At 41.3% G+C, this 67,746-nt stretch overlaps 2 protein-coding genes and 1 pseudogene across 4 annotated transcripts; all 3 read right to left on the reverse strand.

The window, feature by feature from the left end:
* Positions 1 to 1,802: 1,802 nt before the first annotated feature.
* On the reverse strand, positions 1,803 to 37,548 carry LOC110537224 (F-box/WD repeat-containing protein 11). 2 transcript variants are annotated; one of them, XR_002475589.2, is made up of 14 exons: positions 37,396 to 37,548; positions 26,252 to 26,311; positions 25,587 to 25,809; positions 18,419 to 18,605; positions 18,117 to 18,207; positions 17,870 to 18,007; positions 17,571 to 17,689; positions 17,188 to 17,437; positions 8,667 to 8,785; positions 8,398 to 8,508; positions 3,866 to 3,944; positions 3,613 to 3,777; positions 2,856 to 2,905; positions 1,803 to 2,730 (listed from the first exon to the last, which is right to left on the reverse strand). XR_002475589.2 is itself a non-coding variant. In XM_021623104.2 (13 exons), the coding sequence occupies exons 1-12, from the start codon at positions 37,432 to 37,434 to the stop codon at positions 3,616 to 3,618; spliced, it is 1,578 nt and encodes a 525-aa protein (XP_021478779.1). In that variant the 5' UTR covers positions 37,435 to 37,547; the 3' UTR covers positions 1,803 to 2,730; positions 3,613 to 3,615. The 2 variants fall into 2 exon arrangements, 1 of the variants encoding a protein (XP_021478779.1); XM_021623104.2 differs by lacking the exon at positions 2,856 to 2,905 and having other exon boundaries at positions 37,396 to 37,547.
* A 2,628-nt stretch (positions 37,549 to 40,176) lies between these two features.
* Positions 40,177 to 47,883, reverse strand: LOC110537225 (eukaryotic peptide chain release factor subunit 1). 2 transcript variants are annotated; one of them, XM_021623106.2, is made up of 11 exons: positions 47,720 to 47,883; positions 47,267 to 47,375; positions 44,626 to 44,801; positions 44,276 to 44,415; positions 43,859 to 43,997; positions 43,582 to 43,772; positions 43,324 to 43,453; positions 43,044 to 43,226; positions 42,865 to 42,929; positions 42,485 to 42,632; positions 40,177 to 41,695 (listed from the first exon to the last, which is right to left on the reverse strand). In XM_021623106.2, exons 2-11 carry the CDS (start codon positions 47,350 to 47,352, stop codon positions 41,613 to 41,615), a joined length of 1,341 nt encoding a protein of 446 aa, XP_021478781.1. In that variant the 5' UTR covers positions 47,353 to 47,375; positions 47,720 to 47,883; the 3' UTR covers positions 40,177 to 41,612. The 2 variants fall into 2 exon arrangements, with proteins under 2 accessions (XP_021478781.1, XP_021478782.1); XM_021623107.2 differs by having other exon boundaries at positions 47,711 to 47,883.
* A 9,216-nt stretch (positions 47,884 to 57,099) lies between these two features.
* LOC110537227 lies at positions 57,100 to 59,839 on the reverse strand (annotated as a pseudogene).
* Positions 59,840 to 67,746: the final 7,907 nt, after the last annotated feature.

The following is a 67,746-nucleotide window of genomic DNA, read 5'->3' on the forward strand; positions in this document are numbered from 1 at the left end:
TCAGAGTCATTGCTGCTGTGTTTCATACAAATAAAAAAACGTGTACAAGTTCCATTTGGTGGTCACTGGGAGCATCTGCACGGAACACAGAATATGTGCCAAACCACAGGATTAAGTCAATTGATTCTTCCTTTGGAAAATGAGCTGAGCCTATGGAGACTTTCTCGGATGGGATGCACCTGCCAATACATAGAATCAATGGTGATTAGGTTAATACAACTACTAAAGTCTTGAGTTGATAAATGGGAAACGAGCTTCAACAGAGAGTACCTATACACTAACATATTAGTGTTATAGATGTATCTACTTGTGAGCAGTGCAGCCTTCCATAACTGGATGGTGGCCTCATTGAGGGCCACACCCATAATCATGATCATTTCCTGCAGCTGGGACTCTCACAGGCGTGTGCCCTGTAGCAAATATGGTGGATAAATGAAGATGTTGTATAAATGATCACGGTTCGTGTCTGTGTAAGTGAGCGTTCCCTCGCTCATAGTTCCTTCATAATCTCTGGCATGCTCACGTGAGAGAGGGAACGTCCCATTCAGACAGGATTTTTTTTCCAGTGTGAAACTGCCCAATAACAGCCTGCTCTGGTCTACTTATTCCATCACCCTTGTGTTCTCTTCCATCTCTGCCCTGTAGTACTGAGGGAGGGGCAAGAGGTACAGCCTCTCATTGTGGCAGGTAGCCTAGTGGTTAAGAGCATTGGGCCAGTAACTGAAAGATCACTGGTTCAAATCCCCAAGGTGGAAAACTCTTGACGATCTGCCCTTGAGCAAGGCAGTTAACCCCCAACAACTGCTCCCTGGGCGCCAATGACGTTGATTAAGGCAGCCCACTGCACCTCTCTGATTCAGAGGGGTTGGGTTAAATGCAGAATACCAATTTCAGTTGAATTCATTCTGTTATGCAACTGACTAGTCAACCCCTTCATTACCATAGAACATTTCCCTGAGAGAATGGGAGGATTCGATTATGCGGAGCAACGGGCTAAGGCCGTTACGTCATTGGGCGAAAGTGGGGCGGGAGGAGCTCCCTTCTCAAATGGAACAGTAATCGGTGCCGCTCGGTCAGCATGGTGCATAGTCTAGAAACATACATTTATTTTCCATAGAATTAATGTTTGAATTTAACTCATTTTTAAATGGCAGATACAGCTCAAAAGCAATCATTTTTGCATGTGAGAAAACACGCCCAGGCGAGATGAATTGAACCACCTCAACGTGTGCAAGGCAGAGAATGGGCTGGATGTGTAGAGGAATGTGGGTTCCAGTGCATTGCTGATCACCCTTTTTGTGCTCCAGAATTCCCTGTCTGCAGACTAACCCATGATTATCCCCTCGATACACTACACCAGTGTTTCCCAAACTCGGTCCTGGGGATCCCAAGGGGTGCACGTTTCATTTTTTGCCCTAGCACTACACCGCAGATTCAAATAATGAACTCCTCAAAACGCTTTACTTAAATCAGCGGTGTAGTGCAAGGGCAAAAAACAAAACGTGCACCCCCTGGTTCCCCAGGACCGAGTTTGGGAAATACTGCACTACACACACCAATTCAGAGTTAATAATATATAACCTCAATTCACTAGTTTCTTGCCAATTTCCAGAGGCACACTCATTAAACTCAAAATGCTACACACAAGTCCTGCTTCGGTCATTCTCAGACCAGGACTTTATCAGGATTCTTTTAAATAGACTAACAATGAGGTCCGCGTCAGAGTAGTGGTTTGGTCTGTACATACAAGTACTGATGGCATAGTTACATGATATTGAACAAACACTACTCATACACGCTGGTTTACACTCCTTCACAGTCAAGTACTTTATTTGTATTAATGGTTTTTCTTTCATTAAAAAAATCATTTCAATATACAACACCATTTTAGACGAGACAATGCTGTTTACAACTAATTTCCGCTCAGTTAGGGATCATTCAGAACCTAGACAGGCAGACAGCAAGAGGACAGAACAAGACAGGGAGAGAAAGTGAAAGAGGGACGGACGCAAGGTAGAGAACTAGGGATATGAGAGGGTTAATTTGAGAGGGGTTTGGAAAGAGAAACTACAATTCTTAGTACAATGTAACAAAGAAAGCTAAATTAAAAGTCCCAAATAAAAAGTACAAGTTAGAAAAACAAATAGGTCACTAGCACACGGTTGTCCCATCATTCATCCATGCAGTAAAGCAATGTACACGTCAGCTTTCTCTCTTCCAGTCTTTTTTCTTTCTTCCACCAAACAAAATGAGAAAGGAACAATATTGATACAGTCCTTGGGTCCAAGGGGCAGGCCTGAGGTATCTGTCACTCAGTCAGGAGAAGAGTTGAGCCCCGGGACCCGCCTCTTTTCTCCACCCCAGGCCATCTCCAGCCCCCTCCTTCAGCCATTCAGTTCAGATTCCTTCATGTCCAGGCCTCTGTCTTGGGGGAGCAGAGTAAGGGGAGGTGGGGCTTAGAGTGTGACCTAATAGACTCCGCTCTGTGTGTGAGAGTATGTGTGTTTGTGTGATTTTCAGAGGGGTAAGGGGAAGTGCGTTTGAGCACTGACTGGCCGATCGGGGAGGGATGACCCCTCCACATGAACACCAGGAGGACAACAGAGATGGTGCAAAGAGGATGATGGAGGGAAGGGAGGGTGGGTCCTTTCCTTGACCTCTGACCCTGACACATTGACTTGGCAATCAGGACTGTCCTCGGACACAGACACACACACCACCGGGCCTGCCCTGCAGAGAGAGACGCACACACTCAGCACACTATTCATGTTATCTTGTAGGTGTATTAGATTTAGGTCAGTAGTCTCGCCACCAAGCAAAACATTTTGGAGTTGTACATGAGCTGCAGAGCTTACCCAAACAAGTGCTGTAGACTGAAGATCAATAGAATAAATAGGATGGCTGGCTTAAAAGGTAGAGTCAGCAACACATAAAGTAAACAGAAATATAGAGCAGACTTAAAGGCTTTGGTCTCTGCATGCTCCGTAATTGCATCACACCCTCCATACGAAGCCTCCGATCCCCTTTTCAGATCAAGCATAAATTGGCTTTTACGAAAATAATACGAATTGAGAGGCTGGTATGGACCCACAGCTATCATGCACAGATGTTTTTTTTACGTCTTGCATCGCACCCATCTGAAATATCTGCAGTTCATCCTGCTGCTACTGGCAACGGCATATTGATGAGTGTCAACAAATAAGACACTCAGAAAAGCCAACTTGTATTTTTCTGCGTGTGCACCCCATTTGCACAATTGATCCTGTTGGTGTGTCACTTCATTTACATGTCTGTAGGACAACATGCATGTTAGGGATGAGTTCAACTTTCTCAAAATCTATTAGTTGATGGTTGCTAGGGCCGATAGAGGAATCTATTACATTTCAGATAATTTTTGAATTTAACATATCCGTCAAAATAAAGTAAGACATAAGCGTGCATACTAGACATACGTCTTATCTATTGAAAAGCCACATATTTTGAATCAGATCCAAATCTGGTTTATAAAAATAAATATAAAATCAAATGTTTTGTTGTCATCTCCAGTGTGTGTTAGTTCTAGTGAGTGTATGCAGGTGTGTACTCTTCTGAATGTGTGCAAGTCGTGAATACCTGCTATCTGGAGATGTATGTGTACGTGCGAGAGGGCGACCGGCCCTCAGTCTGTCCATTGGTCGACACGTTCAGGAAATCCCAGATGAGGATGGTGTCGTCATGGGAACTGCTGATGATCTGGAACTCATCAAACTGTAGTCGGAATACACGCCCAGAATGCTCCTGAAAAACAATGTTCATCAGTATCTACAATAACTATCCTTATAATCATTGCCACAATCGCCATATTCTAGATCCAGGCTAGACTCACCACCAGTGTGCGCAGACAGAGGGTGCTGGCAGGGGCACGAGGGTCCAGAGCAGCTTGCAGGTCCCATACTTTGATTTTACTACAAAGAAAGAAAACAGACTGTATGTGTTAGGGACCAGAACAAGTAGGCATAGAAGTTGAAGATATACTAGCAGAATACATGAGAAGGCTGTTTGTTAACCAAACCCGTATGTCCAAGATTTTATGCTCTACAGGTGAATTACAGGAGAAGGTGATTCACTCAATCCAGTCCCTGAGGAGAATAGATGGGAAGCAGCCCCGTTGGGAGGGGCCATACCAAGTACTCCTGGTGACTGCCTTCGCGGTGAGAATAGCTGAAAGAGCTACCTGGGTTCATATCACACATTGCAAGAGGGTAAGACACACTGACACTGTCGAACAATCACAGAGTTAGGAGAAGAACCGAATACTAATAGGGTTCGGGGTTACCTCTCTAACAAAGATCCCCGACCCCGCCCTATCCTCCCTGTGTGTGTTCATAGAAGTGAAAGTATGGGCTAGCCTCTAGATGATGATGTGTTCAGGAAAGTGTTCAGGAAAGGGTGGGGCTTTACAGGAGTGCTGATTGGTCTGAGCTGTCTTCTTAATACACCATGACCCATCCGAGAATGCAGGTGGTGGTAACTTAACCCATAGTTTAGACGATGAGGATTTTGTATTAACCAAGCACAAGAGATCACTTGATCTGGATAAACAGGAAGTGAGAGTGGAGATTGGGAAAGATGTCTCAGTGGAATTCTATGTAGACCAAATGGGGTCTCTGTCTCCTTGGCAGTCTAGGACTATGAGGCATTATGGAAGATATCTGTGCAGGTCCCCGTGTAGTTCATGGAAACAGGTTCTAGCTCACACCCAGAGAGAGGGCTATATAAATCCACATACCCAGTATGGAAGAAGGTGGAGTATAGTGAAGGTGAGGGTTTTGGACTGTAATCCGGAGCGAGAGAAGTACTGCGTAAAGGTATGAATTACCATTAAAAACGTAAAGGAAGAGGATCTCGGGTTATGGTATGTTGGATTTGATCAGGTTTCGGTTGATACCCTAGTGCCATTCCGGGTAGAAGACGTTAGGGCAGGTGATAGCTCTATAGTCAGCCAGAATACAAGCAGAGCCCCTGACAAAACAGATACTGACAGCAGAGCCGTCCAGAGCCAAGGGCCGGTGCGGATAGTGCAGACGAAAATTCTTAAGGAAGTGATTGAGGTGGAAACTGGTTTTGGGGATTCTAACCTATGGTTAGAATGGATTCAGTATACAGCCAGATCAGTAGCGAAATAAATTATGCCTGCGCCACAGCAAAACCTCAGTTGACAACCATTCCCTTCCCATTTGATGGAATTGATACACCCAGGGGAATGGCCTGTATGGTAAAGCTGTTCATGAAGGCAGGGAAACCAGACAATGAGTTGCATTGATCTGCATTAACTGTATCCCCATGTGCCCATTACATCCAGACTTCCCCCTTTCACAGGAGGACATTATTATTGTATGGCTCGATACATCACACACGGATGGGACGTAGGGGAAGTAAGAACATGCAATAGGACAGAGAACATTACAACAGACAAGACAATGAGGGACCTGACTGGGTGGTTGAGTTCTGAGGACTTTAGTGAGAGAGTGGATGTTTTTTGATCTTTAAGACAGGGTTTTTATTACAATCTTCATAAAAAAACAAACAGGAAGTGTTAGGATACCTGATGTAGGCCTATAACAGTCATTGATGGATAAGGAATGAAAATACATAGATTGGTTTTGTGAGGTTGATTTTGAGTGACATTGACAATATTAATAAAAATGTGTAATTTTTGTAGTTAATGTTTAGGCAATAATTAACAGTATTTCACCCTGTCACTGAATAACATATGGAAATGTGTATGAATCATAGCAGACAAGGAACTGTGGCAGACAACTTATGACCACTGAATCTCCCCACCCAGAGAGGGGAGAAACTGTTGGGCTTGCAATAGATTGTGTAACATATGGCAGGATATGATAAGCAATGTATTGGTCTGGATTATTCTTGTATACAATTGATGTATAAGTGTGTATTATTTAGTCATTAAGGGTGGATTGTTAATGGGATTTATCTGTTAATTGAATGATTAGAATATTCCACCCTGAAACCATAAAATTGTATGGAATTGATTAGAATGTATAAAATTATAATCAATAAATGTGTAGTTCTAGTCAGAATCAGGGTCTTTATGGCATTTTAAACACAGACTGTCTGAGCAAAATTTGGCGCCGACATGACTAGAGATTTGGGAGAGAACAGGGAGTATGTCTCAAGGTCAAGGTCTCCCTGATCTCTGTTGGCTGGGTGTTGAGACATTATGTGTAGGATATCTACTGTTTGTGTGGAAGTATGTGCGTAGGATATCTACTGTTTGTGTGTATGTATGTGCGTAGGATATCTACTGTTTGTGTGTATGTATGTGCGTAGGATATCTACTGTTTGTGTGTATGTATGTGCGTAGGATATCTACTGTTTGTGTGTATGTATGTGCGTAGGATATCTACTGTTTGTGTGTATGTATGTGCGTAGGATATCTACTGTTTGTGTGTATGTATGTGCGTAGGATATCTACTGTTTGTGTGTATGTATGTGCGTAGGATATCTACTGTTTGTGTGTATGTATGTGCGTAGGATATCTTCTGTTTGTGTGGAAGTATGTGCGTAGGATATTTTCTGTTTGTGTGTATGTATGTGCGTAGGATATCTTCTGTTTGTGTGTATGTATGTGCGTAGGATATCTTCTGTTTGTGTGGAAGTATGTGCGTAGGATATCTTCTGTTTGTGTGTATGTATGTGCGTAGGATATCTACTGTTTGTGTGGAAGTATGTGCGTAGCTATAAAATATATGTCTTTGTATTCTTGACTTTAGAACGTTCTCTGAATAAACTGTACTAACCTTAGTCTTTGACTAATTATTGTTATACCCATGGTCTTACAAACCTCGGGATTGGTCAGAGCTATTGATTGTCAGTTATTATCATTGGGATAGAAAATTCACATGACACAGACATACTATCTTAACGACATAATTTAAACGGACCGCGGCCCAAAACCTGCGGGCTCTCCTTCACTGCAGCCAACGTGAGGAAAACCTTCGCAAGGCTGCCGGCCCAGATGGCATCCCCAGCCATGTCCTCAGAGCATGCCCAGACCAGCTGGCTGATGTGTTTACGGATATATTCAATCAATCCTTATCCCAGTCTGCTGTTCCCACATGCTTCAAGAGGGCCACCATTGTTCCTGTTCCCAAGAAAGCGAAGGTAACTGAGCTAAACGACTACCGCCCCGTAGCACTCACTTCCTTCATCAAGTGCTTTGAGAGACTAGTCAAGGACCATATCACCGACACCCAATAGGTCCACAGACGACGCAATCACACTGCCCTAACCCATCTGGACAAGAGGAAAACCTATGTAAGAATGCTGTTCATCGACTACAGCTCAGCATTTAACACCATAGTGCCCTCCAAACTCGTCATTAAGCTCGAGACCCTGGGTCTCGACCCCGCCCTGTGCAACTGGGTCCTGGACTTCCTGACGGGCCACCCCCAGGTGGTGAGGGTAGGTAACAATATCTCCACCCCGCTGATCCTCAACACTGGGGCCCCACGAGTGCGTTCTTGGCCTTCTCCTGTACTCCCTGTTCACCCATGACTGCGTGGCCATGCACGCAGAAGGAAGGCGAGGTCAGTACAGGTGCATCAAAGCAGGGACCGAGAGACTGAAAAACAGCTTCTATGTCAAGGCCATCAGACTGTTAAACAGCCACCACTAACATTGAGTGGCTGCTGCCAACATACGGACTCATCTCTAGCCACTTTAATAATGAAAACATTTATGTAATAAATATATCACTAGCCACTTAAACAATGCCACTTTATATAATGTTTACATACCCTACATTACTCATCTCATATGTATGAGGTACTCTATACCATCTTGCCTGCGCCGTTCGGCCAACGCTCACTCATATTTTTATGTACATATTCTTATTAATTCCTTTACACCTGTGTGTATAAGGTAGTTGTTGTGAAATTGTTAGATTACTTGTTAGATATTACTGCATGGTTGGAACTAGAAGCACAAGCATTTCGCTACACTCACATTAACATCTGCTAACCATGTGACAAATAAAATTTGAACAACAGTCTCCCAAGTCTTGTCAGTGGATAATCTCATTTTTGAGTTTATGAGCTGTACGGAATAGACTGGAGACGAAGTTAAGTTACTGGATAAACTGGAAGATCCATTACTCTGTCCTTTTAAAAAGTTTGACAAACAGCCTAACAGATTTATTATGATTAACTGGCCGAGACTGGGATTGAGATGGGGAGACCAAGAGTCCGATTAGCAGTGAGAGAATAACAAGGATAAACAATGGCCAAGTGTAGGATTAGAGTGAGGGAATAAACCCATTCAGGGTCAGATCTCCATTAGTAGTGAGACATCAGCTCAGGCTAACGCCTGCCACAAAGGAATAAAGCCTCTCACCCATCGTAGGCTCCACTAACGATCCTTTTGTTGTCGAATCGAATGCAGCGGACCAACTCTTCATGGCCTTCCAATACGCGCAAACATGCCCCACACTCAATATCCCACAACCTGAGGAGAAAAATGATCAGTGTTAGTTCAGTAACATTTGAGAGAACAGTCATGACAAATTATGGTTCATCTCCAGATTATAGTTCTATAAATATAGACCAGTGTAACACACACACGGCTGACCGATTTCGCCCTCATGAACAAACATACACACTCACCGGATAGTGTTGTCAGATGAGCCACTGACCACTAGTCGGTCTCTGTACTGCAGACAGGCAATGCCTCTCTTATGGCCGTTCAGTGTGCGAACAAACTCACACGTGCTGGTGCTCCACACCTGCAGGGGAGACAAGGAAAAACATGAGCAAACACACAACCCCATGGGGCCAACACAAACAGGCATTTGGCCTACATAATTCTTCATGTCGACAAACTTCACCTCTTGAAACCTCATCCTTATGGTTTTATTTCATTAGAATGCATCTGTACTAGTCACTGTCTGGACACACACTCACGTGTCAGAGAGAATTATACCGTGCTGCTGGATGAACACATTAATGTAAACACATACAGTACCAGTCAAAAGTTTGGACACACCTACTCATTCCAGGGCTTTTCTTTATATATATATATATATATACACACATATACATATATACACACACATATACATATATATATATTAGTAGAATACTAGTGAAGTCATCAAAAATATGAAATAACATGTGGAATCATGTAGTAACCAAAAATGTGTTAAATAAAAATATTTTTTTTTATTTGAGATTCTTCAATGTAGCCACCTTTTGCCTTAATGACAGCTTTACACTGTTGGCATTCTCTCAACCAGCTTCACCTAGAATGCTTTTCTAACAGTCTTGAAGGAGTTCCCACATATGCTGAGCACTTGTGGGCTGCTTTTCAATCCCTCTGCGGTCCAACTCATCCCAAACCATCTCAATTGGGTTGAGGTCAGGTGATTGTGGAGGCCAGGTTATCTGATGCAGCACTCCATCATGCTCCTTCTTGGTCATATAGCACTTAGACAGGAGGTGTGTTGGGTCATTGTCCTGTTGAAAAACAAATTATAGAGGTGTTTCTTGGCCCAAGCAAGTCTCTTGTCCTCAATGGTACTTATTATGGATCCATATTAGCTGCTGCCAAAGCAATAGCTACTCTTCCTGGGGTCCAGCAAAATTAAGACAGTTTATACAATAACATTTAAAAAAAAAAACACATTCACAACACACTGTGATCTCAGGCCCCAAACGCATGTCTACAGTCCTAAATCAATGTGTATGTATAGTAAGTATGTTACCATGTGTGTGCCAATGTTTGTGTTGCTTCAAAGTCCCCTCTGTTCCATAAGGTGTTTTTTTTAATCTGTTTTCTAATTTTACTGCTTGTGTCAGTTACTTGATGTGGAATAGAGTTCCATGTAGTCATGGCTCTATGTAGTAGTGTGTGCCTCCCATAGTCTGGACTTGGGGACTGTGAAGTGACCTCGTGGGGTATTTCAGAAGTTTACTAAGGGTTGGTAACAGGCTGATTGGTCGGCTATTTGAGCCAGTAAAGGGGGCTTTACTATTCTTGGTTAGCGGAATGACTTCAGCTTCCCCCCCCAGGCATGAAGTTACACGCTCTCTAGTAGGCTTAAATTGAAGATGTGGCAAATAGAAGTGGCAATATCATCTGCTATTATCCTCAGTAATGTTCCATCCAGATTGTCAGACCCCAGTGGCTTGTCATTGTTGACAGACAATTTTCACCTTTCCCGCACTGACTTTACGGAATTCAAAAGTACAACTCGTCTTTAATAATTTGATTCGATATACTTGGATGTGTAATGTCAGCGTTTGTTGCTGGCACATCATCCCTAAGTTTGCTTATCATGCCAATAAAAAAGTAATTAAAGTAGTTTGCGATATCAGTGGGCTTTGTGATGAATGAGCCATCTGACTCAATGAATGGAGCAGAGTGGCTTTTTTCCCCCCCAAAATGTAATTCTTCTTAAGGCTAGGGGGCGGTATCCTGAATTTCCAGATGACCAATGTGCCCAAAGTAAACTGCCTGTTACTCAGGCCCAGAAGCTAGGATATGCATATAATTGGTAGAATTGGATAGAAAACACTGAAGTTTCTAAAACTGTTAAAATAATGCATGCGAGTATAACATAACTAATATGGCTGGTGAAAACCCAAGGAAAATACATCCAGAGTTTTAGTTTTTTGGTCACAGGCGTTTTCAATGCAAGCCTATGTGATATACAAAAACAATAGCTCCCAGATTGCAGTTCCTATGGGTTCCACTAGATTTCAACAGTCTTTATCGAGGGTTTAAGGCTTGTTTCTTGAAAAACGAACAAGTAGTTGTAGTTTATCCAAGGTGTTCTCAACAGGAAATGTAGGCTTTTGGCCAGCGTGAATGAGGGCGCGCTCTTTGTTATTTTCCTTTTCTATTGAACACTGTTCATTCCGTCTGAAATATGATCATTTATTTACATATTAGGGTACCTGAGGATTGATTAGAAACATTGTTTGAATTGTTTGGACAAAGTTAACCGGTAGCTTTTTGGATTCCTTTGTATGCATGTTGAACGAGTGGATTATTGAAATCAATGGCACCAACTAAACTGACCTTTTTGGATAAAAAGAAGGACATTATCGAACATTCATTGTGTAGCTGGGAACCTAGGGAAAGTAAACAGAGGAAGATCTTCAAAAATAAAATGTGTTTATTTTATTGCTATTTGTGACGCCGGTGCTGGTTGAAAAAGTATTTATGTGGGGCGCTGTCATCAGATAATCGCATGGTTCGCCGTAAAGCCTTTTTGAAATCTGACAAAGCAGTTGGATTAACAAGAAGTTGAGCTTTTAAATTATGTTAGACACTTGTATGTTCATGAATGTTTAATATTTAGATTCTTATTTTGAATTTGGCGCTCAGCAATTTCACTGGATGTTGTCACAGGTGGACCGCAATCCCTAAGAGGTGCCCCAAAGCTTTTTACTATCATCCTTTATATAATTTGTTTCATAGTGTAGTTCTCTTTTTATTTAGTTCAGTCACATGATTTCTTCAATTTGCCGTACGTTTGCCAATCAGTTGGGCTGCCAGACTTAATTGCCATACCCTTCGCCTCTCAACCATACAATCTCTCAATTCCTCATCAATCCAGGGGGATTTAACAGTTTTTAGAGTCATTTTCTTAACGGGTGCATGCTTATTAGTAACTGAAATAAGAAGTTTCATGAATGCGTCAAGAGGAGCGTCTGGTTGATCCTCATTACACACCACGGACCAACATCTTCTTTACTTCATCAACATATGAATCAATACAAAACTTATTGTATGACCTCTTATACACAATATTAGGACCAGCCTTTGGAACTTTGGTTTTCCTATACATGACTATTATATTGTGATCACTACATCTGATGGATTTGGATACTGCTTTCAAGCAAATATCTGCAGCGTTAGTAAAGATGTGATCAATACATGTTGATGATTTAATTACTGTGCTGTTTGTAACTACCCTGGCAGGTTGACTGACAACCTGATTACAGTTTGAAGTTTTTTCCTGAGTGCACAGCTTGATGATAGTCGATATTTAAAATAAAATCACCCAGAAAATATACATCTCTGTTGATATCACATACATTAATCAAGCATTTCACACATATTATCCAGATACTGACTGTTAGCACTTGGTGGTCCATAGCAGCTTCCCACAATAATGGGCTTTAGGTGAGGCAGATGAGTTGAACCCGTAGCCATATTACGTTACAGGAATGTGGTTCTGAATATAGACCGCAACACCGCCTCGTTGGCATTTCAGTCTTTTCGGTAGATGTTATAACCATGTATTGCTACCAATGTGTCATGAAAAGGTATTATCTAAGTGAGTTTCAGAGATAGAATATGAATGTAATCTCTTTCATGGACCTTGTTTCTTAGGCTGTATGTATGTTAATATGAGCTATTTTTAGCACTTTTCTGGGTTGCTTGACTGTTTTTAATGTTTTACTGGGAAGCTTAGAGGTAGACTTACTCATGTTATTTACATTGGCGTTGATAATGCAGGGTGAGCTGCATAAAGTGGTCTACCTACTATTGCACACCACCTCAGTGCTAACAGTAACTCTGGTTTATAGGCTCATGATTACTGCTTACAATTAGAGGTCGACCGATTAATTAGGGCCGATTTCAAGTTTTCATAACAAATCGGTAATCAATATTTTACACCTTTATTTAACTAGGCAAGTCAGTTAAGAACACATTCTTATTTTCAATGACGGCCTAGGAACGGTGGGTTAACTGCCTTGTTCAGGGGCAGAACGACAGATTTGTACCTTGTCAGTTCGGGGATTCGTTTTTGCAACCTTCCGGTCACTAGTCCAACACTAACCACCTGCCTTACATTGCACTCCACAAGGAACCTGCGTGGCAGGCTGACTACCTGTTACACGAGGGCAGCAAGAAGCCAAGGTAAGTTGCTAGCTAGCATTAATCTTAACATAATCACTAGTTAAACTAGTAATATCATCAACCATGTGTAGTTATCTAGCGTGTCCTGCGTTGCATATAATCGATGCGGTGCCTGTTAATTTCTCATTGAATCACAGCCTACTTCGACAAACGGGTGATGCTTTAACAAGCGCATTTGCGAAATGTACCTAACCATAAACAAAGATGCCTTTCTTTAAAATCAATACACAAGTATATATTTTTAAACCTGCATATTTAGTTAATATTGCCTGCTAACATGAATTTCTTATAACTAGGGAAATTGTATCATTTCTCTTGCGTTCCGTGCAAGCAGTCAGGGTATATGCAGCAGTTTGGACTGCTGTGTGAAGCCCATTTATTCCTAACAAAGGTTGCAGTTAATTTGACAGCATTGTACATAACTATGACATAACATTGAAGGTTGTACAATGTAACAGAAATATTTTGACATAGGGATGCCATCCGTTAGATAAAATACGTAATGGTTCCGTATTTCACTGACAGAATAAACGTTTTGTTTTTGAAATGATAGTTTCCGGAATCTACGATTTTAATGACCATAGGCTCATATTTCTGTGTTATTATATTATAATTAAGTCTATGATTTGATAGAGCAGTCTGACTGAGCGATGGTAGGCACCAGCAGGCTCGTAAGCATTCATTCAAACAGCACTTTCCTGCATTTGCCAGCAGCTCTTCACTGTGCTTCAAGCATTGCGCTGTTTATAACTACAAGCCTATCAACTCCCGAGATAAGGCTGGTGTAACCGATGTGAAATGGCTAGCTAGTTAGCGGGGTGCGCGCTAATAGGATAAACAGATGTATTCGGTGCAATTAGGGGTACATAAATTAAGTTACTTACATTGTGTTTGCCAATGCCCCTAGGATCATGTAGATTTGATGCAGCATTATGACGACTCATTGTCACAATGGTAGGGGTTAACTGAGCTGGTCTTGGATCATTTACCAGTCATTGTTTCAACGCAGCCTTGAAATGTATGGACAGCGTCCAGGAGCCAAGATGATTTGGATGAACTCAGTCATTCCTGTAGAGTATCTTCTGTTTCCAGAAGGTGTCCAAGTCATCAATAAAACTGACTCCAGCAGAGCTACAGTAGTCTGTTAGCCAGATGTGTAATGCCAGCAGGCTGCTCAATCTTTCACACCTGCTGCCCAACAAATGGTACTGGACCTGAAATTATTGGCATTTTTTTTTTTTTTTTGTCTTTTAAGGCTAAAATCTGTTATTTAAAATCTATTTTTAAATGTTCCCGAGATAGTCCATGTGGGGTCAAACGACATCAGGAGGACTACGACAGTGTCAGCTCCCAGCATCTGCGGTAGAACAGTCGGAAGCAGCCTTGTTACGTCCTGTACTCGTGCTCCTTGGTAGCACAGGGTTTTTGGGCCGGGTCTCTCAGGCAGCCTTGCGGTCTGGTGAGGCTGGGAGCTCCGAGGATCTGAACCCGAGATAGAAGCCACCGGAGAGGGAGACATAACAGAGGATGAAGGTAACTCCGGATCCGATCTTGATTAGGAAGCCACCAAGGACGAAGGCGCCGGAAGCTCGATCCAGGGCAGCAAAGCTGTTTCTGGTCTGTCTCAGTTCCGGGCTCAACATCTACATGGAGACCCCTGTTGCCAGAGGATGCCTTCTTCGACTTCCACAGCGAGTGACGTACCTCCATGGCTGGTTGGTTGGGTCAAGAACAGTTCTGTTCGAGGGAAGGTGGAGACCCCGTCGGGGATGGAACCCTGCCGAGCACCGGCCAGTCGGCTGTGGAGAGCCGACAACAGCGAAACGTCCACCAGACCAGAGCAGCATTCGGCTACTGGGGTAGAAGAAAAATAAAAAAAGTAGGTGGGCGTAGGTTCCCAAGTAACTTATGTAGGTTTGCTACTTGCTTGCTAAGAGTAGCTAATTCGCTCCTGCAGTCCTCCGCAAGCAAGCAGTTGCTACATTGAAAGTAATTGCGTTCCACATTGTACCGGAACAAAGTAAACACAGCCCCTGTAACGCTGGAAATGTTCAATTAGCGGCCTCCATTTGAGACAGCAGAGCCAGCGAGGCTAGCTGGGTTTTCGCGTCTCTCCCCCTACACGGAATCTGGCAGGATCCTGGGACAGATAGCAACGCTTACAGCAATTTACCACAACAGAGCCCAAGGTTTCAAAATAAAATGTATAGAAAAACACGGCAGTTTTTAAAGCAAGGTCGTTAGTTCAGGTTTCAGCGTTCGACAGCGTGTAACAACAAAAAACATGTTGCGCTCTGATGTCGTACTGTCCTTTAGTAGAGGTTTCTTTGCAGCAATTCAACCATGGAAGGCCTGATTCACACGGTCTCCTCTGAACAGTTGATGTTGAGGTGTGTCTGTTACTTGAACTCTGAAGCATTTATTTGGCCTGCAATTTCTGAGATTGGTAACTAATTAACTTATCCTGCAAAGAGGTAACTCTGGGTCTTCCGTTACTGTGGCGGTCCTCATGAGAGCCAGTTTCATCATTGTGCTTGATGGTTTTTAAGACTGCACTTGAAGAAATTGTCAAAGTTCAAGACATTTTCCAGATTGACTGACCTTCATGTCTTAAAATAATAATGGACTGTTGTTTCTATTTGCTTTGAGCGGTTCTTGCCATAATATGGCCTTGGTCTTTTACCAAATAGGGCTATCTTCTGTATACCAACCCTACCCTGTCACAACACAACTGACTGGCTCAAATGCATTAAGAAGAAAATAAATTATATAAATTAACAAGGCACACCTGTTAATTGAAGTGCATTCCAGATGATTACCTCATGAAGCTGTTTAAGAAAAAGCCAAGAGTGCGCAAAGCTGTTAATGCAAAGGATGGCTACCTTGAAGAATATAAAATACATTTGGATTTAACACTTTTTTGGTTACTACATGATTCCATGTGTGTTATTTCATAGTTTTGATGTCTTCACTATTATTCTACAATGTAAAAAATTGTAAAAAGAAAAGAAAACCCCCTGAAATGAGTAGGTGTCCACTTTTGACTGGTACTGTAGGTATAATAGTAACACCCATGTTTTGGGTGTAGAGTAACACTCACTCTCCCAAACGCACACATTGCAGTCCCTCAATTATTTATTGGGGAATGTTTTCAGAGCACTTGGACGTTGTGTGTGGGAGGCAGCTCAGTACGCAATGCCTTAGCACGTCTCCCAGGGCGATGGGTGGGCTAACAAGGGTCTCTTTATTCCTGGCTGCCCACAAATCCACTGTCTGGAAGACAGGGGCAAGCAGGTACAGGGCTGGAGCTGGAGCTAAGACTAGGGTTGTGGCTGAGACTGGGGATGGGGCTGAGGTGAGGAGACATGCCCACAGTTTGGCCCTAGGAGGAGAGACGTCAGCTCTGAACTCTGGGTTTAGTCAGTGCTTCCCACAGCAAGCATCACACGGTGGGCTCCTCTATACTGTACTCTACTGGACACTTCACAGAACTGAACTCTAGAATGAGAGGATTTGGTAGGTTTGGGTAGGGGGCACTTCAAAGGCATGGCTGGCTTTTAATTCAAGTATCTTCTGTGAATGGAAGGTAACTAGCTTTGGATTAAAACAGCCATGCTCATACAGCGCAGGGGGAAAGAACTAAAGCCCCCCATCAATTTAACTTACAGGAAGTACCATACACACTATATGACAAGCCCAAAAAATTAAAGCCTGGTTAAATATAAAAGGCAGGATGTGCAGTCAGTAGACTCTGAACCATACAAAACTAGTGACTTTACAATGTTTTAGCAGAGTGCTGGAGGATCACTAAGACACATGAACTTAGTGATACCAAATGGTTGTCTTTGCAATATCTGCAACATTTACTGGCCGAACAAGATCTCTAAAGGATGTAAGACAGGATGTAAAAATATGGCTATTGAGATCAAGATGCACAGGATCCATTGGGTTGGACAGGTGCTGAGAGGATGTCTCAAGAAAGAATCCATAAAGTAGCGCACAAATGGACACCAGCTGTAAAATACAAGGAAGGCAGACCAAAGACAACAGACAGTGGTGGCTGAGCAGGATCTCTCAGGGGACCCAAGCTATAGCAAGAGACTGTAGTGGCAGAGATTGAGGTCTTAAGTCCCAATACAGACAAAGAAGACCAAGTCTTGTGTCACCGCAAAAGTACTAGAACATATGCTTGTTGAGATGGTGACATGCTTGAGGCTCTAGTGAGCTGACCCTGGGTCTTCGGGGCAGACTTGCCTTGATGGTACGATCACCGGATGCTGACACGATGTACTTGTCATCGAAGTCCACCACATTGACCGCTGCTCTGTGGCCGACCAGCACGCGGCGCAGACTGATGTCGGTGGGTGAGGCCATGTCCCACACGGCAATGGAACGGTCCTTAGAGCACGTCACCATCAGACCGTTACAGAACCGCAAGTGGAGGACCGCCTCATTGTGGTGGATCAGAGTGTTCAGCACCTCCCCAGTGTTCACATCCCACACCCTGAGACAGAGAGAAATCATCAATATCAAAAACAATATGACACTCTTCTCTTCAATAAAACAAGTTTTGGAGCTTCCTGGAGCACAGGTAAGAGGGCAGAGGACAACAGCAGAAGAGAGGGGGTCGTGCTGACCTGACGGTGGAGTCTGAGGAGCCGGTGACGATGACCCGCTCATCATACTGCAGACACAACACTGAGCCTGTATGACCCGTCAGGATCTTCAGACACTCCAGAGACTGCTTATCCCAGATCTACACAGACAAGGCGGTGAGACATTTTTATCTCAAAATATGATCTATAAAAAAAATTACTACACGTTGCAATGACACTTTGTAAGGCACTGTGTTCAAAATGTGGATCTTGTATTCAAAATATCCAGTAGGCATTAGAATATTCCCCCCCTTCAGTCAAGAATAAACAGGAACACCAACCTTAATGGAGTTGTCTCGGAGGCCGCTGATGATCTTGTCGTCGTCATACTGCAGACAGTAAACCCCCTTACTGTTCTCTGAACGACACTGGATCCGCTGCAGATTGTGCCGACCACACCTCCAGTTAGCCTCGATCGTCTGCATGGAGGGAGAGAGGCGTGGAGCCAGGTCAGTGAATGGGAAACACAGGAAAGATCAGTGAGAGTAAGGTTAATGAGAGGGCAAGGGGAGCAGCAGCAGAACTCACCTCTATGTCCTGGATGATTTTGGGGTAAAGTGAGCGGTAGTAGGAGTTTGGTGGGACTTCTGTGGTTCGATTTTTGAACAGGTACTTCTCCCTAGGAGAGAAAAAAAAAAAAAAAAGTGAATGTGTGTTTTTTATTTTTTTATGCACAAATATATTCATCTCAACAACATCAATTGTCTTTTTCTAAGGTGAGGACACTTGGATACAGTTTTAGAAACAGGCTAACATGTAGGTTCTTGAAAACAAATGGAAAGACATTGTGATCTATGGTGACCCAGCCAGTGGTCCCAGTCCGTACTCACCACTGGTGCCTCTCTGACAAGCCTTTCCAGAGAGGGTCTGTACGGACCATACGCTCTATGAGTTTCTTCCACAGCATGCCCTCTGAGATGACCCTCTGCCACTCCTTACACACCAGCTCTGCCGAGCAGAGAGAACGCGCATCCAAGAAGGACAGGATGTTCTCCGCTATGTGGTCCAGACCCTGAGCTATAACCACAAGGAGAGACAGTGCAACAGTTTAACACAATGATTAGACGTATGTGTGTATTGCGAATGTTTGGATGAACTGAGTCTGTAAAGCGGTTTCCCTTGGAGCATGCAGTGGTGGTTAGGTGATATATTATGTGTATGTGCATTCATTTGGGCCGTTAAATACAATTAGCTGTTGAAAGTCTTTACAGAGTCATTATTATTATTTTAAAAAAACTAATCCAATCTCCATTTTTTCACCCAAAAGTCTTTCCACACAATGCCCTCTGTTCTCTTCGTTGGCAGTAGCTACAGTCTCGTGTGGTGCTAAAACATCCACTATGTGCGCAGCTTTAAATAACACATTTGAAGGAAAACCTATAGAAAGTTCAACCATAAAAAACACATTCACAAGCATTTCTTTAGATAACAGTAAAAATGTAATTTGCACAGAACGAGTTAGTTATGCTAATGTTAGCAAGCTACAGTATATCACAAAATTGAGTACACCCCTCACATTTTTGTAAATATTTGAGTATATCTTTTCATGTGACAACACTGAAGAAATTACACTTTGCTAGTAGTGAGTGTACAGCTTGTATAACTGTGTAAATTTGCTGTCCCCTCAAAATAACTCAACACACAGCGATTAATGTCTAAACCGCTGGCAACAAAAGTGAGTACACCCCTAGGTGAAAATGTCCAAATTGAGCCCAATTAGCCATTTTCCCTCCCCGGTGTCATGTGACTCGTTAGTATTACAAGGTCTCAGGTGTGAATGGGGAGCAGGTGTGTTAAATTTGGTGTCATCGCTCTCACACTCCCTCATACTGACAGGTCACTGGAAGTTCAACATGGCACCTCATGGCAAATAACTGAGGATCTGAAAAAAATAAATTGTTGCTCTACATAAAGATGGCCTGGGCTATAAGAACATTGCCAAGACCCTGAAACTGAGCTGCAGCACGGTGGCCAAGACCATACAGCGGTTTAACTGGACAAGTTCCACTCAGAACAGTCGACCAAAGAAGTTGAGTGCACGTGCTCAGCATCATATACAGAGGTTGTCTTTGGGAAATAGACGTATGAGTGCTGCCAGCATTGCTGCAGAGGTTGAAGGGGTGGGGGGGGGGGGGGGGGGGGGGGGGGGGGGGGGGGGGTGGGGGTCAGCCTGCCAGTGCTCAGACCATACGCAGTACACTGCATCAAATTGGTCTGCATGGCTGTCGTCCCAGAAGGAAGCCTCTTCTAAAGATGAAGCACAAGAAAGCCCGCAAACAGTTTGCTGAAGGCAAGCAGACTAAGGACATGGATTACTGGAACCATGTCCTGTGGTCTAATGAGACCAATAAACTTATTTGGTTCAGATGGTGTCAAGCGTGTGTGGCGGCGACCAGGTGAGGAGTACAAAGAGAAGTGTGTCTTGCCTACAGTCAAGCATGGTGGTGGGAGTGTCATGGTCTGGGGCTGCATGAGTGCTGCCGGCACTGGGGAGCTACAGTTGAGGGAACCACGAATGCCAACATGTACTGTGACGTACTGAAGCAGAGCATGATCCCCCTCCTTCGGAGATTGGGCCGCAGGGCAGTATTCCAACATGATGACCCAAAACACACCTCCAAGACGACTACTGCCTTGCTAAAGAAGCTGAGGTTAAAGGTGATGGACTGGCCAAGCAAGTCTCCAGACCTAAACCCTATTGAGCATCTGTGGGGCATCCTCAAACGGAAGGTGGAGGAGTGCAAGGTCTCTAACATTCACCAGCTCCGTGATTTCGTCATGGAGGAGTGGAAGACGACACCAGTGGCAACCTGTGAAGCTCTGGTGAACTCCATGCCCAAGAGGGTTAAGGCAGTGCTGGAAAATGATGGTGGCCAAACAAAATATTGATACTTTGGGCCCAATTTAGACATTTTCACTTAGGGGTGTACTCACTTTTGTTGCCAGCTGTTTAGACATGAATGGCTGTGTGTTGAGTATTTTTGAGGGGACAGCAAATTTACACTGTTATACAAGATGTACACTCACTACTTTACATTGTAGCAAAGTGTCATTTCTTCAGTGTTGTAACATGAAAAGATATACTCAAATTTACAAAAATGTGAGGGGTGTACTAACTTTTGATATACTGTACCTAACCAAATGAGTGGTTAGAATACCATGGCTGAATGCCTCTAGAGATTCAAGTCTTATTTCACATGATTTTAAAAATCAGAACTTTACATTTAGCTACAGTTTTTGTTGTAGTTCTCAGGTCAAGTTTTAAGCAACTTGTCCCAATACTAGTAGCAGGCAGCAGCTTGACTAGTTCATGTTGAAGAACATGGATGAGAAGTAGCCAAGACTAGATCTAATAGTGGTATGATATTTTTCATCAACCTGGCTGATCTACTGTGAGTTTATTTTCTGTTTTCTTCCCTTATAATCCAAATAGGTAATACCTACAAACCAATGTGATGTGATTTAAAATGTAAACATCTTTATTGAAAGGTCAAATTTGAACAATAAAACATTTGATTAATTCTAGTTGACTACAGAAAATCATGGGATTAACTCAATTATTTGAATCGTTTAACAGCCCTAGCTATAGTATGGTAATGCTAACAACGCAATATCAAAACTGCAGTGTGTCCCAAGCCCATTCATAGGCGCAAACTACCTTTATTCACAAAGGTATCTTCTAGCTGTTTTTTTTTTGTTAAGAGTCTGAACGTTAACACGCACGATAAGGTTTTGGAGACATAAGGAATGCAACTTTCATATCAGCAAGAAATAAATGTTCTAAAAACAAACGGTTAAATTACTACTAGGGCTGTCCGACTTTAAAATAAAAATTTAAAAAGAGAAAAGTTTTAAATGCGTATTTTTCCATAGAGAGACCATATGGGTTTTAAGAAAATCAACTAGGTGCACCGAGTTTGTCTGGTGCTCTCAGCTTATGGTTTGATACCTCAAGGAGGGCACCAGAGATCTAGATAACCAGAAAAATTAAACAAAATGTTTAAAAAAAACTTACCAGACTATTCTCCTCCCTCTCCTGCTGGCTTTCACAGATTCTGCCATTACTCTCCTGAAGTTGACAAAGTTTGCTGCACTACTGTCATGTGGAATGCCAATTTGTCTTACAAATTCTACCGATCTGCGTGACAGTTATGGTTTTCATTATGCACATTTTCATGAAAGATTTAAATTTATAATAACGTCTTCATATCGCAAAATCATTGTCATGTGGTTTATCAATATTCTATCCAAATAAACTATAACACCTAAAAAGTTACTTATACTGCCAACTACGTAAAAATAGCCTACAAAAAGCCAACAAATAAAAACATTGCAGCCTGCAGGTAGAAAATATCCTGATTAAAAATAAAATATCCTATAAATCACATTGTTGCAGACAGGCCATGTCTAGCCAAACTTGAAACATTGTATCAACTAAGTTCAGGCCCAAAGCTTGCAACATTGTATAAAATATTCTGGGCCTTCAAAGTTCCCTGCACCAGTGAGCTCGGGACAGACACGGCTGTAGTGTATTTGCGCATGGGATAAGAAGCAGTGCTAGACTTGGACAGGAGCTCACCGAAGCGGAGTACTGGAACCTCAAATGTTCTACTGTGAGCTCCTGTTCCTCTTCAAGAATATTCGCTCAAAAGTATTGTGGAGCTCCTGCACCCAAAAGGAGTACCGGAACCTATTTCAGTTCAAGTCAAGAACTGATAAGAAGCCTATTTTATGACTTTTCCACTTGATCAGAGCTTGACATTTATCCCTTTCACGCTGGGTGGTTATCGAAAGAAAAGAGCTGGAAAGATTGTTCAAATATATTGAGGAACTATTGTAATTCTCAGTGGATGTAAAAAATAGACTGTTTGCTTGGTGTTTGAGGTGAAGAAAATATTACTTTGCGAAGCTCCACAGTTTATTAGTGCGTTAAGCAAATCAGAAATGCTAACACATCCCCAAATGGGTACATTTATATGCCTACATTTGCACGCAGGCCAGGTAGCCTACTTCTATGCACGAGCGTCCTTACTCAAAATTGACAGGAGTGCTCCAAACAAAAGACAATGACTAAATTGACAGAACTCATAAATGGAATTAAATAAACCAAAACTTGTTTCTCAGAAGTGTAGCATAGGTTGTGCACTCAGCAAACAATGTGTCCACTCAGTCAATGAGTACAGGAATAATAATATTGAATGCATTAAAATAAATTACTGTAACCAAAGTAACAAACATTATAGATTAGAAATTAAAAGGTAAATGTACTACTGGTAATATATGTAATGGGGAATTGATATGCACTAACAATTCCCACAATGAAGTTATGAAACAATGAATGTGCACAAAATGGCGAGAGAAAGCGCATCCTGGAGAGGAAGTGCATTGTGCATCTGGGCGCATGGTCAATTCGACATCTGCATTGGCCATGCAGCATTTTTGTTGATATGGTCTCAGCAGACTTCATGGCATTCGTACTTCTTGGCTTCGCAGAGCAGTGCAGAGCTGTTGTCAAGGAAGTGACTGCGTGCTAAATACAAGATGAACCGCCCCCACCTACCAATCATATCAATGTGGAACAAGAGCCACATTGACACAAAATTTGGGAGGCGCATGGCGATGCGGTACAGAGCTCGATTTGGCCTCCGCATCACACCCTCCACATGGAGCCTCACACCACATTTTCGAATCAAGAATACATTTGCTTTATGTCTAGGCCTCCGCAATGGATTAGTTCACTGAGATGAGTCCCAAAAAAAATGATAAAACACAAAACCAGTCAAGTTTTCTATTTTCTACATTGTACAACAAAGATATAAAAAATATGAAATATCACATATGGAATCATGTAGTAACTAAATAAAGTGTAAAACAAATCCAATTATATTTTATATTTCAGATTCTTCAAATAGCCACCCTTTGCCTTGATGACACAGGTGTGCCTCGCCTTGTAAATTTGTGGAATTTCTTTCCTTCTTAATGCGTTTGAGCCAATCAGTTGTAATGCGTTTGAGCCAATCAGTTGTGTTGTGACAAGGTAGTGGTGGTATACAGAAGATAGCCCTATTTGGTAAAATACCAAGTATTTTGGCAAGAACAGCTAAAATAAGCAAAGAGAAATGGCAGTCCATTATTACTTTAAGACATGAAGATCAGTCAATACGGAACATTTCAAGAACTTTGAAAGTTTCTTCAAGTGTAGTCGCAAAAACCATCAAGCGCTATGATGAAACTGGCTCTCATGAGGACCGCCATAGGAAAGGAAGACCCAGAGTTACCTCTGCAACAAAGGATAAGTTAATTAGAGTTAACTGCCTCAAATTGCAGACCAAATAAATGCTTCAGAGTTCAAGTAACAAACTCATCTCAACATCAACTGTTCAGAGGAGACTGTGTGAATCAGGCCTTCATGGTCAAATTGCTGCAAAGAAACCACTACTAAAGGACACCAATAAGAAGGACTTGCTTGGGCCAACAAACATGAGCAATGGACATTAGCACGGTGGAAATTTATCCTTTGGTATAAGAGCCCAAAAATGAGATTTTTGGTTCCAACCGCCGTGTCTTTATGAGACGGGGTGTGGGTGAACAGATGATCTCTGTATTTGCATGTGTAGGTGTTGTTATGATGTGGGGGTGCTTTGCTGGTGACACTGTCAGTGATTTATTTTGAAATCAAGGCACACTTAACCAGCATAGCTACCACAGCATTCTGCAGCGATATGCCATCCCATCTGGTTTGGGCTTACTGGGACTATAATTTGTTATTCAACAGGACAATGACCCAACACACCTCCAGGCTGTGTCATGGCTATTTTACCAAGAAGGAGAGTGATGGAGTGCTGCATCAGATGACCTGGCCTCCACAATCCCCTGACAACCCAATTGAGATGGTTTGGAATGAGTCAGACCACAGATTGAAGGAAAAGCAGCCAACAAGTGCTCAACATTTGTGGGAACTCCTTCAAGACTGTTGGAAAAGCATTCCAGGTGAAGCTGGTTGAGAGAATGCCAAGAGTGTGCAAAACTGTCAAGGCAAAGGGTGCTACTTTGAAGAATCTCAAATAAATTTAGATTTGTTTAAAACTTTTTGGGTTACTACATGACTCCATGTGTTATTTCAAAGTTGAGATATCTTCACTATTTGTCTACAATGTAGAAAATAGCACAAATAAAGAAAAACCCTTGACTGAATAGGTGTTCTAAAACGTTTGACCGGTAGAGTGTGTGCGATATATATTTATTTATAAACTGGGTTTGAGCCCTGAATGCTGATTGGCTGACAGCCGTGGTATATCAGACCGTATACCAAGGGTATGACAAAACATGTATTTTTACTGCTCTAATTAAGTTGGTAACTAGTATATAATAGCAATAAGGCACCTCGGAGGTGTGTAGTATATGGCCAATATACCACGGCTAAGGGCTGTATGCAGGCACTCCGCGTTGCATCGTGCAAAAGAACAGCCCTTAGCCATGGTATATTGGCCATATACCACACCTCCTCGTGCATTATTGCTTAAATATATTACTCAGACTAAAACAAATCTTGGTCGACTAACAGCCTAACGACCAAACAATCGACCAGTCAACTAATTGGGGGTCAGCCCTAATTACTACAAAGACCTTTATAGGGTTCCAACACGGCCATATAGCCATGTTTTATCGCTTGTTTAAGGAAGACAGAGGCGACCACCTGTGCTAATTAGCTATCTAGCGTGCATGAACACCTATGTGTAAGCATAACTGGAGAAGTGTAGTTCGTCAGCTGGAGGTACACACAGCTGTATGGATCTGTGCAAACCTGCTACAGTAAATTTATATTTTGTTATTTGAAAGATTATTTCTCACTGATATGAAAGATACGTTTTTCGAAACCTATGGAACTTGTGGAACGCAATGACTGACATTTCTAAACGTTAAAACAGAACGTCGGGATTGTAGTTCACATGGTCCCATAAGGCATCATGGGTTCCCGAGAGCAAGTGTGTACCATACCTGGCAGTGCAGTGATGAAGTCCCTTTGGAGCATGGGTTTGAGGTAGGAGTTGATGTGGCCGTGTTGGTAGTGGCACATGCGTGAGATCAGGTGTTCCACAAACTCCACCTGGTCAGCCTCAGACCACTGGTCAAACAGCTGGATGCACACTTCCTTCTCCTTCTCATAGTTCCCTTCCGATGGTCGCTTCCTTGAGCCCGTCATCAGACCGTTCGTGATCGTCTGAACACAGAGGAGGATAGGTTATAAACCAGAGCTTCAGTCTACATGGCTCTCTTGTCAAATGAGGGATGGGCTTTGGGCCTTAATCCTGCTAAACAGTGTACAGAACTTTATGGGCCGGATTCCTTGACAATCTTATTGTGCATTCTTAAGTCCAGATCTTGCCTTAATCTGTGTCTGGGAAACTGGCTTTATATGTTGAGTATGGTTTTGGTACATGTAGATTGCCTTTTCAAATCGGTGGCTAAGAAGACATTGTGCTATGAGAAAAGTGTTTTTCTGACTTAAAGGCTACACTGTAGTCTAGCATTAGAGAAAGAGAAGTATGAAGACAAAAAAAGTGTAGATAAACCATTAGTGTATGTGCTCTGAGGTGGACTAGGCTAATAAACTTCCATTACACTTCAGTGAATGACTGTCTGGCCGTGGACAGTTTGCTCACCTTGAACACTGTGCTTTTCTTTGATCGTTCATCTGTCTGGGAGTCCATGAAAGTGGAGTTCTGAGGGGGAGGAGAGAGAGCGCGACACAGGCCATTAGTACATCAAGAGACACATACTATTCATTAACAGCCAGCCCAAACCTTCTGGTCCAAACTGCACAAAATCCAATTTACTATGGGGACCAAATTACAATGCCAGGCTAAGAGGCTTGCCATAATTTCTCATCTGAAGAAGCTGTCAGTCAAAGTAAACTAACTCCTTGAGCGTCGGGAGCTGGATTTAATTTATGTTAGCGGATGCTTTTTGAATATGAGGGGAGGGAAGAATCCATGGCTGATCTAACAGCTGCGCAGTTTCCAGACCTGTAGAGCCATGTCAATCTGAAATCTGTATTCAAAAGATTGACATGAAATCAGACCTTGTTAGGTTGGCTGTACAAGGTAATTTATGATTTAGCCTAATACCACCAAATGGATTGATAATAACAGCATTTAAAATATATGGAGAACTGGGAAATGCCATGGATGGCAACATTTGTATCCTGAGGGGTTTCATTGCCACCCCATTTTTATGAGTGTGTGTCCTGGCTGTGTCTAAATGTTATCAGCCTTACTGTCCTCCTGGAAGCGTGAAGGTGTTTGTCTGGAGCGACAAATTACTTACAACTGAACCTCCCAGTATGTGCGTGTTGCCACAACACATGCAGTTGATGTTGCATACATTACTCCTGCCTGTATCCACAAAAAATAAAAACCATAATAATTTGCGCCACCATTTCCTGGTTGCTAAAATTCAAATAGTTAGCCTAATTTCAGTTTGTGACAAAACAAGCAAGTATCAATGTACCATCGAAACCGCTGTGAAATACAATATTTTTGGTTACAGAAAATGTATTTTCAGCTGTTTGAAGCTTTGTACAAAACCAAAAGTAAGATGCAAAAATGAAACTTAAAATGCAAAGCATAGAAATAGTGCACATAGAACAGATATACCACTTCTTAGATTTGCTTTCAATGAGAACGACAGCTCTATAACACATTTCTATGTGAATTTGGTCAGGTCGCCCCAAAAAGTTACATTTTGCAACTTTAAGTGAGTGTCATATGACACTAGCCTAACATATGTCACAAGCTTAGACTGGCATGCTCTGTCCAATAGAAAAGCACAGGACTAGGCAGCTAATGTCACTTTGTAAGATAGTGCCAGTGACATTGTGTGGAAACAGGAATGATCGACATGGACAAAGATTTTTTTAAGGTGACAAAACAGAGAACACTGGCTGGAACAAATGCACCGATGGAGGTGCATAACCACTGTCAGTAGCTAGCTATATTATAAGATATGTGGATGACAGCAATCTATGGATGGCTAAATCAAAAATATAATCTACAGGAAGCTAGCTAATATTAATGCCTAGCTAACCTAACATAGCAGGCCTAAAATAAACTAGCTAGCTGTTACAGAGAGGAAGAGGTGAAGTGAGAGATAACTAGAGAAGACAGATGTTGTGCCCAGTTGGCGGCATATTTCTTGCCCACCAAGAGAGAAGGTAAGGTAAAATTTGTTTTTTGCATTCTGAAGCTGCTAACCAAGCAGGCTGCTTGTTAGTTATTTCCTCATGTTTTGATCCAATTCTAAATTGTATTAATTCAACATTGCTATGCTAAACAAATCATTGTCATGTCGCAAGCTAGCAGAGATTCAATGATGAGACAAGAACTTAAATATATAATGATTGAATACATTTCCAATAGGCCAACATAGGCAACAACTACTGTTAGAGAGTCAGAACTAACCAAGCTAGTTGGTGAGGTTAGTGACATTTCCATTGATGGCACAAAACTGGAAGAACTATCCATGGTACAGCCAGGTTGATGACAGCCAGCACTTGCCTCTTTGGCGGAGAATGGAACGTCCCACTCATATTGTTGCCAGCTAAAATGGTACTTCATCACTTTCCGATCTCCATGTTAGGGGCTGCCAATAACTATTAAGTGAGTTCTAACACCAACTCAGACATTATTTCCCTTGCCTCCAGGCCCGTATCGGATCCATTTTGGATTCTGAAGTTGCAACCCAAGCTGGCTGGTCGTTAGTTATTTTCACCAAGTCATTAATTCTAAGTCATTCTAATCATATCGAATAGGCCTACACAGGATGCACTGTGCTGGTTAATTAATAAAATGGAATTCTGAGTGTTTATGGTTTCTTAGTGGTAGGGGGGGATGGCAGTAATGCAATATTTTTTCCAGGGCTAGAATGTAAACACGAAGCAACCAAACTCCTGCTTTATGTCATATATTTTGTGCTACAGTTCGGAGACCAACAAAAAAAAACACATGACTCTGGGGCAGTGATTCAAACTCATAAAAGACCCAACCTCGTCCACTTACCCTTGCCTTATGCCCTTGGGGGAATCCCCATCACCATCTTGTAGGGCGGTCCAAATGATTAGCCAAGCAAGGGAGGTTTGCAACGTAAGCCCCTTAGCCCTCGTTTTTAGTAGAGTTTGCGAGTGTACAATTATGTTCACTCTGGGGCCTGAAACTGCCCATAATTCAATTCACAACAATGGAACATCTGCTAAAAAAAATAAAAACAACATCAATGGAGAAGTCAACATAACGTAAAAAAATGTTAGAAATTGTGCTACTAATGCACAAATACGTCTCGTAAAAGCAATGTTTGTTTGGTTAGCTTTCGGAAATCGTAGAAATAAAACATTTTCCTTCTTCAGAAGTTCCAGCTAGTCAGACGAACGTCCGTTAGCCATCACACAGTAGGAGTATATTAATAATTACATAGTAAATAAGTAGACATGCAATCATAATTGACTGCAGCGCATAGAAAGCACCCACAAGCTACCAGTGGTTGAAAACACAATTATCGCGGGGTGAACGAGTGATGAATAACTGGGCAAGGGCGGTCCATTTAAAAATCATTCCTTGGAGGGGGCTCAAGATGGGAGGGTGTAGCATGAGAGGGTGTAACATTTCTATCTGAGGAACAATTTTAGGCTTCTCTCAGTTGCAATTTTTTGTCTAGCCATGAATAATTTTGTAATTAATCAAACCATTTAATTATATTTGACGATTTCCAACAAACAAGCTAGCTATCGAAAAGTTAAGTTAGCTCACTAACGTCTTCATAGCTAGTATCGTGGAATCAGGACATGACCAAACTGTTGCTGGGATAATGGATGTTGAAACTTCAAGGAGAAAAGAGGCATTGCTGAAACTCCCTCATATGCTTGCAGTGTAAAAAAGGGGGGTGAATGTGATTCATACCCAAATACCCCAACCAGGGAGCAACTTCCAAAGAAGCTGAGAAGTGAACCATCACTGAGCCAGCTACAGGAAAACATTGTCTGCATCCTCACGGCAAAAATCAAAGAGAGCGCAGATGACATCATGGATTTGGTGAAAAAGAAGACTATCAGCATCGTTAACCTGAAGAAAGCGATTGATTTCAACGCTGAGGAAGTAAAAACTCTGAAGCAGCAAAACGCAACATTGAAAGTTCAGGTTGCAAACCAGGAGAAGAAACTCACTGAAATGGAGTCAAAGGTAAACGGGGAGGACCGGTATGGTCGGAGATGGAATCTCAGAATTATGGAATAGCAGAAAACTCTGACAAGAATATCAAAGCAAGAGTGAAGGACATTTGCTGGGCAATAGTCCTGGAGGGGGCGAAACGTTGTTGCAGGTTCTCTGGATGTAGTGCACCGCCTGGATAGGCTGAGAGATGGGGAAAACAACCAGCCACCACGATCAGTGATCATGAGATTCATCTCCAGGACAGCGAGGGATCCAACATGGAAAAGTGCAAAGAAAAATGACTATTTAAAGAACAACAAGTTGAGGTTCAAGGAGGATCTGACAGCATTGGACAAAGAAGCTCGGAATCGTCTGTGGCCGATGATTGAGAGAAAATTCTTCTTTAGGGGAGCCACGGATTTGGTTAATGGAAGGGAAATGAACACTGATGCCTAGCTTGTTGACTGCTGGATTTATCAAGTGAGTTGTGCAGGACTGAGTATTATTTGCATCTGATAAAACTTGATATTTCTTGAGGAAGAGCATTGTTCGTGTGAGCCAAGTGTTTTTAAATGGCAGGGAAATTCACAATGACACTTAATGTTAGCTTGATGGCTATTAATTTTACCAATCAATGGCACAATGTTATTTGCAATTGTATGGAAATATGTATATATATATATATATATATATATATATATACACAGTTGAAATCGGAAGTTTACATACACTCAGGTTGGAGTCCTTATAACTCGTTTTTCAACCACTCCACAAATTACTTGTTAACAAACTGTAGTTTTGGCAAGACGGTTAGGAGATCTACTTTGTGCATCACACAAGTAATTTTTCCAACAATTGTTTACAGACAGATTTCACGTATAATTCACTGTATCACAAATCCAGTGGGTCAGAAGTTGACATTCACTAAGTTGACTGTGCCTTTAAACAGCATGGAAAATTCCAGAAAATGTCATGACTTTAGAAGATTCTGGTAGGCTAATTGACATCATTTGAGTCAATTAGAGGTGTACATGTGGATGTATTTCAAGGCCTACCTTCAAACTCAGTGCTTCTTTGCTTAACATCATGGGAAAATCAAAAGATATCAGCCAAGACCTCAGAAAAAAAATTGTAGACCTCCACAAATCAGGTTCATCCGTGGGAGCAATTTCCAAACGCCTCAAGGTTCATCTGTACAAACAATAGTACGCAAGTATAAACACCATGAGACAACGCAGCCGTCATATCGTTCAGTACCGTTCAGGAAGGAGACGCGTTCGGTCTCCAAAAGATGAACGTACTTTTGTGTGAAAAGTGCAAATCAATCTCAGAACAGCAGCAGAGGACCCTGTGAAGATGCTGGAGGAAACAGGTACAAAAGCATCTATATCCACAGTAAAACGAGTCCTATATCGACGTAACCTTAGAAGGCAGCTCAGCAAGGAAGAAGCCACTGCTCCAAAACCGCAATATAAAAGACAGACTACGGTTTGCAACTGCACATGGAGACAAAGATTGTACTTTTTGGAGAAATGTTCTCTGGTCTGATGTTTGGCCATTATGACCATCGTTATTTTTGGAGGGAAAAGGGGGAGGCTTGCAAGCCAAAGAACATTATCCCAACCGTGAAGCACGGGGGTGGCAGCATCATGTTGTGGGGGTGCTTTGCTGCAGGACGGACTGGTGCACTTCACAGAATAGATGGCATTGTGAGGTAGGAAAATGATGTGGATATATGACGCAAGATCTCAAAACATCAGTCAGGAAGTTAAAGCTTGGTCGCAAATGGGCCTTGCAAATGGACAATGAACCCAAGCATACTTCCAAAGTTGTGGCAAAATGGCTTAAGGACAACACAGTCAAGGTTTTGGAGTGGCCATCACAAAGCCCTGACCTCAATCCAATATAAAATTTGTGGGCAGAATTGAAAAAGCGAGTGCGAGCAAGGCGGCCTACAAACCTGACTCAGTTGCACCAGCTCTGTCAGGAGGAATGGGCCAAAATTCACCCAACATACTGTGGGAAGCTTGTGGAAGGCTACCTGAAATATTTGACCCAAGTTAAACAATTTAAAAGGCAATTATATCAAATACTAATTGAGTGTACGCACACTTCTGACCCAATGGGAATGTAACAAAATAAATAAAAGCTGAAATAAATCACTATTATTCTGACATTTCACATTCTTAAAATAAAGTGGTGATCCTAACTGACCTAAGACAGGAATTGTTTTACTAGGATTAAATGTCAGGAATTGTGAAAAACTGAGTTTAAATGTATTTGGCTAAGGTGTATGTAAACTTCCAACTTCAACTGTATGTATGTGTATATATATATAAAATTTAGGTCAACCACTTGCGTGCTGCAAAGGACAGTTTTTATTTGCAACTAGTAAGAACTTTTCTTCGTGAGAACCCACTTCATGTGAACCTACACAAGTATAATAGTCTTCATATAGTCACTGTAATAGTAAATGTTAATTTGTTTTTTTCTATTAATGCCAGGGGAATCCGTAATGTTTTGAAAAGGAAATCTTTATTTTTGTATTGTAAGGGTAAAAATGCCGACTTATTTCATTCAAGAAACTCATGTCTGTTCCACAGATACTGTGTTTTGGAAGTGTCAATGGGGGAATGATATTTGGTACTAAACCGTCTGCAGGTGTCGCCATTTTAAAAGGCAACTTTAAGGGTCATATATTGACTCATGAAGCAGATAATACAGCGAGATGGATTATATTATTGGTAGATGTCAACCACATTCAATTAATTGTTGTAAATATTCATGCTACCAATAACAAGTCAAGTAACTATTTTATTTAGAGACATTGAGAGGAAAATAAGTACAATTATGTCTAAATGTTCATTGGCCAAAGTAAAAGGGGTGGAGACTTTAATACAGTATTACATGATTATTTAGATAGATGGCCTCCTAAGGATAGCAATTCTGTTTGTGAGATAAGGAATATATGTCTTTGGTTAGGTGTTCTAGATATAAGAACCCAGATAAGATGATGTTTACATGGAGTACCAGAGATGTATCTATACAATTCCATATTGATTTCTGGCAGATATCTGAAGATATGGCTGACAAAGTTGATGCAGACTCAATTGAACCATCGATTTTAACAGACCACAAAGGGATCTCAATAAAGATAAATATGCATGGTTTGTAAACAAAAAAAGTTAGTAAAGGTTACTGGAAAATTAATAAGACGTTACTAGAGAATTAAGTATTTAAGAAGGATGTAGCAGGAATTCCTGATAAATACTGGAATTGTGCCTGTGTTATGAATAGGTTTAGAAGTTACTGTGGGCTAATGAAATTTGATAAGGCTATTGGCTATTTTAATGGGGAAATAAATTGATTGTGCCAAGAGAGAGAGAATATGACATAAAGGAAATAATGGATTATACAAAAAAAACCTGAACTAACTCATCAGGAATTACTGGAGCTATCATCATTGCAAATGCAGTTAGGCTGTATCTACGAGGAAAAGGCCCAGGGAGCATTTGTAAAACAGACAGAATTGGATGGAAGAGGGAGAGAAAAATACAAAATATTTAATTAATTTAGAAAAAAGGGCAGGCAAAAACACTTCCATATGTAAATTAATGATCAATAATACTCCCAATGAAAATCCAAAATAAATCTCTCAGCATGTTGCCCAGTTTTATCAGAATCTGGATACATCAGCCCAGTCAACTTCCAATAGGGATATGCTAAGATATGCTAAAGATTTCAGGGATTTTTGTGACTAGTTAGCTGAAATTGAGTTGAGACTGTATTAAAAGCCTTAATGACAATAGGTCCCCTGGAAATGGTTTAATAAGCAAGTTTTATAAAGCATTCAATGATAAATTGATCCCTTTCATTCTTGCTATGTTCCAAGAATCAATAGAAAAAGGGGAGTTACCGGCTTCCTTAAAGCAAGGTGTAATTACTTTGATTCCTAAACCTAATAAGGATAGTCTTTATATCGACAACTGGAGACCTATTAGCCAGCTGAAATAATGGGAAATGATTTGCCCTTGTATTTGCTAAGAGGTTTGAAACGAGGCTTGCATCATAATTGATAAAGAACAATCAGGTTTTATGCATGGTCGACACATTAGTAATAATATCAGGTTGATCTTAGATATGATTGACTATAATGACCTCATCCTTGGTACTTTTCTTATGTTTGTTGATTTTTATAAAGCTTTTTACACTGTAGAACATGAGTTTATATTCAAAGCAATACGTTTTTTGGGGTTTGGTGACTTTTTTTTGAAAGCAGTCCAAACTTTATATCATGGTTGTACTAGTTCTGTAAAATTAGCTCACGGGACATCCAAAATATTTAATATTGGGCGTGGCATTAGGCAGGGCTGCCCAATTAGTCAATTTGTATTGGTTACTCAAATTATGGCTCTTCATATCAAGAAAGGGAATTTTCAAGGCGTTTCAGCACTTGGCAATGAATTTAAACTATATAAACTGGCTAATGATACCACCATATTTTTTGAGAGACAGGAATTAGGTTTTTGAAGCAGTTTCCTGTATTGAAGACCTTTCCTTAATTTCGGTTTAAAAATGTATATCAATCAAGTCAGTCTTATTTCCACTCAAGGATTGTTTTTTTTCCAGAAGTATATGGTATCTCATTTAAAGATAAGGTTACTTATCTTGGAATTGTTACATGCAAGGATGAAAAACAAAGGAGTGAATTAAACTTTAACCCCATTGAAAAAACAAAAGAAATTGAACCTCTGGTTGCTGAGAGATATTTCATTATACGGTCGGGTTTTATTGTCCAAAGCTGAAGGGTTATCCAGATCAGGTTATGTCTCGTTATCGCTTGAATTATCCCCTAAAATTATAAAGGACTTAGATAAGATTCTTTATAATTTTATTTGGAGGAACAAGCCTCACTATCTATAGAAATATATTCTCACTAATACCAAAGAACAAGGTCTTGAGGTTTTAGATTTCAATACTCTAAATAATACTTTTAAAATAAACTGGATTCTGAAGTATATTAAGAACCAGAACAGTATTTGGAATGTCTTCCCTAAGTATTTATTTGACTGTTGGTGGTTTAGAAATTTTGCTTCAATGTCATTTTGATGTTGATAAAATCCCAGTAAAATTGGCCAAATTCAATAAGCAGACAATTTTAGCTTGGATGTTAGCGTATAAACACAATTTTCCCCCCCACAGATACTTTCTATGAAACAGAGATATACAATTTAAAAGTATTTTTTTCATAAATGCTTTGAGAATAAAATTATTTTGGTTGGTCAGTTACTGAATGAGGATGGAAATCCACTCTCATATGGGGAATTTCTTGATAAGTTTAAAATTCCCAGAATCCCGAAAGAATATGCAATTTTTTGTGATGCGATTCCAAGGGGGGGGGTTTGTATATATATATTTTAATTCCTCTGTGGTTGATGTAACATAGATTTACATAAAAATAAATGAATTGGCAATATTAAAATCAAAGATAAATGTAGTAATAAACAGATTAGGAATATTGTTATGCTGTGATACTACAATTCCCTCAGCAAGGTTATTTTGGTTAAATATCTATGGTGATATACAATTAGGGAAAGCATAGAAAATTGCTAACAAATATGTATCAGTAACAAGGTAAAGGAAGTTTCATTTAAAATGATACATAGAATTTATCCTGTGAAACATGTTTTGGAAAGATTCAAGCTGAATATTGGCTATAAATGTAATTTCTGTGGAGTGGAGAAGGAGACCATATTGCATTTGTTTTTGCCTGTATTTATTGTAGATTTCTTCGGATTGACATAGAATTGTATTTTTTTTAAATATAGGACTGGTTGTACAAGTTAATGGTTTTGATATAATGATTTATTTCAGAAATTCTGACATTGATAAAGATGTAGTATATTTAATTCAACTGCTAATAATTTCAATTTCATATTCACAAATGTAAATGGTCCAATTCAAAACCTAACTTTTTTCACTTTATAAATGAATTTAAACAATATGGCACTACTTCAACTAAAAAAATTAAATACATTTTTAAAAAGGCAAGTAAAACTTGTATTATTAATGAATATGATTAGTCCGTTCAGGATTCCTGGCAATGTAAATAGTTTGTATGTATGCATGTGACTATTCCTTTTCTCTGTTGATATTTGTTAATACATTTTTTATCATTCCTTCCTCCCCCTGCAAGTGTATAGTCGTCAGACGTCATCAGAAGTCTCCACTTAATTTGAGGGCAGGGAGGAATAGGGTGTCTTAAGTGTATGGACTGCAGCCTGGATTACAACATAGGGCTGTTTCCTAAAGAAGTTAAATACACTTCCGTTTTGTTGCAGTGATACTAAATAGTATCTAGATACTGGTGTCCAGGCCCTTCGAATTATTAGTTACACCTTCATTCTTGGGCTAGCTTGCCTACTGCAGTGGGAGAGAACACGTTTGTAAAATGATACATTGTTGTACAGGTCGTAGAGGTAAAAGAGGTAGGTTGAGACAAACCCAACTGTCGCAAACCAAATAGTAGTATGGAAAAAATATTGTGTAGACGCTTTTTCCCCGAGGAAGATGAAGGTTATGAATTTCCTGCCTGGGTTGCGGGACAGTGGACATACCACGTCGTCGGCTAGTATGGCGGCGGAAGTTGTCCCACAACCAACATCCACGATCCAAACAACCCTTTGTATCATTCTGAATAACGAATCCAATTAGCCTTGCTAATTTTTGCCTGATGAAATTGTCATACGGACTTGCTACCTACCTACTCATAAAATCTAGCTTTAACGCCGTCCTTCTGCTTCAACATTTCATAGTAGTGACTTAGTTAACTGACATTCGCTTTACTGGTAGTTAACCAACGTTACTTCCTTCTGCGCAGCTTTATTAAAATGCCACTTATTCACAATGCCAGATACTGAACTCCAGTGCTCGGGTGGGGAGTGTCTGTTTTAGCTAACGCTAGCAAGGAATACATTTCTATCTGGGTAGCTATCTTACCTAGCTATCTTACCTTACCTAAGACAAATCGTTAGTTATGTGCTCAATAACCGGTACATTAATCTGAAGCCTAACTTCAGGTTTGATCTGATAACGTTAACCACTGCACAAATTAACTTGTTTGAGCCAGACAAACGGCGCAGCGGAGACTCAGTGAGATCCAATCGCCTAGTTTACTTTCCTACATAACGAGTTAAACTGGTTAACTGTAACTAGCTAGCATCTGACGGGGCCACTTCACGGCCCTCTACTATTACTTGCCGAATGAATCTTCGTCATGTCGACCTTTAAATTACTGTTCGGATGATAATCACTCGTTTCCCAACCATTCCCCAAGACATTATGCTGTTAACTAGAATAATTAATCATAAGCCACTGGTTAATGTTAGATCACGGACATTGGGCCCTACCCTACCCTACCTCTGCTCGCTAGCCTAGGTAACTACTAGCTAACGCTAGTTAGCATCTATTTTGTCTGTCATCTCGACCCTCCGGTCAGTTCCAAATCCTTTCGATCGAACCCGCTCTCGGGAGATACTACCATATTACGTCCTCCGACACACGTTCACATCAATATGAGGCAGCGAGTAATCCGTTTCAAAACTCACCATCTGCTCCAACGTTTTGTCCTCCATCTCCGGCTCCATATTCTTGTTCCCCGAAACTCACTCGCTGCGAAAAATGGAAACCCAGCCCTGCGTCGGCCTGCAGCTGATATGACGTCACAGAAGACAGGATTGGGGAGGGGTTCACTCAAGCATAGATGCACTTGGTTGGTCAAACATTATAATGAAGGTGTTGTTGTCATGTGCTATTTCGTGGTTGGCTCTTTTCTGCTGCTAAGACATAGATGTTGTGTGCTTGTTAGAGGGTCTACCTGAGCATAGTGCTGCGCAGATTGTGTGATATATAAAGGACTTCCACTTCGAAAAGACTAGTTACAACAATCCTTCATGATGTAAAGAGTAGCGAATCTATACTGTGCCTGGGATTGGGGAGATGATTGATAGTTAAATAAATACAAATTGGCTTAACTCTTTATATCTATGGTAGTATAATGATGCATTCTACTTAGCAAGTATTATGTTGGCAAGGGTTGGACATTGATTAATATAACACATTCCCCTTTTAGCAGTGAAGATAATAGTGTATTATTCACAGATCAGTGATGTACCAATACACTGAACAATTCCTATTGAAAACAATGCAAAAGACAATATTTACTTGGTGTGTACTGAATAAGCCCTGAATCAAACAGCACACCACTGAAAAAAACACAAGAAAGGGCTAGAGGTGTCACTACTCCAGATGGCCAATGTTCTGAAATTGCTGCAAAATCTGAACCCCTACAAATCAGCCAGGCTAGACAATCTGGACCCTCTCTTTCTAAAATTATCCGCCACAATTGTTGCAACCCCTATTACTAGCCTGTTCAACCTCTCGTATCATCTGAGATCCCCAAAGATTGGAAAACTGCCGCAGTCATCCCCTTCTTCAAAGGGGGAGACAATCTAGACCCAAACTGTTACAGACTTATATCCATCCTACCCTGCCTTTCTAAGGACTTCGAAAGCCAAGTTAACAAACAGATCACAGACCATTTCGAATCCCACCGTACCTTCTCCGCTATGCAATCTGGTTTTCGAGCTGGTCATGGGTGCACCTCAGCCACGCTCAATGTCCTTAACGATATCATAACCGCCATCGATAAGAGACAATACTGTACAGCTGTATTCATCGACCTGGCCAAGGCTTTCGACTCTTGTCAATCACCACATTCTTATCGACAGACTCAACAGCCTTGGTTTCTCAAATGACTGCCTCGCAAATAACTACTTCTCAAATAGAGTTCAGTGTGTCAAATCGGGGGGCCTGTTGTCCGGACCTCTGGAAGTCTCTATGGGGGTGCCACAGGGTTCAATTCTCAAGCCGACTCTTTTCTCTGTATACATCAATGATGTCGCTCTTGCTGCTGGTGATTCTCTGATCCACCTCTACGCAGACGACACCATTCTGTATACTTCTGGCCCTTCTTTGGACACTGTGTTAACTAACCTCCAAACGAGCTTCAATGCCATACAGCACTCCTTCCGTGGCCTTCAACTGCTATTAAATGCTAGTAAAAACATGCTCTTAACCAATCGCTGCCCGCACCCTCCTGCCCGACCAGCATCACTACTCTGGACGGTTCTGACTTAGAATGTGGACAACTACAAATACCTAGGTGTCTGGTTAGATTGTAAACTCTCCTTCCAGACTCACATTAAGCATCTCCAATCCAAAATTAAATCTGGAATCGGCTTCCTATTTCGCAACAAAGCATCCTTCACTCATGCTGCCAAACATACCCTCGTAAAACTGACTATCCTACTGATCCTTGACTTCGGCGATGTAATTTACAAAATAATATCCAACACGCTACTCAACAAATTGGATGCAGTCTATCACAGTGTCATCCGTTTGATCAAAAAAGCCCCATATACTACCCACCACTGCGACCTTACGCTGTTGTTGGATGGCCCTCGCTTCATATTCATCGCCAAACCCACTGGCTCCAGGTCATCTAAGTCTTTGCTAGGTAAAGCCCCACCTTATCTCAGCTCACTGGTCACCATAGCAGCACCCACCCGTAGCACGCGCTCTAGCAGGTATCACTGGTCACCCCCAAAGCCAAATCCTCTGCTGCCAATGACTGGAAGGAATTGCAAAAATCACTGAAGCTGGACTCTCATATCTCCGTCACTAACTTGTAGCACCAGCTGTCAGAGCAGCTCACAGATCACTGCACCTGTACATAACCCATCTGTAAATAGCCCATCCAACTACCTCATCCCCATACTGTTATTTTTTTGCTCCTTTGCACCCCATTATCTCTACTTGCACATTAATCTTCTGCACATCTATCACGCCAGTGTTTAATTGCTAAATTGTAATTATTTCTCCACTATGACCTATGTATTGCCTTACCTCATTTGCACACACAGTATATAGATGTTCTATTGTGTTATTGACTGTATGTTTGTTTATTCCATGTGTAACTGTGTTGTGTCGCACTGCTTTGCTTTATCTTGGCCAAGTCAGTTGTAAATGAGAATTGTTTTCAACAGGCCGACCTGGTTAAATAAAGGTGAAAAAAAGACCCTGGTTCGATTCCAGGTTGCATCACAACTGGCCATGATTGGGAGGCGCATAAGGCGGTGGACAATTGGCCCAGCGTCATCTGGGTTAGGGTTTGGCCAGGGTAAGCAGTAAGTAAGAATTTGTTCTGAACTGACTTGTCTAAAATAAAAGGTTAAAAAAAGGTAATTCGCAGAAATAGCTTCCACAATCTTAATTTTCTGTAAATATAGGACATCCACTGGGACAACCAAAAGTCTTGACACCAGACCTGCAAACAATGAGGACATTTAATACGTCTCATACAAAATGGTGACAGATGAATAGATGAAATCTAGAAAATGTCATAATATGGGCTTGATGTTGCAAAGTAGACTCATCACATTCATAAATAGATAAAACTGCTCACTGTGCCCCGAAATGAACTATGGAGAACCATCACAACACACCATTCTTACGTGCCAGATTCAGACAATAGTCAAGGCCCTTAAAGCTTTTTTTTTTTTTTTTATATATATAGCTCACATTCAGGCTGACAATTTCTTTTTTTAGACCATGCAAGCCACAAATACCCCCAAATAAACATCCAGTGCCTCTGACCAAAATGTTCTGTGACTTGTTGGTAGGGAGAAACAGAGCTTGGCAGGAGTCTTTCAATCCAACAGTATGTAACAGTAGGGGAGGGGGGGGGGGAAGAGGGGCTGCACTCAACTTTTGTATTGGCAGTATCCACATTCAAGTTTCAATTGATGTCGATAGAACTAGAGGATTACTCATACCAGTAATATGCCTGGAAGTCAAGCCACACACAACTGCCTAACAACAACCACACTAGCTCTCAGATTGGTCAGTTTCCTGTCACTGTGCAATTCAGACAATCAATCACAGTTAACATTGGACACAGATGCCTCTGGGGAACATGAAAGTATGCATGGTGCACAGCACTGAGGGCATGGTTCATTATACTGAATGAGACAGATTGGTGAGGGTGTGTAGTGTACAAGGCAATATAAAAACAGACAATGTAGCTGTACAATTCTAAATCTCAGCTCTGGGAAGTCTGTATGAGTAATAAAGGACACAGGTCCTCGAAATGAAAACAGGTACAAGAGAACAGTATAGGCTCAGAGTACAGCACCTGCAACAGTGGATAATTACCAGAGGGGAAAATGGGACAAAACAAAGCAGGTACTGAATTAAAGATAGGAGGCAGGATATGGAAGTCAAGCAGTTCCAATTGAATTATTTTTTCCCTGCCCACTACATTATTTTTATTTAAAAAAGGAAAACAAAATAATCAGAATCTCATAAAACACAACAGCAGCAAGTACCAGTAAAAAAAGACAAAAAGATAGAGGGAAATTGCATTGATAAGAAGAAAGTAGGGAGTGATGAGAAAAACGGGTTTCTATCACTGTGGCCTAGAGCAGGCCAAGCAGGCAGGAGGAGCATGGCCTTGCTGTCAGTCACTTTGAATCCGTCATTAAGTGGAGAGAAACAAACCAAGACAAGCTCCCTCGAACAGGAGATGGAGTCACTGCTTCAAGTCAGGGATCCATTGATATACGCCATCACGTCTATCTCTTTTGTTTGAAGGTCTAGGTCTGTCTCCTGACGACTTGCTTTCCCTCCACCAGTCTTGGTCAAATCAGGGAAAGCCTTCAATTGATGAATGTTTTTTTTTTTTCCTCACGTCAGCCTCAACTACCTAGTAGTCATCCAAATCAAATAACTCATCGTCTTCTCCTTGGTACTCTATGGCCTGGAAATCCACCCTGTACCGCAAGATCCCTGTAAAAATTAAATAAAAGAAAGTCAGTCTTATAAAAAGAAAAATAACATTACATGTAAAGTGTTGATCCCTTGTTTATGGAGCTAAAATAAAAGATCCCAGAAATCCATACGCACAAAAAGCTAATTTCTCTCTAATGTTGCACAAATTTGTTTACATCCCTGTTAGTGATAATTTCTTCTTTGCCAAGATAATCCAGCCACCTGACAGGTTTGGCATATCAAGAAGATTAAACAGCATGATCATTACACAGGTGCACCTTGTGCTAGGGACAATAAAAAGCCACTAAAATGTGCAGTTTTGTTCCACAACACAATGCCAGATGTCTCAACTTGAGGGAGAGTACAATTGGCATGCGGAATGCAGGAATGTCCACCGGAACGGTTGCCAGATAATTTAATGTTCATTTCTTTACTATAAGCCACCTCCGTAGTTTTAGAGAATTTGGCAGTACGTCCAACCGGCCTCACAACCGCAGTCCACGTGTATGGTATCGTGTGGGCAAGTGATTTGCTGATGTCAACATTGTAAACAGAGTGCCCCATGTGAAATCCATGATTAGGGCCTAATGTATTCATTTAAATTGACTGATTTCCTTATATGAACTGTAACTCAGTAAAATCTTTGAAATTGTTGCATTTATATTTTTGTTCAGTATAATTTCTCTGCAGAGGTGCATTGCACTGCCAATCTACACTGACATATTTTTATTCATTTGCATGAACCCAGAATAAACCCACCCAAAATAGTAAAAGCATTTAGTTATGAATGTATACTTAAACCCTTACCACCAATTCCACCAAAGCCTTTTACAAACTGGGATCCTTCTTGGCTCTTGTCAGTGACAATCTCCAGACAGGCTCCAAACTTCTTATAGCTATTGGCGAACCATTCAAGTAATGGCAAGCTCTCGATCAGCTCATGGTCCTGACCAGTCTGTAGAAATAAACCCACAACCAAAAAGTTGAACAGGAAAAATTGGAGGAGATCCTTTTGTGATGAGAATTCTCCATGTAAAAGTGGTGGATGTGAACACAGGAAGTAGATTACATTTCTCTTCAATTTTGCTTACATCACATTTTAAGGTCCTCTAGAAAATCTGGGACCACAACAGAAATTCCTTCATACACTTGTGTTGGTTATGGAAAGATAATGACTCCTCACTGACCTCTTTGTCTGTGAAGTGAGACTTGTCTTTTTCCTGCTCTGGCGTCAAATACAATGTCTTCTCATCTGAATCAGTAGAAGAGGTTGAACAGAACAGAGGGGCAAGAAATAAAAACATATTAAGACAAGAATCCCTCAACTGGATGCATTTTGTAGTGTGTGTTGAGCACATTTACATACCGGTACCCTTCTCCGCCATAGCAAGTCCCTCTGCTCCATGGCAACGTAGGATGTATCTCATGGTATCCAGGTTCTCATAAACAATCAGGATCTCAACAGCACCCATTTCCATGGCTTTCAGTGTGTCTTCCACCCCAAAGCAGTACTTCCCCGTATCCTGGCTGATCTCATCAAAGTATCGTCCTGGGAGAAAAGGTCCTCTATATTAACAATATGACAACAGGATGGAGAAGACATTCATGCAAATTAACAACAGATCAGATGTACTGAATACAAGTACCTATTAGTTTCTTCTCCTGGATGAATTTGACATTGGTAAGCACTTCTGCGGACAGTTCAATGGCCTGGTTGAAGCCATTCTCCCCACCATATGATATGTCAACCAGCTTCAGGATCTTAGCTTGAAGCCTCTGAATGGACATGAGTCAAACATTCATCAGTGAACAAACAGATCACATAGCAGCCATATAAATGCTACAATGGCAATGCTGACAATAGCACCAGAAAGACCTAGAATGGTGGGTCTGGAGTTACTGACCGGGTCAAACATGTCTGACTGGCTGAGCTCCGTCTTGAAGTCAGCTGAACCAGCTAAGACCATGCCTGCTACGTTGACCTTGTCGTTGCACAAAAAAAGTGTGGCTGCCGTCTCTGCCACCTTCCGCACGTAGTTATGTCTCTTCTCCATCCTCAAACGAGCAAAACGCAAGGCAGACTGTCCTCCTCTGCCTGAAAGAGAGCTGTTTGTTACACATGGTTGTGTGGGGACAGGCTGTAATTGTGTTCATGAGTGCATGTGAATGTAGGGCTTTTACCGTGCTTCTTGGGTAGGTCCACTGTGAACTTATGCAGCACCTCCCTGGTGTTGCCCTGTAGGGTTCCGAAGAGGGCGCCACTTCCATCAATCACAATGAAACCAAACTTGCTGTCATCTGAGAGCAATGCTGTAAGAGCCTGGGAAAGAGACAGAAAATGCATGCAATATCATTTAAAAAAAAAAAATCTAATTAGAAAGGTGGTCAATATTTTGACTGTTTTGGCTATACCTAACGTCACGCTACACACACACAAAGCCAAGTTTCTTCACCAAAACACAATCGTGATACCGTTAGAAGTGTTGTTTCGATAGTGCAATGCAATCCAACTCTCCATATTTCCCAGTCAAATAGCCCAATGGGAAATATATAGTGAGATGAGAAAATAATGGACAGAGGGGTGTTGAACAACCTTACCTCTGTGTGGAACTTGTTGTCACAGAGATACAGAGAAGTGTTGATGGGTTTAAAAGGCTCAAAGTCGATATTGACTTTTTTCTCTTTGCCCTCATCAGTCACAATGGTGCCACAGTACACAACCAAGCCGTTGGGAGGCACTGCAGGGTAAAAAAAATAAGTTGGAGCTCAGAGATCAAATCAAAATGTATTGGTCACATACACGTGTTGAGCAGATGTTATTGCGGGTGTAGCGAAATGCTTGTATTCTAGACCACTAGAATGAATGGAGAAATGGCTATAACCCAGCCAGGACCACCCCAAATGACTTCATACAGGAGAGATAGTAGTTACAACCTGACTTCACACACCTTTATGGTAGAGTTTGAGTCTCTGCTGTACAGAGGTGATGGCTCCAAGCACAGAGAGCCTGTTGACTCTGCTTTTAATGTTGGATGCAGTGCCAAACTCATCAGCCAACATCTTGGCCACTCTGGAGATCTGGTCCTTAGGTGGGATGATCAGGGATATCATACTCGTGCCATTCCTGAGAGGAGATCAATTGCATTAAACCCACTTTTAAAAACAAGGCATATTCTAACACTTCCTTCGAGTTGTAAAATAAGCTGCAAAGTAACTCAGGCAAAATGATGTCTGCAGGCTATTTATTTAAACTTTTACAACTGTAAAAACAGGGAACATGGGTCTCCCGAGTAGCGCAGCGGTCTAACGCACTGGTTAGCAGTGCTCGAGGCGTCACTACAGATTCGAGTTCGATCCCGAGCTGGGTCACAGCCAGCCGCGACCAGTAGACCCATGAGGCGGCGCACAATTGGCCCAGCGCTGTCCGGGTTAGGGGAGGGCTTGGCTGGCCGGATGTCCTTGTCCCATCGAGCTCTAGCATGCACGCTGACACGGTCGCCTGTTGTACTGTGTTTCCTTGGACACATTGGTGTGGCTGGCTTCTGGGTTAAGTGAGCACTGTGTCAAGAATCAGTGCGGCTTGGCAGAGTCGTGTTTCGGGGGACGCATGGCCCTCTACCGTCGCCTCTCCCGAGTCAGTACGGGAGCTGCAGCGATGGGAACAGACTAACTAGCAAATGGATTTCATGAAAAAAGTACACACAAAAATACATTAATATATTTTCAAAAAGGAACAACAGGTTGTCCTTTCATGTAAAGGAGTCCTGTTTAGCAAAGCATGTCCTTTTCATACAAGTATAGCATCAAACCAGACTGCTCTAAAGCAAGTTCTTACGACCGGTTTTCAGATGAGGAAATGACTAAAGTAGGTGAAGGTCATGCCATGGCTAGCATCTACATAAAAATAAAAAATAACATTTTTACAGGCTTACAAATGTAACAGAGTTGGTAACAGCGTTACAAATGTTCTCAACACAAGAATGTGAGCAGTTAATATTTTAGGTTTCTGCAAATGCTTTTAAAATCAGGAAGTTCTACACAAGGTGAACTAAACACACAATAATTAACAATCAATCAGATCAAGCTTGCAGGGAACATAACTAAGCCCAGCAGCAATTTTCCTCCTCGTCATATCTCCCACGCGTATGTACAGACATGCGCGCGTACAGACATGCGCGCGTACAGACATGCACGCATCCAGACATGCACGCATCCAGACATGCACGCATCCAGACTGACTTAATTACCAACCAGAGATTTTTTGCATGAACAATATTTTAACAATTACTTGTTAGTACTGTATTAAAGCACTAACACATACCTACAAAAACATACATAGCATTAAGACTTGGCCCTGATTTTAAAAAGATAGACGGTTTTATAGTGAGAGTGACCTTGCCCAAGTAGTATTTCCATGTTTTTTTTGGTTTTGACCACCATGTTGACATTACAAACTTGTTGCTGTACCTAGTCAAGAGGGTGAAGGTCACAGTAGTTTGTGCACTAGGTAAACTCATTATTAAACAACTTGACCCACTGACCTACACAGAAACCACAGGTCACGACTTGCTTAACCTGCCCTAGATGTATCCTGTTTTCCCAAGCAAGCCAGGCATGTCCTTTTTATTCAACTATAGCATCAAACCTGACCGCTCTAAGGCGAGCTCTTATGGCAGGTTCAGAGGAGGACATTACTACAGGCCTAATGGGAGCGTGACCTTCCCAGTCATCATATTTCCACATTTTTGTTTTGCCCACAATGTTGACAATACAAACTTGTTGCTGTTCCTAGTCAAGGGGGTGAAGGTCACAGTATTCTGTACACTGACTGAATTCCTTAAACAATTTGACCCACTGGACTATATAGATAACCACCCAGGGCGAAAGAGTGCTCATGCACAAGTCAGGTGTGAAATTTAGCTAAGCGAAGTTCCCAACTTGGATCCAGGTCAAAAGTAATGCTTAGGAATTGCTTGACCCTTTGCTCTAAATTAAACTACATTGTCAGCTACTCTGGCTGAGTGACAGGTCTATTGCCAGCTATTAAAGGCCTATTTATGTGACACTGACTGGTAAAGACTTGGTCAGCAAAAACCTGCCTGAAATTACATCACATTTTACTTTAAAGCAGCAAAATTGCCCACTGTCACTCATTTTTTTAATGTAGACTAGCTAGATAGGGTTGGGCATCAGCTATGAGATTGTTAAAATCAAAACAAAGTGTAGATTCAGATTGTATTATCAGCTAGCTAACTGTGAATGTCAGACACCACTAGTACGCATTGCCAGCTTGGTAGCTGAAGGTAAAGAAGTCATTCTAGTTACACAACTAATAGCAAGCTAGCTAACGTTACGTAGATCAATGCCAAGTTATCTAGCTGGTTAGCTAACTAGCTTGTTACGCGTTGAAATAAATACTAAAACTATTAACGTCATTTGCTAGCTAGATAACGTTCATTTGTATGGGCCTTGTACTAGCTTCCACATAGGTAGTAGCTAGTTAGCTACTAAGTTAGCCCCTTGTTTACTGGTTCAATGAGACGAAGAAAGTCACTGACAACCCCATGCACTTGTCATGTCCACACGTACCCCCGAGCAGCTTCCAGACTTTTGATCAACTTCTTTATCTTCCATATCTCCACGTTCCTATCCGCTGCGTTGGGGTCGTCCGCCATTTCTTCCGTAGTCTATTCAGGACCTGGAAGGGTAGTAGTAGTGGCAGCATTAAAAGACGGACTGCGATAACTAGTTAACACGGGCGACTTGTGCTAAGGCTCATGACAAATATAGCAACATTAAAAAAATCTAACTATTTCCACAACAGCAAGGACGATAATATTGGTCCAATTGATCTAGTCAGCAACCGGGTGATGTGTCTGTCTCCGTTGGAAAATCTCCTGGCTTTTAAATCCTACTCAGGCCCTAGAGTCCACCTGCTCAAGTATTGCTGAATAATGTCAAAGTTATTAGAACGATAATATGCATATGAACCAAACACCAAATCCCCAAAATGACCACTCAAAAACACGCAACTGTACTTGCCCCAAAGCGCCGTTCTGTCTGCACTTTATCTCTCAAATGACAGCTATTTAGTAGTTGTCGTCAGCCCTGACGTTGTCGAGTAGTAGCTCCACTCAAGCCGGTTTGTTCTTGCTAGTACGCATGGTGCGATGGGCCCTCATGTCATGTTGGGGAGGCGGCTGGAATAATTCCGGTTGGGGATCACTTCCTGGAAACGCCATAGTTACGGTTGATTTAGAGATTTTTCATTGGGCTAAACAGTGGGTGGGTGGAGCAGGGAAAAAATAAGTACCAATACCAATGGTTTCCACTAGTTACCCCAACCACAAAGTCAAATTGTTGTTTTCATAAATCTTTAAGATTTAGCCAATGTGCTTTTTGGTCTTAATTTAAGTTTAGGGTTAGGCATAAGGTTCGCAGTGTGGTTAAAGTTAGGGTTGAGGTAAGGTTTAGGTTTAAAACCCAATGTTAAGAAGAGTAATCAATGGGCTCGTTTGTGAGGTAAGGCTGAAGCAACCGACTCAGAGCTGGCACCACAGGTTCAAAAGTGATGTGCCAAAATATATACGTCTTTTCAGGGGGCTGGAGTTTTTCCTGTTCTCTTGACCTGGTCAGGTAAAACTCTGGATTCTATTCATAGGCTATGACAGGGTCCAATGTTAACTGTTTTTCTTACTGTCCCAAACACAATTTCTACTGGACATGACATGGTGTAGTTTTTAAATGCATTGGGATCATGAAGGGCCTATAGAGAGCAATAGTAATGGCCTTTTTTTGTAGACACGAAATCCACCAATGCTTGTTTGCCAAGGCCTATGTGGAAATGAATGGAGTTTTTGTATGGTTTTTGGATAATAAAAAATAAGGTCTGTAGTAAACACAACCTTATGAGATCTGATACGTTTTGATCTATGAGATCATCTTCATCAGCTAATGTCACTTATGTGAATTTTGAAGCATTTATGTAATCAAATAAAACACTACAGGCTTTACCACAGGAGGTTGGGGGCACCTTAATTGGGGAGGACAGGCTCGTGGTCATGGCTGGAAAGGGAGTTGAATTAGTGGAATGGTATCAAACAAATGCTTTCTATTTATTTGATGCCATTCGATTTGCACCTTTCCAGCCATTATTATGAGCCATCCTCCTTTCAACAGCTACCACTGAGATTTACAATTCTTAAAGGTCATATTTGCTTACTGATATTATCTCATAGAATAAAACGGATAAGATCTTCTAAGCTTATCTTTCGGCGTTAATGCCAAAACCTATTATTTCCTCATAAATTTTCCCTATAGGAATGGCTGAACGAACCAGAGGTAAATAATTTCCATTTTTTAGGACTACAAGCTGTCAAGCTCTACTTTGGCATGCTTTCTCTCTATATGCAGTTATTAATAGGTTATATTTGGTTATTATGATATGTATTAGCTGTTTAATGTAATTTAGCCATTCATCTATGTTTTGAGAAATTATATTAGTTGCGTTCAGTTTTGTTTCCGAAGAATGTCATTTTGAGAATAACAGGACGCTTCCCCTTTAATAAGACAATTGCGATCCATCGCCGAGAAGACGATCAAACGTGACTATCTAGAGGAAGTACAGGTTTCCATTAGATACTTACGACCTTACAGTAGGCTGGCTAGTCAAGGTTAATGTGTATTTCATATTAGCTTTTTTTTCCCAGACTGTCGACAGTCAGTGGCGACCAGTCATTCAGGGCAGGTGCGGCAGAGCCCCACCCGTTTTGAGCCCCACCTATTTAGCAAAACATTTAATAAAACTATTTATATATACAGCACCAGTCAAAAGTTTTGGCACACCTAATCATTCAAGGGTTTTTCTTTATTTGTACTATTTTCTACATTGTAGAATAATAGTGAAGACATCAAAACTATGAAATAACACATGGAATCATGTAATAACCAAAAAAGTGTTAAACAAATCTAAATATATTTTATATTTGAGATTCTTCCAAGTAGCCACCCATTGCCTTGATGACAGCTTTGCACACTCTTGGTATTCTCTCAACCAGCTTCACCTGGAATGCTTTTCCAACAGTCATGAAGGAGTTCCCACATATGCTGAGCACTTGTTGGCTGCTTTTCCTTCACTCTGCGGTCCAACTCATCCCAAAGTGGGACTGCACTTGAAGAAACTGTCAAATAAATGTTTCACATTGACTGACCTTCTTGTCTTAAAGTAATGACTGCTGTTTCTCTTTGCTAATTTGAGCTGTTCTTGCCATAATATGGACTTGGTATTTTACCAAATAGGGCTATCGTCTGTATGCCACCCCTACCTTGTCACAACACAACTGCTTGGCTCAAACACATAAAGATGTAAAGAAATTCCACAAATGAAATTTAACAAGGCACACCTGTTAATTGAAATGCATTCCAGGTGATTACCTCATGAAGCTGGTTGAGAGAATGCTAAGAGTGTGCAAAGCTGTCATCAAGGCAAAGGGTGGCTACATTGAAGAATATAAAATATATTTTGATTTGTTTAACAATTTTTTGGTTACTACTTGATTCCATGTATGTTATTTGACAGTTGAGATGTCTTCACTATTATTCTAAAATGTAGAAAATAGTACAAATTAAGAAAAACCCTGGAATGGGTAGGTGTGTCCAAACTTTTGACTCATACTGTATGTTATATTTTTTTGTTGTTGCCTGTTTCACGTGTTATTTTTGTACTAAAACAGTCACATGCAGTGGGGCAAAAAAATATTTAGTCAGCCACCAATTGTGCAAGTTCTCCCACTTAAAAAGATGAGAGGCCTGTAATTTTCATCATAGGTACACTTCAACTATGACAGACAAAATTAGATCTTTTTTTTCCAGAAAATCACATTGTAGGATTTTTAATGAAATTATTTGCAAATTATGGTGGAAAATAAGTATTTGGTCACCTACAAACAAGCAAGATTTCTGGCTCTCACAGACCTGTAAATTCTTCTTTAAGAGGCTCCTCTGTCCTCCACTTGTTACCTGTATTAATGGCACCTGTTTGAACTTGTTATCAGTATAAAAGACACCTGTCCACAACCTCAAACAGTCACGCTCCAAACTCCACTATGGCCAAGACCAAAGAGCTGTCAAAGGACACCAGAAACAAAATTGTAGACCTGCACCAGGCTGGGAAGACTGAATCTGCAATAGGTAAGCAGCTTGGTTTGAAGAAATCAACTGTGGGAGCAATTATTAGGAAATGGAAGACATACAAGACCACTGATAATCTCCCTCGATCTGGGGCTCCACGCAAGATCTCACCCCGTGGGGTCAAAATGATCACAAGAACAGTGAGGAAAAATCTCAGAACCACACGGGGGACCTAGTAAACGACCTGCAGAGAGCTGGGACCAAAGTAACAAAGCCTACCATCAGTAACACACTACGCCGCCAGGGACTCAAATCCTTCAGTGCCAGACATGTCCCCCTGCTTAAGCCAGTACATGTCCAGGCCCGTTTGCTAGAGAGCATTTGGATGATCCAGAAGAAGATTGGGAGAATGTCATATGGTCAGATGAAACCAAAATATAACTTTTTGGTAAAAACTATCTCGACGTGTTTGGAGGACAAAGAATGCTGAGTTGCATCCAAAGAACACCATACCTACTGTGAAGCATGGGGGTGGAAACATCATGCTTTGGGGCTGTTTTTCTGCAAAGGGACCAGGACGACTGATCCGTGTAAAGGAAAGAATGAATGGGGCCATGTATGGTGAGATTTTGAGTGAAAACCTCCTTCCATCAGCAAGGGCATTGAAGATGAAACGTGGCTGGGTCTTTCAGCATGACAATGATCCCAAACACACCTCCTGGGCAACAAAGGAGTGGCTTCGTAAGAAGCATTTCAAGGTCCTGGAGTGGCCTAGCCAGTCTCCAGATCTCAACCCCATAGAAAATCTTTGGAGGGAGTTGAAAGTCTGTGTTGCCCAGCAACAGCCCCAAAACATCACTGCTCTAGAGGAGATCTGCATGGAGGAATGGGCCAAAATACCAGCAACAGTGTGTGAAAACCTTGTGAAGACTTACAGAAAACGTTTGACCTTGGTCATTGCCAACAAAGGGTATATAACAAAGTATTGAGATAAACTTTTGTTATTGACCAAATACTTATTTTCCACCATAATTTGCAAATAAATTCATTAAAAATCCTACAATGTGATTTTCTGGATTTTTTTCTCTCATTTTGTCTGTCATAGTTGAAGTGTACTTATGATAAATTACAGAGCTCTCATCTTTTTAAGTGGGAGAACTTGCACAATTGGTGGCTGACTATATACTTTTTTTGCCCCACTGTATCAGTTTTCATACAAATAAAATCACTGACTTAATAAAGCTGCATACAAACATGGTCTCTATTTTGCTTTCTTGAGTAAGGCAGCTGCAAAATACAGGTGTTTCAGCCTATCTCAGTTCTTTCTGTGGTGGTGGGGTCAGCCAGTGGAAAATACAGAGCGTAGGGTTTGGTAATGTTCTCTAGTTGCGCCGTGATTGGCTCAGTGTTCTGTCACTCATAGTAACGGATTACATTTATAAAGTAACCTACCCAACCCTGCTTATTTTATTTATTTATTTAAATTTTTACCCCTTTTTCTCCCCAATTTCGTGGTATCCAATTGTTAGAGTAGCTACTATCTTGTCTCATCGCTACAACTACATTTGCGATCGCAACAAATAATCTGCTCAGACCCCAACCAAGGATCATCAAAAGCCGTGCTATAAATTCTCTGACAATCCAAAGATTCCTAGACGCCCTTCCAGACTCCCTCTGCCTACCCAAGTATGTCAGAGTACAAAAATCAGTGAACCACCTAACTCAATTTATTCTTGCGCAATGCATTCGATGCAGCCGTACCCCTAAAAACAAAAAAGATTTGTCATAAGAAACTACCTGCCTGGTATACAGAAAATACCAAAGCTCTGAAGCAAGCTTCCAGAAAATTTGAACGGAAACTGGAATTCTTCCGACTAGCTTGGAAAGACCGTACCGTGCACTATCGAAGAGCCCTCACTGCTGCTCGATCATCCTATTTTTCCAACTCAATTGAGGAAAATAAGAACAATCCAAAATGTATTTTTGATACTGTCGCTAAGCTAACTAAAAAGCAGCATTCCCCAAGAGAGGATGGCTTTCACTTCAGCAGTGATAAATTCATGAACTTCTTTGAGGAAAAGATCATGATCATTAGAAAGCAAATGACAAACTCCTCTTTAAATCTGCATATTCCTCCAAAGCTCAGTTGTCCTGAGTCTGCACAACCCTGCCAGAACCTATGATCAAGGGAGACACTCACGTTTTTTAATACTATATCTCTTGACACATTGAACATAATCAGGGCCTCTGAACCTTTAAGCTGCTTACTGGACCCTATTCCAACTAAACTACTGAAAGAGCTGCTTCCTGTGCTTGGCCCTCCTGTGTTGAACATAATAAACGGCTCTCTATCCACCGGATGTGTACCAAACTCACTAAAAGTGGCAGTAATAAAGCCGCTCTTGAAAAAGCCAAACTTTGACCCAGAAAATGTTTAAATAACGATCAGACTATATCGAATCTCCCATTCCTCTTAAACATTTTTGAAAAAGCTGTTGCGCAACAACTCACTGCCTTCCTGAAGACAAATAATGTATACCAAATGCTTCAGTCTGGTTTTAGACCCCATCATAGCACTGAGACTGCACTTGTGAAGGTGGTAAATTACCTTTTAATAGCGTCAGACTGAGGCTCTGTATAAGGGATCTCGTCCTCCTCTTCTGAGGAGGAGTAGCGAGAAGGATTGGAGGACCAAAACGCAGCGTGGTAAGTGTCCATAATTTAATGAGGCAAAATGAACACTGAACAAACAACAAACGAACAGTCCCGTAAGTTGAATGACAAAACACTAAACAGGAAATAAACACCCACGAAACCCAGGTGGAAAAAGGCTACCTAAGTATGATTCTCAATCAGAGACAACTAACGACACCTGCCTCTGATTGAGAACCATACTAGGCCGAACACAAAAACCAACATAGAAAAACAAACAGACTGCCCACCCCAACTCACGCCCTGACCATACTAAAACAAAGACAAAACAAAGGAACTAAGGTCAGAACGTGACACTTATGCATCTGTCCTCGTGCTCCTAGACCTTAGCGGTGCTTTTGATACCATCAATCACCACATTCTTTTGGAGAGATTGGAAACCCAAATTGGTCTACACGGACAAGTTCTGGCCTCGTTTAGATCTTGTCTGTCGGAAAGATATCAGTTTGTCTCTGAATGGTTTGTCCTCTGACAAATCAACTGTAAATTTCGGTGTTCATCAGGGCTCTGTTTTATTTTACCTCTTGGTGATGTCATTCGGAAACATAATGTTAACTTTTACTGCTATGCAGATGACACCCAGCTGTACATTTTGATGAAATATGGTGAAGCCCCAAAATTGCCCTCCCTGGAAGCCTGTGTTTCCGACATAAGGAAGTGGATGGCGGCATATTTTCTACTTTTACACTCGGACAAAACAGAGATGCTTGTTTTAGGTCCCAAGAAACACAGAGATCTTCTGTTAAATCTGACCATTAATCTTGATGGTTTTACAGTCATCTCAATTAAAACTGTGAAGAACCTCCGCGTTACTCTGGACACTGAACTCTCTATTGACAAACATAAGTTTGAAGGTTTTATACAAAGCTCTTATACAGAGGACACCCCTCAACTTCCATCAAGGTTTCTTGGCGTTCTTGCTAAGCTTGTCACCAAGCTGTTGGATCAAGTCAGCTAGTTATTCTGTGGCCTGAGACTTCTCTTCCAGATGTCCTGGAGACATCAGGCTGGAGATGTCCTAATTAATCAAATTGACTGGTATGGAGGAAGTACCTGGTATCGAGTAGGATGTTTAATGGTGAAGTCATCCTGCCCTGGTGTCCTTGTTTGAGGTCTGTACTGATTGTTCTGAAACAGAACAGAAACCACACACCTATTAAAAAATCCATTAAAGACTGACAACATCTAACGAGGCAGATATCCAAACCGGCTACAGCCACTCCCTCAAAGCCGACTTCTGACCTTAAATCGCAAATTGATCATGGCCGTCTCCCGCTGGTTGTCTTGGAGACAGGCTGTGGCCTTGCAGCCTCACCAGACAAGCCCTTGTGCGCAGGACTAGGTAGTAGAAGGACTTGGGGCTGGGAACCAGGTTAAATGGTGGGGGAAGAGTATGCCCCTCGTCAAAGTAGGACAGCCAGAGTTTAGCACGGGCAAACTTCCACTCCACATCAACATCCTCCTATTGAGATTGAGACAGACCACCAGTGAGAGCATAATTGGAGAGTGATAGGAAAGAGGCAATGACTCATTTATTTTAAGTCATCTAGTATGGTCTGATAATTTTACCAAAATTGCTCGCAACATTACACTCATAAAATGGTACATGAATACAACATGAACATAACAGTATAATACTCACACATACTCTAAATGGACATTATTCCCCTTTGAACTCAAAACAGTGATTACTGACATTTGATTTCCTGTGAATTCCCTAGTGGTGTTTAGGCCTATTTCTTCCTAGTCTCACCTCAATCTCCTGATAGGAGTGATTGATCATTGCAATCAGCATGTTGAGCAGTACGATTACCATGGTTACATTGTAGACGCCAAAGAGAACATAACCAATGTTCTCTATGAACTTATGGTCATACTTCAAGACCACAGAGATAACTTCAGACAAGCCGAAGATGGACCAAAATAGAGTCTTAAAGCTCTCCTCCACTCTGTGAACACATACACATAAATAATCAAACAACGCACACAGACTCACGCACGCACACGAGCGGTATACGTGTGGACACAGACATTAACAAATAACACACAAATGAATAATAATAAGAAATGACTACATCTCTACTTAAAGCATTTCATTTACAAGAATAGGCAGGAGGGTACTTACGTGGTGAAGGCAGGGTTGTACTTGGCACCAAGGTAATAAGAATATAGATTGAAAATGCCAATCATGAAAGCCAGGAAGACCATTATGAAAATGACCATGAACTTGACGATGTCCTTGACCGTCCGACCGAGGGAGATTTGAAGTGGGCCGAAGCTCTCATTGGCCGGCAAGATGTAGGCAATGCGGGAGAAACTGAGCACCACTGCAATGGAGTACAAACCTTCGGAGATGAGCTGAGGGTCAGAGGGTAACCACCTGTTCCTTGCTGAGAGAGCGAGAGAGAAACGGTGGCAGCACTTGTTCGTTTTATGACACAAAGGTTACTGTAATGCTACATACACACCATGTTAGCCTGTAGACAGAGTTGGACCTATGCTATTATTATAATCATATTTTAATAATAACATATCACTTGCACTGACCATGAGTGTAATATGCTACATTTGGAGGCAGTGAGGCGTTGCTCAGGTCTATGTTGGGAACATACATGTCCACATATAACTGGGCCTCAGAGGCCCTCAGGAAGGCCATGAGCCGAGCCGTGAAGGATGCCACGAAGATGGACAGCATGCCAAAGTCTAGTACGTTCCACAGGTGCATGATGTACTCCCTTGGCACATCAGCCCAGATCTCCTTACACTCCGACCAGATCATCCCTAACAACGAGAAGAGTGCTTTTCAGTGCAAAAGCCATCTGTTTGGAGCATACGAGTGAAATTATTTCAGTACATTCAGATTTCATTCAGATTATACCGTGGTAAAGAGATATGAACAAGGAGATATGAATAGACTGGATAATAATGTCTCTCCCCCAAAAGGCAGCTGTTTGTAAATCTGAGTAATTTACCAATCACCCAATTCATGATGAGCATCTCAGTCCAGGAGAATTGACTGGTTTTGACCCTGAACACCTGAAGAGGGTGGTCTGTTATAGTCTCATTGGGACGGTTCTTTACTCCCTCGAAGCGGTCCGAGGCATTGATTACCAGCAGTCCAAAAAAGATGGTGAATGAAACAGCATGGGCCACAAACTTCATGAAGGGGCTACGGAGAATCTGACCGAACTGATACAGAGGAAAACAACCACATAAACAGCAACCATCAAACTCATGATATATACCAAAATCAAATTTTAATTGTCACATGCACCGAATACAAAAGCTGTAGACCTTACAGTGAAATGCTTAATTTACAAGCACCTAACCAACAATGCAGTTAAGAAAAATAAGTGTTAAGAAAAAAATAGAAAAATAGAAAAATTATATAATTAAAGAGCAGCAGTAAAATAACTGTAGCTAGTGGATATACAGGGGGTACGGGTACAGAGTCAATGTGCGGGGGCACAGGTTAGTCTAGGTAATTGAGGTAATATGTACATGTAGGTAGAGGTAAAACATATTTTGAATATTAGTATTTTTTGTTTTGTTTTTATTTAACCTTTATTTAACTAGGCAAGTCAGTTAAGAACAAATTCTTATTTTACAATGACGGACAAACCCGGACGACGCTGGGACAATTGTGTGTCGCCCTGTGGGACTCCCAATCACGGCTGGATGTGATGCAGCCTGGATCATGTGTTAATGAGTGAATCTGAGAAGACAATAGAAAGGGGATTGTGTATGTACCTTACTGCAGGGCACTATCCAGTATGCTATTGAGGAAAGGAAGGCCAATAGCCACTCCCAGGACTATCCAGCATTTCACCCTAGCAGTTAGGATGGGCCACAAACTAGAGACATAATGAAAAATAACTTTGACATACTACAACATTGATAACCAGAGGCAGAGGTTGTCTGTTTTGTCATACCTTGCATATTATTGCGTTGTAGAATTCCTACATTGATGGTTGTTAAACAGCTGTAAAACACCTATTTCATTTAGGCCCCATTTCAGTTTTTTTTTTATAATAAACCCTTTATAGGGGATGGGTAGAATGGGAAAATGTACTCAAAAGTGTGTTTCTCATTGTGCCCTTGAGATTGATTGCTTTTCAAATGAAGACTACTGAGTGTTGTTAAAGACAATTACAGACACGCACAAACACCAGAGAGAGATTAACATTTAAAATGGCCGTTTGAAAAAAATATGTTTGATTCAGCTTGAGTGAATCAGCTAACCTTCTTGACCTCGTACTTAATGGCCAGTTTGACCCGACTGAGGCAGGGTCGACTGTGATCACCGGGCAGAGTTTGGTCCACATCCCCATTCAAAATGGCCTCCACCTCCTCCGTGTCTCTGCATAAGTCAAGCACTCCCACCACAAATTCCTTACACTGCATGGATAGCTTCCTGTAGTCATTCTACACAGAGAGAAGAGAGAGAGAGAATTACTGTATGTAAGAATGATTGAAAATGATGCAAACTCCAGGGGTCACAACTTTTGATGGATTGCGATTATGTGTCAGTCTCTCACTTTTTGGTCTGCATGTAAAATATTCTAATAGATACCTGGAACACCACAGATCAACCATTTCTCCAGTACGAGTTTGCATGCCAATGTTTGTGTTTGTCACACATAGTGTTTCTTTATAATGAGCATGAACTGTGTGTGTGTGTCTGTGTGTGTTGGCGTGCGTCTACATGTTCGTGTTCTGTGTGGCTCAGTTGGTAGAGCATGGTGCATGCAACGCCAGGGTTGTGGGTTCAAATCCCACAGGGGACCAGTACAAAAATAACAAATGTATTCAAATGTATGCACTCACAGCTCTAAGTCACTCTGGATAAGAGTGTCTGATAAATTATTAAAATGTATGAGGAGATACTGTATTTGTGTGTGTCTATATTCATACCCATCCATTTTAAACCTCAAGACAATATTTGGAGAGGTCAGTAATCAGAATAAAATAGATTAGACAGACCTGTGGAGTATTTTTTATAAACAGCTCCAGCAATACCAGGAGTCAACAGACTGGATATGAAAATCCCTGATTAGACTTATTCTTGAAAAAGCTACATGAATACGTTGTATGTTGAGGGTGGGTAATATGTTGCAAAGCCTGACATACAGTACACTCAGATATTGCAATAATTTCTAAACATGTCACAAGGTCAATGACTCATTTGAGTGTGTTCCCAATCTTAATTTTCTCAAAGCGGTTCCAATAATATAAGTGTGTCATCACTCCAATAATATTTGAGTGTAGTGCACATACGTGTATTACCTGATTTGATATCTGCCCAATTAATCATGTCTATGTGATCAAAAGACTGAAATCAGGCTTTCAGAAATATCTGCACAAAGCTTTGAGCCCATATTGTTAAATTAGTGAGAGGGTGGAGAGCATATGAGAGAGGAAGCAAGCCAATACATTACACAGATGAAAATATTATTTAACTGTGAACCCGCTTCTTCTAATCCTCAAGCTTGGTCTTTGTGTTTCTCACCTTGAACTCAGTCTCGATGTTGGCGAGGAGAGCCAGCTCGTTGCTGAGCGCCAGAGCGGTGAATACAGGGTCCTCACTAGACAGGGACAGGTAGGCAGCGCTGGCTAGCCCTTTATAAGCATTCATCCTGGAGCGGGAGTGGCTGAACGAGTCACGGCACTGCTTGTCATGACACCCGCTACACTTACAGAAGTAGTCATGGGGCTTCTCGATACGGGCTCCCTTCATCAACAGAGTGTGCACTATCTCGTACTCCTGGCAGTGTGCAGCCAGGATGACCGGGGACACGTCATGGGAGAAACGTGTGCCGTCTTCGTCGTAGGCATAAAAGTCATCATCTTGTAGCTCCTGCTCCAGGGGGCTTAAAGTGAGGCGAAGCCCACCTCCGAATGCAGGGTGGGCCAAGATATCCTCTACGATACGCACATAGCCCTCCCTTACTGATGGCCAAGAGGAGGCCATCGCCCACACGAGCCAGACCCTCCTTCTTCAGCAGTAGTTCTGTCACTTCCAAGTGCTCATTACCCACGGCCAACTGCAGTGCATTCTGGCCCATGTAGTCCACACAGTTGACGTTGAGAGTCTTGGACTCTTCCAATATCTTACGCACCACTGGGACGTTCCCATACTCAGCAGAGTCTAGGAAGCGCCCTGCCTCTGAAGTGAGGCTGGTGCCCCGCTGACTGAACATGAAGGCTGGTCCACGGATAGCCTGCCGACGACCCTTCTCTCGCACAGTAGTTTTTCTATGGTGCATGGTCTCAAATCTGAATGGAGAAAGACGGTGACAAAAAAACTATTCAGACCAGAAGGAAGATCACAGGAATTGAAGAGAAAAGTGAGTAGAAAAAAAAAAAAAACATTCAGAGCAGATGTTTACACTTTTCAAAATGATAGTCAAGGAGTGCTTGGATCATTTTTGTTTTCTACAATGGCATGATTATGGAATTTCAGCATGTATAATTAAGCAATGAGACTCGAGGAGTTGTGGTATATGGCCAATAAACCCCGGCTAAGAGCTGTTCTTATGCACTACACAACATGCCTGGACACACCACCATCCCTGAGGTGCCTTATTACTATTATACACCGGTTACCAACGTAATTAGTAGTATAAATAAATGTTTTGTCGTACCTGAGGTATACGGTCTGATATACCACGGCTGTCAGCCAATCAGCATTCAGTGCTCGAACCACTCAGTTTATAATACACAACATCCTTGGTCTGCTGAGTTTTTTTATTGAGCAACTGGATGACAGGTGTTGGTCTCTATGGAGAGAGGTGTGATTGCATCAGTTGAATTCTGATGACTTTGATTGAAAGCCAAACGTTTGCTGTACAGTACTAGCTAAGCAAAACATATCCTGAAGTCCTGATGGGGACTTCTGTGTCAATCCAGTGTTCTTTATGTAACCTACACTCAGAAAGCTGTACAATCTGTTCAGTCCAATGACAGCGGCCCAGCTACTTGTAAAATGAAGCGGAAGGATGGGCCCGGGGATATGTTACCACCATTCATAGCCCCAATTCATAAATGGGGCTATGAATGCAAGGCCTGACAGTCCATGTGATCAACAGGATACAATAATTTTACACATATTTGGCCATATTATGTTTGTTTGCAAATGCTCGAAATGGGAGTGTTATAAATAATATATCATAAACAGGCCTACTCATAATTTGGATTATTTCAAGGTAAAACAGGTGTAGGAAGGTGGTTGTACTAGACTCATGAGCAGTGCTGACACATCATTCACGTTAGGTGGGGCTCCAAGAAATATATACACAGTTGAAGTCGGAAGTTTACATACACCTTAGCCAAATACATTTAAACTCAGGATTTCACAATTCCTGACATTTAATCCCAGTAAATAATTCCCTGTTTTAGGCCAGTTAGGATCAACACTTTATTTTTAGAATGTGAAATGTCAGAATAATTGTAGAGAGAATGATTTATTTGAGCTTATATTTCTTTCATCACATTCCCAGTGGGTCAGAAGTTTACATACACTCAATTAATATTTGGTAGCATTGCCTTGAAATTGTTTGACTTGGGTCAAACGTTTCGGGTAGACTTCACAAGCTTCCCTCAATAAATTGGGTGAATTGTGGCCCACTCCTCCTGACAGACAAGGCTCCGCTGATAGCCAGGTGTAGCAATGATAAAGATTCACTCCATGGTGCTGAATAGAACGCTCTGCTGTTGGAACAGCTTTATGTAAGCCCTAACAGTTTGTGGGCACCATTTGTCACTGTTATAGTGCAATTAATGTATTGTTCAGTGTTGTGTTGTGTAGTGGCTTTGCTGGCATGCATTTAAAATACCTGTATATATTTTTTGGTTTGCCCCACCAGGATTTACATACTAAAATCGCCACTCCTCATCAGAAATGTATATGTTATTATTCAGGAATATACAGTGCCTTGCGAAAGTATTCGGCCCCCTTGAACTTTGCGACCTTTTGGCACATTTCAGGCTTCAAACATAAAGATATACAACTGTTTTTTTTTGTGAAGAATCAACAACAAGTGGGACACAATCATGAAGTGGAACGACATTTATTGGATATTTCAAACTTTTTTAACAAATCTGAAAACTGAAAAATTGGGCGTGCAAAATTATTCAGCCCCTTTACTTTCAGTGCAGCAAACTCTCTCCAGAACTTCAGTGAGGATCTCTGAATGATCCAATGTTGACCTAAATGACTAATGATGATAAATACAATCCACCTGTGTGTAATCAAGTCTCCGTATAAATGCACCTGCACTGTGATAGTCTCAGAGGTCCGTTAAAAGCGCAGAGAGCATCATGAAGAACAAGGAACACACCAGGCAGGTCCGAGATACTGTTGTGAATAAGTTTAAAGCCGGATTTGGATACAAAAAGATTTCTCAAGCTTTAAACATCCCAAGGAGCACTGTGCAAGCGATAATATTGAAATGGAAGGAGTATCAGACCACTGCAAATCTACCAAGACCTGGACATCCCTCTAAACTTTCAGCTCATACAAGGAGAAGACTGATCAGAGATGCAGCCAAGAGGCCCATGATCACTCTGGATGAACTGCAGAGATCTACAGCTGAGGTGGGAGACTCTGTCCATAGGACAACAATCAGTCGTATATTGCACAAATCTGGCCTTTATGGAAGAGTGGCAAGAAGAAAGACATTTCTTAAAGATATCCATAAAAAGTGTTGTCTAAAGTTTGCCACAAGCCACCTGGGAGACACACCAAACATGTGGAAGAAGGTGCTCTGGTCAGATGAAACCAAAATTGACATTTTTGGCAACAATGCAAGACGTTATGTTTGGCGTAAAAGCAACACAGCTCATCACCTTGAACACACCATCCCCACTGTCAAACATGGTGGTGGCAGCATCATGGTTTGGGCCTGCTTTTCTTCAGCAGGGACAGGGAAGATGGTTAAAATTGATGGGAAAATGGATGGAGCCAATTACAGGACCATTCTGGAAGAAAACCTGATGGAGTCTGCAAAAGACCTGAGACTGGGACGGAGGTTTGTCTTCCAACAAGACAATGATCCAAAACATAAAGCAAAATCTACAATGGAATGGTTCAAAAATAAACATATCCAGGTGTTAGAATGGCCAAGTCAAAGTCCAGACCTGAATCCAATCGAGAATCTGTGGAAAGAACTGAAAACTGCTGTTCACAAATGCTCTCCATCCAACCTCACTGAGCTTGAGCTGTTTTGCAAGGAGGAATGGGAAAAAATGTCAGTCTCTCGATGTGCAAAACTGATAGAGACATACCCCAAGCGACTTACAGCTGTAATCGCAGCAAAAGGTGGCGCTACGAAGTATTAACTTAAGGGGGCTGAATAATTTTGCACGCACAATTTTTCAGTTTTTGATTTGTTAAAAAAGTTTGAAATATCCAATAAATGTCGTTCCACTTCATGATTGTGTCCCACTTGTTGTTGATTCTTCACAAAAAAATACAGTTTTATATCTTTATGTTTGAAGCCTGAAATGTGGCAAAAGGTTGCAAAGTTCAAGGGGGCCGAATACTTTCGCAAGGCACTGTATGTCCATACCATATTACATTATAAGACAATTGAACAGCATGACATATCCCAGATTGTGCCATTTATTAATATTCATAATTTCAAGAAGGCAGTGTAGCCTGCCATGTAAAACAACCAAAAAAAATTGTTCAATTAAAGATGCACGGTGTAGAAATCGCTTCACCATTTCCTGGTTGCTAAAATTTGAATGGTTTGCTTAATTTCAGATTATGTGACAAAACAAGCAAGTATAGTGTAGAGAATCATTGTACCATTTAAACCACTGTGAAATGTCTTTCCATAACTAAAAATATATTTTCAGCTGTTTGGAGCTGGCATACAACACTGAAAGCAAAAGACACAAAAACGAAACTTAACAACCGGAAGCATAGAAAAAGCGCACATAGAACACATATACCCATTCTTAGACTTTCAATGAGAATGACAGATCTATAACAAAAATGTCTATGTGAATTTCGTTGGTTTGCCCAAAAAGTTACATATTGCAGCTGTAAATATTGACATTTTGCACATTATAAAAGGCAAGCTTGTTCCTTTGATTTGATATCAAATGTCAAAAAAAAAGTGACTTCTCCACTGTCTCAACCTGAAGTATAAGGGATACTCTTGCTAATAGGACATAATGTCCTGGTACTATTATGATGGTGATTTATCTCCCAAGTTTCGCACTTACGTTTTCTGAGTGAAGTTTCTGTGATCGAACTCAGAATGATCCCACTGACTTTCGAAATCGTGCGCCTCGACATCTGAATTCCTAGGGATTTCTTCTACTTGAGTCCGATATACACCGTTGTGGTCCTCATATGTATTCATTGAAACGATTTGTTGGTTGTGATGGTCGGCGTCGCTGTACACCGTGTTATCATACCACTCTCGGATTCTGTTGTTGTCTGTGCAAAGCATCCGGAAGAAGAGTCATACATCGGGATAAAGATGGGGGATTTAAAAGCGGAGTATCATCGACAACAGTTGATGGCAACGGTTGGGGATCAACCTCCCACTGCTGAGGTGCGCTCTCATGACCTTCGTCTTTATTGGGTGGGGAGGAATCCGGGGCTGCTCTCATCATGAGTGTGTGGCTTCAGGGTGGTTCCAACAGTCTTTCCCTAGTCTAGTCCTGGTTCTGAAACAAAAAGATGCAACAAATAGCTACCAATACATCACTCTTGAGCAGTCACAATAAATAAGGGGGAGCAAATCTGATGTAAACTGAAATCTGTTGTGTGATCTAGTGGAGCAGGTACCCATTTATAACATGTCAGGTGCAATAATTGGCATCTGTGAACTGCCAAATCTTTCATGATGAATTGGGGCTGTCTGTTAAATCCCAACATTCTACTTTGGTGCTTTGGTCCACCTCAAAAGCAAACAGGGCTATCAAGACTGGTGTGTTCTGTAGTGCAGCAGGTAGCGCATTATGCTAATCTAATGTGACACACTATGCACGCAAACACAATTTTGTCTATGCCAGAGAACGTAACTCATTTGGCCCGACAGTTTTCTCGTTTCAGCGTTGAGCATTGAGAGATATTTCATTACCGAAGGTTGTATTTAGATTTATTACTTGAATGTTATGTGCTTGGGCACTGATCTTGTCTTTTGTGAGAATTGATAACAAATCATAATATGTATGCAATCTTGCTTACACCCATCGGTGGCATATCACACAGTTTCACAAGGCCCCCGCAAGGTTTTTGTAATTTGTTGTTTTTGCGGAAAACAGCTAACTGCCTACAATTATACACATTTTGCCATGGGGCAGAGAGAAAATATTGAGATGTATAGCTAATTTCCTGCTAATCTATACATTTTGCCATGAGGCTGAGAGAAAATGTTGCAGTTGTAAAGCTAATTTCCTGTAAATCTAAACATTTTGTCATGGTTTATGACGTGTTCATATTGGGGAGGGGGCCCGACGTTCAGATCCTAACAAAAAAACGAATAATATATATATATTTATAGTATCAGTGGTACGTCAGTGGCACCCATTCATGTCATTATTTTCAGTCGATTAGATTACAATAACAAATCTGTGCCTATATGGGTCGTATATGCAGCTTTAACAAATAAAAATCATTGAAGTTGACAAAGAAAATAGGAAAAGTACAGAATAATGTGCCTGGCAAATCAGTGAAAAACAACAAGAGTTCAGAGTCCAGGTTATTATGGTTTAGCCTAATCAATGGCCTTGTATGACCCTTAGATGCCAGGATCAATGGCTTTGATTACTGGAGGAACACCTCTGTCATGAGTGTCGAACACCCACACTGCTCAATGCTGCTTGATGGAGAGCCCTCCGTGCCTGGTTACCAAGCTGCTCTGACAACTGTGGAGCTCCAGGAAAACATTTTCCACAAAATTAGAGTGAAAATTTGAAGTTGAATGCCTCATAGTTCAAATGAACTAATCTGCATAATGAATCTGTTGAAGATCGTCTTTGAGTATCGAAAGACAATGTAACTAAACTACCACATAAAAATAAACAAAAAGCTCAGTATTCCAGCTTCACACGTTTCTGTAACTCCATCACTGATAGTAATGTGTTGTTTCTGAGAGGAACCTTTGTGGTACACACCCTCGCACGCAGGGACGGATGGACGGGCGGACTCACACACACACACACACACACACACACCTAAAGCAATACAGTTTGATCATCCTAATAAATAAAATAAAATAATTTACCCCATGTGAGGCCAGTCTATACAGTTTTTTTTACGCAAGACCATATAACCATAGTGTGTAATTTCTGTCAGTTAAATTACAGGATATTGATTGTTAGTGTAAATATCCAATTACAACCCAGCAATCCCAAAAGAACCACCATCTATTTCAAAAGTCACAGTTCTTGAGGTGGGGTAGAATATGGGGAAATCTAAATAGCATACTCCTTTGTCATGACGTTGGCCTGGGGGTAGGTTTATGACAGTCCTAAATACCTCTTCCCCCCTTTTTCCTCTCTCTACCCTACTGATGTTACATTTGCAAACCCCTTTGGTTAACATAGAGATTCTGGGAACATCAGAAGGTGGGGGGAAATGAACTATATTCTGGTAATCTGACCAATTGAACATATGCGGTGGTACTTAATGAATATGATGTCAGTTCTGTTGTCATCTGAGACATTCTCATCAATGATAAGATGACATAAACTCTACGGTGGAAAGTCTACACATCAGAGTTATCGGATTCACATGGAATTGTTGTTCAATTTAAATGTTTGAATATAAAATTATTCGAGATGAGATGAAATGTGATTTTAGCTTCTAAAATGTGAGATTTGGGTTTTCATAAGGTTAGGGCTATGCTCAATCAGTGGCCCGCCCCTGTGAAGGGACATGGGCTATAAAACCTTTCAAACACTCCCTTATCTCCCTTCCTATATAAAGCCTTGATGAGAATATAACCATCTGTTCCGAGGATATGAGGACGACGGTCCGATGTCAGAATGGTTCAGATAATAACTACAGAACGAAGCCAACATTAGCGTGAGCTTTGGTTGCGAATGGTATGAACTTTGAACTCTTATTCACTACAGAAGTGATACCTCCTAGCCGTTGAGTTAGCAACAGCAGCTGCAAACGCAGGTTCGGAAGGAACAGACAGAGTATTCCGTCTACCACACAACGACGTTACTACAACATATCCAATTTACCAGCAGAGACATTCTTCAAAGGACAAAGGACTCGGTTCGGCAACACGGCCTTCCATCTTCCACCAACCTACTGAAGCGCAGCTCAGAGTAAATATTTATTTATTGCATTTTCCAAGATACTGTATTTACGATAGCACAGCTTCTCCCTGTGTCCCTCTGTCTTCCCGCTCTTTCACTCAAACCCAGCCCCTTTTCGTTTGTGTAACCAGCTGTCATATCTGTTCCGCCCGCCAGGGACATTTTCCTTTATGACGTAATTTGTAATCAAGGTATGATTAATTATGTGTATGTGTAATTCTGTGTGATAAGTTAGGTATTTAGCAAATAAATAATTAAACCCAATTTTGTATTGCTGATTTAACTTGTTAGCCAGGATTCGTGCAGATAACCAAGAATTTTCAACTTTCAGATGAGACTGAATTAAGGTGAGGATTAATATTGACTGCTATTGATGTAAAATATTACTAGGTCTTTAAGAGTTTATTCGGAAGATAGCAGCTCTATAAATATTATTTTGTGGTTCCCCGACTCTCTAGTTAATTACATTTACATGATTAGCTCAATCAGGTAATATTAATTACGGGAAAATTACTTTATAGAATAGAATGTTAAATAATTTAATCCGGCATAGCCAATGACAAGACACCTTCCTACTGCTCAAAGCCAATTGAAGGATAAGGTCAGAGGGGCGGGACCTCTGGCTTTCTCATCCAATGGGTTTTGAGAATGAGGCGAGGCAAGAGGACGCTAGGAGAATGCAATTGAGATTCTCATGGTGTTGATTGCATAAGGTGACTGGCAAAACTTTATTGCTTTCACAATGTGCTTAATGCTCTACTCTGACTGACACATTTACCCATCAAGCCTTCTGGTATGGGGTTTATTAATGAAAAAGTGAAAATCCATTTATCATTTTAATACTGGATAACTTTTTGATATTTTGACTTAAAAGTTTGGATGGAAACCTGGTTCATATTTGAGAATTGTCGAGACGGGTGTACATTTCATTGGCC

Source organism: Oncorhynchus mykiss, chromosome 12, assembly GCF_013265735.2.
Source record: "Oncorhynchus mykiss isolate Arlee chromosome 12, USDA_OmykA_1.1, whole genome shotgun sequence".
In the NCBI taxonomy this organism is placed as follows: Eukaryota; Metazoa; Chordata; class Actinopteri; order Salmoniformes; family Salmonidae; genus Oncorhynchus; species Oncorhynchus mykiss.

What these genes read in the sequence shown, in the direction of transcription:
- LOC110537224 (XM_021623104.2), bottom strand. Translation starts at nt 37,434, where the DNA reads ATGGAGCCGGAGATGGAGGACAAAACGTTGGAGCAGATG. An exon ending in TCCGAGACAACTCCATTAAG is followed by an intron (nt 17,690 to 17,869) that starts GTTGGTGTTCCT and finishes TTGTCTGTGTAG; the next exon opens with ATCTGGGATAAGCAGTCTCT. An exon ending in CCGGTGATCGTACCATCAAG is followed by an intron (nt 8,786 to 17,187) that starts GCAAGTCTGCCC and finishes TCTCCCCTGCAG; the next exon opens with GTGTGGAGCACCAGCACGTG.
- LOC110537225 (XM_021623106.2), bottom strand. Translation starts at nt 47,352, where the DNA reads ATGGCGGACGACCCCAACGCAGCGGATAGGAACGTGGAGATATGGAAG. An exon ending in CCAGGAGAAGAAACTAATAG is followed by an intron (nt 43,227 to 43,323) that starts GTACTTGTATTC and finishes CTTTTCTCCCAG; the next exon opens with GACGATACTTTGATGAGATC. An exon ending in TATGGCGGAGAAGGGTACCG is followed by an intron (nt 42,930 to 43,043) that starts GTATGTAAATGT and finishes CTACTGATTCAG; the next exon opens with ATGAGAAGACATTGTATTTG.